At 45.6% G+C, this 72,089-nt stretch overlaps 2 protein-coding genes and 2 long non-coding RNA genes across 6 annotated transcripts in view; 1 reads left to right on the forward strand and 3 right to left on the reverse strand.

Annotated features, from left to right (window-relative positions):
• The window catches only part of LOC109775352 (uncharacterized), a 10,816-nt gene extending 6,390 nt beyond the window's left edge, over positions 1–4,426 (reverse strand). For 2 of the 3 annotated variants that reach the window (XM_040391288.3, XM_040391287.3), the window contains exons 1-2: positions 3,898–4,426; positions 3,136–3,609 (exon numbers count right to left, since the gene is read on the reverse strand). In XM_040391288.3, coding sequence (XP_040247222.1) covers positions 3,136–3,609; positions 3,898–3,930 — 507 coding nt within the window. In that variant the 5' untranslated portion in view covers positions 3,931–4,426. The remainder of the gene's footprint in view (positions 1–3,135; positions 3,610–3,897) is intronic. The other variant, XM_020334103.4, reaches the window with a different exon arrangement.
• A 27,272-nt stretch (positions 4,427–31,698) lies between these two features.
• LOC109775353 (uncharacterized) lies at positions 31,699–33,501 on the reverse strand. The gene is made up of 4 exons (XR_002235806.4): positions 33,187–33,501; positions 33,005–33,075; positions 32,125–32,641; positions 31,699–31,995 (listed from the first exon to the last, which is right to left on the reverse strand). It is a non-coding gene; the product is annotated as an uncharacterized lncRNA (long non-coding RNA).
• A 25,730-nt stretch (positions 33,502–59,231) lies between these two features.
• LOC109775377 (uncharacterized) lies at positions 59,232–64,641 on the reverse strand. Its single transcript, XM_073499543.1, has 8 exons — positions 64,581–64,641; positions 64,230–64,345; positions 63,968–64,056; positions 63,267–63,312; positions 62,943–63,095; positions 60,107–62,037; positions 59,828–60,025; positions 59,232–59,418 (listed from the first exon to the last, which is right to left on the reverse strand). The coding sequence occupies exons 1-6, from the start codon at positions 64,639–64,641 to the stop codon at positions 61,750–61,752; spliced, it is 753 nt and encodes a 250-aa protein (XP_073355644.1). The 3' UTR covers positions 59,232–59,418; positions 59,828–60,025; positions 60,107–61,749.
• Positions 64,642–70,526: 5,885 nt separating this feature from the next.
• The window catches only part of LOC120965461 (uncharacterized), a 3,070-nt gene continuing 1,507 nt past the window's right edge, over positions 70,527–72,089 (forward strand). The window contains exon 1 of the long non-coding RNA XR_005758478.3: positions 70,527–71,147. This is a non-coding gene — a long non-coding RNA (uncharacterized lncRNA). The remainder of the gene's footprint in view (positions 71,148–72,089) is intronic.

Genomic DNA, 72,089 nt, shown 5'->3' on the forward strand with positions numbered 1-72,089 from the left:
ATCATCATCTATTTGGACAAGATAAATAACAAGGAGAAACAGAGGGCAAGTTAACGTGAGGCTATCCAGTTGTATTCATGAATTTTCGTGGAACTGCATAGGTAGGACGGAAACAATTTGAGCTACATCGGGGTATAAAGCTATCTACAACATTGTCTGGCCTCTGAAATGAATAAAAAAATCCCAATATACAATTATACTACACAAATGAATAAATTAAGAGATTGTGCCAGTCTGTTTTTTGTCAAATGCACGGTTAGGTATAATTTATAACAAATTCAAGTAAATCAAAAAAATATTTTTGTTCTTGGTAGCTTCGGCATGACATGTTGTCACGGTAGTAACCCCCGCGTCACTCCCGCACCGGGCGACTCGCTCGGGCCGCTACCCTAGCCGTCGTCGAGCCCTGATCTACTCCCTCCTCTCCTCCTGTCGGCGCTGCGTGAGGCCGCCAGGCTAAGCCGGGGGGCAGATGGCGGTGGCGGGCATCTCTCCTTCTCTCCCACGGCTTGGGGTGGGGTGGGGCCCCCGGTGTGTGGAGGTGTGGCTGGTCGGGTCCTGCGGCGCGGCGGCGGCGGGTGGCTCTGTGGCCGGCCGGATCTCGAACTAGCGGTGGCGGCATGAAGGGCCTTGTGGATGGATCGGCTGTACGTGTGGTCTGGCCTCCGGTCAGATCTGATATGGCCGGTGCGGCCTGCTCCATGCGCGGCAGCGGTGATCAGTGGCGGTCTCATGCACACAAGGCTGGATGGAGGTTCCCCGAGCAGATCCGTGTGAAAACCCTACTCTTGACTCGTTGCCAAAGCCGGCAATGGAGGCGTTTTCTACGTCGTCCCCTTCTTGAAGGCATCGTCGTGGAGAAGCTCTAGGCCCCTATCCTCCACCTTCGGGGGAGACCCTAGCCTTCACCGAACCAACCCCACTCCAGCACATCACCACTTTATGTCCTTTCAGTTGTTGCCGCATCGACGCACCCCCCACCGACCAGCCATCCAACCACCACCGGCCAGGTATGGGGAGGCCATGACTCACGCCAACTATCACCGGCCACCGGAGGCCTAATTAGCCATCTAGCGGCAGTGGTACCAAACCAAGTAGACCTCCCAACAAACGACAGGGAAAGGGTCGTGTGCCGCACATAGGAGCCGCGACCCTAACCACCGCCCACGCGCGACAAGGAATGGAGCCGTTGTTGTTATCTAGGCCATCACGATCCATGGCTGCCACAGGAGGAAGCGCCCCGTCACGGGAAGCAAAGGTGGACGCTTATAGCCATCGCCGCGGGTAGATGGACCTTGTGTCACCATCATCGGCACACGACACGGGCTTTCCCCTACAATGGCCTCCAACAGCGGCGAGTGGGAGAGGGGGGGGCGCAAAAAGATGTCTGAAGATAACGCCGCCTGGGTCCGCTGCTTGAGTCGCGGTTTGGCACTTCGGAGGATGTGTTTTCCTTTATCAATAGCTTGCTTTTGACATAGCTAGGTTAACATTTGAGGATTCAAAATCTTGCAGATGAAAGAATATGTAAGTTTTATTTTGAAATGACGGATTGGGAGAATAAATTTTATCTTGGTCGGTTGTAGCGGACGGGGTTCAGCTAGGAGTGTCATGTTGGAGCGTACGTCGTTGGAGGTTATTAGAACATCTTCAGCAGATCACCAATCTTTCTCTTTATTATCTTTATTATACTCCCGCCGTTCCTTGATATAAGGTGTATAGTTTTTTGAGAAAAAAACCAAAATATAAGGTGTATTGCGTTGCATCACTCGTTTGGATATTTTTTTAGGGATTTGATTACATTTCCTATATATCAAGAAAACTCCTCTATTTTTCCATGTCAATTAGTCAGGTGAAATTTCGCCCAAAACTTGTGAAATTTTCCTTTCATGTGTGTTTTTTAATTTCCGTGCCAAAAACTATACACCCTATATTTAGGAACGGAGGGAGTACCTAATAATAAAGCATAGATCGCTTCTTACCCCTAATTTTTCGTCCGTTTCGTTCGTCCACCCATTTTTACTGCCTTCGTACGTCAGTTTCGTCCGGCACCGACAAAGATCGAGCGAACAAAAGAGCCCATCGAGAAAGGCTGAGCGAACGAAACAGCCCATCAGCCGTCCCCTATCACCCACGTGGGCCGTGGTGCCCACCTTTTCTTAAAAAAAAGGATGATTTTGGCTCTGTTATTGTAATAATAGTCCCGCCTCGCTACTTCGCACCCAACACCATCGACTTTTATACGTCGCCGGCGTTGCTGTATCACAAGTCAACGAGCAGAGGATGGGACGGAACAAATGGATTAATCCCTGAAGTGGGAAGAGGATGCAAAGGTGAAAAAATAACCAAGCATCAGACACTTCTGGACAGTGCCTAGGATGGTCATGTTGAAGGTGGTATGGAGGAATTGACCTAAACAAATTTACCATGTTATGATGTTATTTTACCAACTGAACCATTTAAAAAAATATTTAGGGTGCAACATTAATTAATAGCGCATGATCTGTCTTTCTTTCATACCAGAGACGCCTTAGGATTGACAATATTCAAACGTATTGTAATTATGTGAGCACTACCCGCGAGGGTCAGGAGGAGGATAAGTAGCCAACAAAGATGGGATGCTATGCATTGAAATAAAGAGAAAACATATTGTGGTCTTGAGTCATGATTATTGGGTTAGGAGAGTGGTATTTCTTCCCGTTGCAACGCACGGGCTCTTTTACTAGTAACCAATAAACAACTTATATTGGATGAGTGGGCAAAAAACGTGTTATCACCTTTCCCCAAATATTTTTCCCAAATGATAATTTACCACACGTGTGGCACGAAGTTATCCGGCCTTGACGTTTTTTACAACTAAATTTGTTATCCAAAAAGAAAAAACAATCCAAAAAAAAACTTGCCATCCGAAAAGAAAGTTGCCATGCTTGACAACTTTATTACTCTTTTTCTAAAAAAAAAAGAGTGTCAATAAAGATCCATTGCCATTGCTTTCCCTAAAAAGGGAGGGCCGACGGGACATGCTACTCGAAATAAAATTTGATGAGCCACCAATACGAACATATATAAATAAAAAATGGACTCAAAATAAAATTGACTTTAAACGTTGTCCAGCGAAGAGTATGGAGAACTCACCTCCGTATGTGGCATACCGTCGGGGGAGTCTTGTTGATATGTTGGGTAAAGAACAACGCCCAACTTTATTCTATGCCAGATTTGATCCCCATGATCATGGTAGAATTTATCTAAATCACTGGCATATTTGGAGTTACTGAAGCTCTCACTCACAATCGTGCTGCAAAGAATGTACTTGTCACCGCACTCGATGTACTTGTCATCGCACTCGATGCTTTGTGCAACGGACTTCTTCGTTGTCCTTCTTACAAGAAATTCCTGTGTGGACCTTGGTGGCAGGATTCCTCCGTCCGGATAGGTTGTGTACCTTGCCACATCTGCGCCCATAGGCCTTGTAACAAAAACGACGTAGTTATCCGTGACATTGACAACCTTAATTGAGAACGAAGCAGACAGCATCGCATTTGGTAGAAAGGGGAAGCGGAGTTCACTGGGTTCGACCTGGATCATCCCCCCTCGGGCAGACGAGCTTGTCTACAGAAGAACAAAGAAATCATGCAATTAATCAAGTAACGTTATAGCTTACGGTTGAAACTGAATCATCATTTATTTGGACAGGATAAATAACAAGGAGAAACAGAGGGCAAGTGGTGTGACGCCATCCAGTTAAGAACACAATGGGATGAGTTGTCACCGAGCTGCAGAGGGTGTGAGGGAAAAAAAGAGCTATCTACAACACTGTTTGACCTCTCAAAAAACCAACATCACAAATTCACGATGTAAAAGTGAACTGCACAAATGCAGAAATTCAGATACTTGTACCTTTTGTTTGACCTTCTTCTTCAACCGATCCATCTTCTACGGTTCTACCTTTACCCTTCCTGCCACCGCCCCCGCCGGCAACGGCCCTGTGGCCTGGACACTGGAGGCTAGAGCAGTGCCGCACACGGCGCACCTTTGCTCCGGCGCCACTGCTTGCTGAGGAATTGGTGAGGTCAACGCTAGACGTCAATCGATTCACTCAGGAACTTGCAGAGGAGCAGCTAGCAAAGCAATTCGCCAGTGCAGCTTTTTTATGGTCTAAGTTTGATATGGTTGAGAAGAAGGGGAAACATGGGAGAGATGAGATCGATGCAAGTGGTGGGGCTGTCATGTCGATGCCACTGGATGTACTGTTGATGTGGCACAAGAACCAATATAACCCAAGCCCCTTCCATATGCGAGTGCGGCGTTTCGGTGCATACGATAAAAAAATCAAAATAAATACTAGAAAAATTCAAAAAATATTTAAAAAATCTATGTGGTAGATAAATTGATGTGTGAGGTCCGCTCCAGGTTTCAACATATTTAGACATCTGAGAAGCTCTCAGCAAAAAGACAAATCGGGTCAGAATAGTACGTGAGCAGTAAACTTTTATACAGATCCCGAATTTGTCTTTTTTACCGAGAGCTGATCAAATGTCCAAATGAGTTAAAAATTAGAGCGGACCTCAAGCATCTATTTATCTACCACATAGAACTTTTTATGGAACTTTTTAAATTTTTCTAGTATTTGTTTTTATCGTCAGCGCGGGTGCAGCGGAGCCTGGGCTCAAAAGTGGATTATCGTTCTTTCACTCTTATCTTACTTGCCAAGCATATTATTTTTCAATCTTCTGGATAAAAAGCAACCGAAATTCATCACAACGCGTCATTTCCTCTCAGTCTTTCCTCCAGGAATGCAACGATTATGCAAGCACGATCAACAGGTCACGGCACCCAGCAGTTTAACTGCTCTTTGGTTGAAAGCAAAAGATGTATTTCGACCCGGTCTTCGGTCCACCCACCCACACAGAGCTTACATTAAAACAACAGCGTCTTTCGACCCCCAAAATGTTCCATCGGTATGATGCCATTAGGATTTATAGAATTGTTGACCGGGGAGTCATGAGGCAGAGGTGTCGGTGATGAGGCCGTTGTTGGGATCCACCACCACCAACCAGCGTGCGTGTCAGAGCCCCACCCAATGTTTCACGCGCGGCGCACTGTCGAGCCCTAGCCTACATCCACTTTCCCCTCAAGATGGAACCTGGACCCACTCTACTCAGACTAGCCACAATGGATAGTAACATAGACTAATAACATGGATATGTTATTAGTCTATATTACTACCTCTACAATGAAGAATAACATACGTGTGGTAACATGCAACACTTCATTTATTAGGCTATAGACACATCTTGCTTTGATATGTGTAATGTTACTTATACTACTAATAACTACTCCCTCCGTCCGGAAATACTTATCATTGAAATGGATGTATCTAGATGTATTTTAGTTGTAGATACATCTATTTTGATAACAAGTATTTCCGGACGGAGGGAGTAGTTATGTAACTACTTTGCTCTCTTTCTTCATTTATTGCTTACCACATCATCTACTTTAGCTAGATATGTGTGATGTTATTACCTATATTACTCTCATTGTGGTAGTCTCACTCAGTATTTATACGCGGTAGGACAGCTAGTTTGGAAACATCTTTACCGACAACAGCATGAGACTACCCACAATAGGAGTAACATTGATGATAACATTACACATAGTTAGACAAAATAAATGATGTGACAAGTAATTAATGAATAATGAAAGTGGTGTGGTAACATAGCTAGTTATTAGTAGTATCAGTACCATCACAAATACCAAGACAAGATGGGTCTGCAACTTAATAAATGAAGTGTTGCATGATACTACACATATGTTACTCCCCATTGTGAAGGTAGTAATATAGACTAGTAACATATCCACGTTACTCCCCACTATGGCTAGTCTGATGAATCATGTAAAAAACAAAATAGCATGAACAAGACGGAAAACTAATGTGTTGGGATACACATAACAGATAGGCCCATAAATGGTCAAAATATCATAGAGTATGGGGTCCACAAATTAGATGGGTCCAGATAAATCTCATACAGACATACTATCCACTGCACACCTCATTGGCCTAGACGCGTGTCGAAGCAAGACGGAGCGGCAACGGACGGGACGGGCCTCGTTACCGTCCCCGATAAAGCAAGGGGACACCTAAGGAGCGCATTTAATGCATTTTGTCCCGTAATGACAGGCGATAAGCTTGTGCACTGTATACCTTTCCACCTCCTGTATGCCACTGTGGCAGCCCCTTTTGACTATAAAAGGAGGCCCGAGGCGTACTAAAAGAGGATTCGGATCTTTTGGACGACGCACACACCGTAGCTAGTTCAAGAGCTCAAGAACACTCAAATATACACCAAAGCAGGACTAGGGTATTACGCATCCTCGCGGCCCGAACCTGGGTAAACGATCCTCGTGCTGGCTTCTAGACCCGCTCTTTACACAACCCCGCGCCCGCCACCCGTAGAAGGGATCCCAGTGATCCCATAGGTGTCGTTTCCACCGACATATTTGACGCGCCAGGTAGGGCGCGCGGTTGTGAAAATCCGGTCTAGCAGTTAGTTTAGCAGTTCTTCATCGCCATGGCTCCCAAGAAGAAGACGATCACGGCGATCGGTTCATCTGGAGCCAAACGGCCCGTACCAGCGCGGGCGAGCGGCGGGGCGGTCGCGGACGGAAGCCGAGGCGCGGCCCGCGAACACCCACATCGCTCTAGCAGTCAAAGCCTGGCGAGCGGCGTCGTTCGTGCGCGAGACGACGGGCCGCACGCCGCGAAATCCAAAGACGGAGTCGTGCCCCCCGCAGGCAGCGTGGGGCCCTCCAGGGGCGGCGTCGTGCCACCTACAAGCGGCACGGCGACTTCCAAGACGCCTACGCCGGCGCCCGCAACTCACTCTTCTCAGGTCGTGCGCGACGAGCAGCGCCACCGGACTAGTGACCCCGGGCGCCGCCGCGAGAAGAGTCCCGTGCGCCATTCACGGGACGCACAAGACCAGCATGCATGCCGAGGCGCCGGCCAAAATGGTGCACAGCCGCAAGGCCGCGATAGAGCTCCTTCTAACGTGGTTAGAAGTCGGAGCGCGTCACGGTCCACGCAGCTTTCGCCACCACCCACGCCAGCAGAAGCTTTGGCGCGCGCGCAGTTGCTCATCGACTTACCTCCTGCTGCGGAAAAGCTCGACGAGTGGAGAGCCACCATCCGCAGCCTTGTCAGCATCGCCAACAAAGATGAGCTGCGACCAGCGGGGCCCTCAGGCCGATGCTCCGTCGAGCCACCGCATGCCAGTTGTGGAAGGACCGGAGGTGCTGTGGCCACGGTGCACTCTCCTCCCCCACACCAGCTACCGCGGGTGTCGGTCCGTCGTGATGACACTTGTGATAACATTTTCATAGCGTCGTCCGACCCACGGACCCACCGTGATCAGCGCCAAGTTCTTCGGGAGCGAGCCCATGAAGACGCTCGAACCACCATCGAGTGCCGGCGCGAAGCACGCCACCAATCAGATAGGCGAGCAGGGCCCACTATGGACCACCCAGCACCGGGAGGCTCTGGTGGCCTACCCTACGAGGTGGGTTGCCCAGCTTTCCCGTGAGCCGCGGTAGTTCCGGTGGCCCACTCACCGCACGTTCAAGCCTGGCGTCGGCGAGAAGTACAACGGCAAGACTCACCCGTTGGAGTTCCTCAGCATTTACACCATCGCGATGCAGGATGCCGGAGCGCGCGATGATAAGGTGCTTGCCAATTACTTCCCGTTGGCACTTAAACCCAACGTCATGTCATGGTTGATGCACTTGCCAGTAAATTCTATTTCTTCCTGGTCAGATTTGTGCCATGAGTTTGTTGGTGCCTTTACGGGAGGCCACCAAGCTCATGGCCAGGCAAGCGACTTGCATGTCATCCCCCAGAAAGAAGGCGAAAACCTGCGCAAGTAGATACAGAGGTTCAGCCGGGTGCAGTACAACATCCCGGATGTTCATCCCGCCGCTATCATCAGCGCATTCCATCAGAATGTGCGCAACTGCAAGATGCGTGAAGAGCTGGCCATGAACAAGGTGAAGGATGTGGCAGAACTCTACGCCCTAGCCGATAGGTGTGCTCGGGCTGAAGAGGGAAGGAAGTACCCCGGCGAAGACGCCGGTGTGGAAACCGATTCCTCAGACGAAGACGCTGCCGCCCCGGCAAAGAAGGGCCGACGCCGCAACAGGAAGCGCAAGGGCAAGGTCGTGCTTGCCGTCGAGGGATCCTACGCAATCGGCGCTGCCAAGAAGGCCAAGGCAGATGACCCCGGCAAGGAAGTTGCCGGGTGCGCCGCTTGCCGGGCCTTGGCGGCTGCCGATAAGCCAGGAGGCTCCGACAAGCAGTACTGCAAGATCCATCACACCAAAGGTCACGACCTCCAGAACTGCCGGCAAGTCGAGCAGCTCGCAGAGAAGCAGAAAGCCGAATATGAGAGGCGAGACAAGAAGAAAGGCCAGGATGGTGCTGAGGCATCCGGCAAGAAGCGTGGCGGCCAAGCTAGCCACCGCGGCAAAGATAGTCAACAAGAAAGGCCCGCTCGAGGCTGCGACAAGAAGTAAGAAGACGATGATCATGACGAGGATGACGAGTCCGGCGAGCATGAGTTCCAGAAAGCTACAGAGGCCATGTACGTCGACGGTGGCGCCTCGCTGCACACCTCTCACCGCCAGCTCAAGCGGTGGGCGCGTGAGATCACAGCAGCGGAACCATCGTTCGATGCTCAAAAGCCACTGAGGTGGTCTAGCACGCCTATCATTTTTGACACCGAGGACCACCCTGATCGCACAACTGCGGTCGGGTGTTTGCCGTTGTTGGTTTCACCAACAATACGCAACCTCAAGGTGACAAAAATGCTAGTTGACGGCGGGGCCGGTCTGAACTTGATCTCGCCCGTTGTGATCAAAAGGCTGCAGATTCCTGATGGAGACCTCGAAGAGACGGGCACGTTTCAGGGAGTCAACCCGGGAAGAAGTCAGCCGAAGGGTAAAGTCACGCTTCCCGTGACATTTGGAGGCGAGCTGAACTATAGGACAGGGAGGATTGTTTTTGATGTTGCGGAGATCCCCTTGCCCTACAACGGGATCCTCGGCCACCCAGCACTAGCCAAATTCATGGCGGCGTCACATTGCGCCTACAACACGTTGAAGATGCCTGGGCCGATCACCATCATCACCGTCCCCTCCGACAAGAAGGATGCGCTGATCTGCGCCGACCAACTCTATCGGGAGGCAGTTGCAGCAACTGCCGCCAAGCCACTTGCTCCTGCCACTGAAGCCCGGGGAGAGAAGAATACCTGCAAGACCTCTCGCACCCACTCCGGCAAGCGCACCTCTTCGGAGTGTTGTGCTCCCGTCGAGGACATGCCAGAGAGCTCCACCAGAAAGAGCAAGAAATCCAGAGCTGCACCACCAAAGACCAAGAAGGTGTCCGTCAAGGAGGACGGCACGGGTGGAGCTTTCACCATAAGCTCCACCCTTGACAGCAAATAGGAAAGCGCGCTCGTCGCCTTCCTGCGGGCGAATGTCGATGTGTTTGCATGGCAAGCATCCGACATCCCCGGTGTTCCCAGGGAGGTGATTGAGCACCATCTTGCTGTCTGTCCTCATGCGCGGCCCGTCAAGCAGAACGTTAGGAAGCAAGGTTTGGAGCGGCAAGCGTTCATCACAGAGGAGATCAGGAAGTTGGAAGTGGCAGGTTTGGTCAGAGGAGTGCTCCACCCAACATGGTTGGCCAATCCGGTAGTGGTGCGCAAGGCAAATGGGAAATGGAGGCTGTGTATCGATTACACGGACATCAATAAGGCTTGCCCAAAAGATCCTTTCCCTTTGCCGCGCATTGACCAGATTGTGGACTCCACTGTCGGGTGTGACCTTCTGTCATTCCTTGATGCCTATTCAGGATACCACCAGATCTTCATGACAAGAGAAGACAAAGAGAAGACCGCGTTCATCACCCCATGTGGTACGTATTGTTTTATAAGAATGACTTTCGGGTTGAAGAGCGCTGGTTCAACATTTGCAAGGGCAGTCCAAGTTGGTTTTGAGCCTCAGCTACATAGAAATGTGAAAGCTTATATGGATGACATAGTGGTCAAGACCAAGGACAAGGCAACACTCATACAAGACTTAGAAGAAACATTTGCGAATTTACGCAAGATCAACCTCAAGCTGAACCTTGAGAAGTGTGTCTTCGGCGTTCCGTCCGGCAAACTTCTCGGGTTCTTTGTGTCACAGCATGGGATCGAGGCGAATCCAGACAAGATCAAGGCCATTGAGCAGATTGAGGCGCCCAGGCGGATCAAAGATGTGCGTCGGCTTGCTGGCTGCGTTGCTGCCTTGAGCAGATTCATCTCCAAGTCTACCGAGCGCGCCCTCCCCTTTTTCAAGGTTTTGAAAAAGGCAGGGCCAATGGAATGGACCCCGGAGGCCGAGGCAGTGCTGCAGGACTTGAAAAGATACCTCTCCTCTACACCAATACTAGTTGCACCTAAACCACGAGAACCGTTGCTGCTATATCTAGCGGCAACGAACCTAGTGGTCAGCGTCGCTCTAGTGGCGCAGAGGGAGGTCAACGAAGAGGCAGTGGCAACGGCAGGACTGGCGGATGGCGAGCCAGAGCTCCCCCGGCAGGGCCTGGTGCCGGCAAGGCAAGGCCCCCAGCAGAGTCTGACGCCGGCGGGACAGGGCCTGCGCAAGCAAATGGAGTGGTGCAAAGGAAGAAGATGATGCAGCACCCAGTTTACTTTGTCAGCTCCCTCTTACAGGGGGCTAGATCAAGGTACTCCGGTGTGCTTAAATTGCTCTTCGGCCTCCTTATGGCCTCGAGAAAGCTGCGTCATTACTTCCAAGCACACGAGGTCACCATTGTCACCCGTCTCCCGTTGCAACAGATCTTGCACAACCCAGACGCGACCGGGAGGATCGTGTAATGGGCGTTGGAGCTATCCAGTTTTGGTCTTAAGTTTGAGAGTACTTCGACGATCCAAAGCAGAGTTTTGGCAGAGTTCATTGCAGAATGGACCGCAACACCCGACGAAGAAGTTCAAGAGACTGCTCTCCCCGGCAAGGAAACAAGTCGCAACAGGATTATGTACTTTGATGGGGCCTTCTCGCTGCAAGGCGCCGGTGCCGGTGTGCTACTTGTCGCGCCCACCGGAGAGCACCTCAAGTATGTTGTCCAGATGCAGTTTCCCCGGGAGAGATCAACAAACAACACTGCAGAGTACGAGGGATTGCTTGCCGGTCTCAGGATCGCGGCAGACCTCGGAATCAAGAAGCTCATCGTCAGGGGTGATTCGCAGCTTATCGTCAAGCAAGTTAACAAGGATACCAGAGTCCGTTGATGGAGGCATACATGGATGAGGTGAGGAAGTTGGAGGAGTATTTCGACGGTATACAAGCGGAGCATGTTCCCCGAGCGGAGAACAACATTGCCGATTACTTGTCGAAACACGCTGCCCTCAAGCTGCCTGTGGAACCAGGTACCTTTGTGCTTCGTTTAACTCAACCATCCGTTGAACCATCGACAGAGCAGAACAAGCGAAGAAAATCAAGTACTGGCAAGTACTTTCCCGCCGAGCTCCCAGGAGCCGCCGGCAAGGATGTTGCTGGGGACGCTGAGCCTGCCGTGGGGCGACAGACTCTGGCAGGGCGTCAAGCCTTGACCGTGGAGACATCCGCTCCCATGACAGAAGAGATGCCACTAGTCCTTGTCGTCGAGCCTCAGGCTCCGGCATGGGCGCAACACATCGTCCAGTTCCTCCAAACAGGGGAACTCGCTGAGGAGCAGGAAGAAGTGGAGGAAGTAGCCCGTCGGTCTGCCATGTATCAGTTCGTCGACGACGTTCTGTACAGAAAAAGACCAAACGGTGTGAAATTGAAGTGCATTCCCCAGGAGGAAGGACTGGAGCTGTTAGCAGAGATACACGGAGGCATATGTGGCTCCCACATAGGGTCGAGGGCCCTTGCCGGCAAGGCATTCCGGCAAGGTTTCTTCTAGCCCACAGCCCTCCAGGATGCAACGGCACTAGTAACCAAGTGTGAAGCGTGCCAATTCCATTCAAAGAAGCTTCATCAACCAGCTCAAGCTCTCCAAACAATCCCTCTTTCCTGGCCATTCTCGGTCCGGGGGCTTGACATACTGGGCCCCTTTTCTCGTGCTGTCGGGGGCTTTGAGTACTTGTACGTTGCAATCGACAAGTTTACAAAGTGGCCGGAGGTGGAAGCAGTGAGAAAGGTGACAGCACAATCAGCCGTCAAATTCTTCAAGGGGCTAGTCTGCCGTTTTGGTGTGCCAAATAGAGTCATCACCAACAATGGCACGTAGTTCACGAGCCGCACCTTCATGCAGTACATCCAGGACCTCGGCAGCAAGGTCTGTTTTGCTTCTGTTGCACATCCACGGAGCAACGGCCAAGCAGTGAGAGCAAACGCTGAAATACTGTGAGGCCTCCGGACAAAGACTTTTGACAGGCTACACAAGTGTGGAAGGCGCTGGATTGATGAATTGACGGCGGTTCTTTGGTCAATCAAAACGACACCAAATCGAGCCACCAGCCAGACACCCTTCTCCCTCGCTTATGGGGCAGAAGCAGTTCTCCCCACAGAACTCATGTACGGGTCACCCCGAGTACTCGCTTATGATGAGCTTGAGCAATAGCAATTGTGGCAAGATGACGCAACGCTCCTCGAGGAAGATCGTCTTCGGGCGGCTGTGCGAGCAGCGCTCTACCAACAAGCCTTGCGCTGCTACCATAGCCGCAAGGTTCATGCCCGAAGCTTTAAGGAAGGCGACCTTGTTCTTCGGCGCGTTCAATCAGCCAAGAATTACAACAAGTTAACGCTGAAGTGGGAAGGCCCTTATCGGGTAATACGAGTCACCAGGCCTGCCGCAGTCCGCCTGGAAACCGAAGATGGTATTCCAGTGAGCAACTCCTAGAACATCGAACATCTTCGCAAGTTTTACCCGTAAGGCGCGGTTGCTGGGCCCCCCGGCAGACCACCTTTTTGTGCAAGCCTTGCCGGCAAGGCATGTAACCCTTTGTACAAAGCCAGGCGCAGACCCTGAGAATAAATAAATGAAGCGCTGGCGCCCTAAGTTTTAGCATTCATGCTAGGTTGAGTCTCTCTCTTGGTTAGGGTTGATAGTGCTTAGCGGCGACTAACCCCTAGCATAGAGGTCGAGTGTGCGTCTCTCTGTTCCTTTCCGTCCTCTTTGGTTCGCAGGGTGCATGGACATTTCTGCTGAGCTGTTTGGAGGAAAGAGAACAGGCCGGCGTCCCGGCCCCGGCAAGCCAAGGTTGCCGGGGGCTGCAGATCCAAAGATCCGACCACGGCAAGCCAAGATTGACGGGGGCTGCAACATCAGATAAGTCTTTCATCCCCCACTCCCTACTTCCATATAAAACTTGAACGTACGAGACTTCGCTCACTCTTATATCATCATGCTCCCTCTTTCCCGTATCCAAAAAAACTTACTTTGGGCCGGAACTTGGTCGTAGAGCGGTGGGAAGGGAACGAGCGAAGGGCCTAATCCTACTTTGCCCCTACCTCCGCCAAGGGCGTGAGTGTAGTCGAGCTATAGAATGGGAGGATGGCAAGGTCTGTTACAGGGTTACAATGTTTATCTTAAGATAACGACGACTCGTTCCTTGGTGTGGGCCCTGCCCACGCACAAAAGAAACCCGGCAAACACCCTTCTTTTCATTCATACGTTGTTAACAAGTACAATTCATACGGAATGCATACATGGGCGAGGGGATTACAAGGTTTAAATTCTACTAAGGCCCGTAGGCTTAAAAACTAAAAAGAGATAAGGTGCCTGTAATCCCTTTCTCATCCCTCTCCTCAGGAAGCGGAACGAGATGGCAGGGGGGCAAAAGGAGCGCCTAGGCAAGGTACGAGCAGCAGAAGACACCAAGAGAACATCCCGTGGCCGTCCAGAAGAGGGTTGGTGATGATGGGGCCGGGAGAAGAGCCGAAAGATGAGGCAGTGGGCCGGCAATACACGATGAAGGCGTCGGTGCCTACGTACTCCGACTTGACGGCCCGTCACCCGCCTTCTTCGTCTTCTCCGGCCTTCCAATGCCAGCCGCCCAAGGAGACGACCCCGAGAAGTCCAAGGAGCTGGCCCCGCCCCCGGCAAGCCGCCTTGCCGGAGGAACGGCCAGGTGTGGATGATGGTGCTGCCACCGTCGCCCGAGGACGGCGTGTCCGACGCATAGTCGGACCCGCCCCCGTCGTCCTCCCCGCCGTTGTCCTCCTCGTCACTAATGCTCGAGGAGGAGCTTTCGTCGTCAATCGAGCTCTCTGCGCAGCACCCTAACCTAGTTCCCGAGCGCCCGAAGACCTTGACCGAGAGCAGGTCGCTCTCCACCAATTTGAAGTGGAGAACGTGCCCCTTCATCAAGCAGGGGAGGGGAACCTTGTGATCATCCACATGTCACCATTTCAGCACCCCTCCATGTGAAGCCTTATACTCGGCCGCTGATCGATCTCCAACACCCTCGCGAACCCTTCGGGAAGACGAAGGCGGCTACGCGGTCGCTCACGCACCTGCAGGATGAACTCCACTGCCGTGTCCCCGACATGGACGCTCGACAAAGCAGGAGGAGACGGTGGGGGAAATGGCGACGGCGACGACGCGGGTGTCCCCCGTCCACGCCCGCCTCTGCCTCGACCGCCTCGCCGACCGCGGCCCCGGCCGGCGCCTCTGCCTCGAGCGTGGCCTTCACCCTGGGCATCCGGCTCTTCCTTGACCACCGCCGCTCTCTGGCGGGAAGAAGACCTGGTCGCCTCTGCAGGAGCACGGCCACGACCACGCCCTCTCGCCATGACGAAGGAAGGAAAGAGATCAGGCTGAGGGAAGATGGGTGCGAGAAGATGCTGTCCCTCTCCCTGTATATAGAGGGATGAGGCCGAACGAGCCTGAGCGCGGCCGCCCCAATCGACCAATCCGACCGCCGGAGGCGTGAGGAGATCGGACCGACCCGCTGCCCCAATCAACGATGCCCGGCCCCCCGCCCCAGCATTAAAACCCATGCCTTCTGTGCCCACCGCCTGCCCTCCCCGGCGCATGGAGGACACATGGTGGGCGAGCCGGGACTCAGATGGCAAGTGGAACGGACGTTTCGCGCCCCGTGATCGTGGGGCGCGAGTGCCATGATGGCCACGACCCGAGTCTACTTAGTAAATGAGTCGCACCCCTGCAGCTTCCTCTATTTTTTATGAGGAGGACGCGGACCGCCTCTTTACTACTGAAACCATGGAGTGACGCAAGCACGCTGCGGTCACTCCGCATACGACCCCCATGTCACGAACGACCTCCACGTTGCACAGTCAACGCGGGTCGTGGGGAAGCGCAACCAACAAAGAAGTTACCACAGTAAAACTCCGCCCCGCGTGCCCGCGCACCGTTTTTGGCCTAGCCCAACAATGTGTTGCGCTTATGTGTGGCCCAGACACGGGGGCTCCTGTCGGTGTACGAAAGTAGAGGCTCTCCTTTGTACCCCTTTACTTGTGCGCGGGCAGTCAGAGCCACGCCTGCGACCACACTTAGCAGGGCAGAGGAGGGAAGCAGAAGTGTGAGACCACCAGGGCAGCGCTCCGACCAGGGGTCCAGAAGACGGAGCAACAAGATGGGCTTTCTCCCGGCAAGACCCTTGCCGAGGCGGCCTACGCAGCCCCGGCAAGAGCCTTGCCGGCGCAAGTCGCCCCAACACCAGCACTGCAGCCACCCTTGGGCCTGAGAGTTCCGGCACCATCGACAATGTTGGAACCAAGGCTCGAGAAGTGCCTGCGTGGTGGCTGCAGATCTTTGTGGAGATAAAGAGCCTGCGAAGCCTAGATGAGAACCAGAAGACAAGACAACCACGAGGCTCCTTGCCGAGGCCCACGAGACCCCGACAAGGCTCCTTGCCGAGGGCTCTCACAAGGCCCCGGCAAGACCCTTGCCGGGAAATATACGCAAGACCGCGGCAAGGCCTTGCCGCCCCATCGCCGCCCCAGCTCAGCGGCCAACCCCCCAACCAAAGCAAGTACCCACGTGGCAGTACGTGGGTACTAATCCAACTAGTCAAGCACCTGCCTGGTGGCATGCAGATCTTCGTGAAGACCCAACCACCACGCCAACTCAGCAGCCAGCCAGCCTACGTGGCGTTGCACGCCTCGTTGGCCTAGACGCGTGTCGAAGTAAGACGGAGCGGCGATGGACGGGACGGGCCTCGTTACTGTCCCCGATAAAGCAAGGGGACACCTAAGGAGCGCATTTAATGCGTTGTCCCGTAATGACAGGCGATAAGCTTGTGCACTGTATACCTTTCCACCTTCTGTGTGCCACTATGGTAGCCCCTTTTTGACTATAAAAGGAGGCCCGGTGCGTACTGAAGGAGGATTCGGATCTTTTGGACGACGCACACACCGTAGCTAGTTCAAGAGCTCAAGAACACTCAAATATACACCAAAGTAGGACTAGGGTATTACGCATCCTCACGGCCCGAACCTGGGTAAACGATCCTCGTGCTGGCTTCTACACCCGCTCTTTACACAACCTCGCGCCCGCCAACCGTAGAAGGGATCCTAGTGATCCCATAGGTGTCGTTTCCACCGACATGCGGTCTTGGAGAAAAGCAAGAGAGAAATAAAAGGATGAAGAAAACGAGAGAGAGGGATGGGGCCAGTGAGGAGGTTGTAGCATTGGGTGAGATTATTTCACATGGTGGTTTCAGTGCTCTTTATCTACGTGGATGTCTGGAGCTAACGTTTCCTTTAGCCTCCATTATACATGCCCTAACAGCTCCACGGTAGGCTCTGCACTTTCTTGTCTTCCACCTGTCCTACGTACCGACGCCGACCCGTGAATACGACTATATTTTCTCCCTACACAGCGCCTTGCTTGTCCTTTTGACTTGTCGCAGAGGTGCCCTTTGATTTTCTGTGGTGGGAGTGTGTAGGATGAGCACGTAAATAATCCACAGAGGATCCGTCTGCTATGTTAGACGTGCAGATGGAGGTGACGTTACGGCTGGCAATTTTTTCAGAAACCAGCACGCGGGGCGGGGTAAAAGCAGATTCCATGCAGAACTCGTCCATGCGGCATGTGGGTCAAAATTAAAACTTTGTTCACCCCGGTTTGTACGTGTGTGCTAAAGTTGAACCATCTAATTGTTTATGCACTCTAGAAATTTACTGCATATCACACCAAAGTGCATGCGTCGTGCGGGGCGTTGTGTTAAATTTGAGATGGGCTCTAGGCCCGTATAGCAATTTCTGAAAAATCTCTAAGAACCCATGTGGGTTATATGGCACTAGTTATAGTGGGAAGTTTAGTCCCATTCCGAAAATGGAAGAAGAGTTGGACCTTCTTATAAGGGTCTCTCTTCTGCATGCCGCCCGCCGCGTTGAGCCGAGCCGAGCTCACACCTACGCATTTATTTTTGCCAGTCACTAACGGAGAGTTCTCTGACAGCTGGGCCACGATCTGAGACGTCGGAACACATCACATCTGCTCCACGCGCACGCCCACCGTCGTTCCCTTGTTGTTGCTATCGCCAGTGACTCCATCCCGTCCGCCGCGTACACGGTCGACGGGAGAGCAGGTCTCCGAAACCACACCCTTCTGGTTCCTGTACGGGTGAGGGGCGAATAGGTTTTTGGGCAGCGATTACGCGACTGCTCGCTTCCGATCGTCTACTTCCTCTACGTCCGCGTCGCCTTCATCATCACCATGTCCACCGACGCTGACCGTGCCGCCGCCGAGAAAGCTGAAGCCGACAAGAAGGCCGCCGAGGACGCTGCTGCTGCCACCAACACCGCGGCCTCTTCATGGCCTACTGGAGAGTATAACTTGTTTATCCCGCTCCTACTGTTTTCTGTTTTAGCCATGCTAGCATTATACGTAGATCTCTCTGCAATTAGCGTAGTATGTGCTTGCTTGACTGAATATCAGTATGCATTTATTTGTATCAATGCAATGCTAGTGTTTTACTCATGGATTAATTTAATCGAGAAATTGCCTATTTACTAAACAATCCAAAAACCTATTATGTGTAGCAATTTTTCGGCAAGTGGCTTTGCCGCTATACTGAAACCGGATAAGTTTACCGGTACATATTTTAAGCGTTGGCAGACTAAGACCACTTTATGGCTCACGGCTATGAACGTGTTCTGGGTCACCGGTGTCTCCACGGGAACGATTGCTCCTGAACAGGAGAAGGCGTTCAAGGAGGCCACCGTTGTGTTTCTCGGAGCAGTTCTTAGCGTGATCGGAGATAAACTGGTCGACGCATATTTACATGTGCATGTCGCCAAGGACTTGTGGGAGGCGCTCGAATCTAAGTTCGGGGCCGCCGATGCCGGGAGTGAGATGTATATTATAGAGCAGTTCCACGATTACAAGATGGTTGAAAACCGTCCTGTATTGGAGCAGGCTCATGAGATAATATGCATTGTTAAGGAGCTTGAGCTTCTTAAGTGCGAGTTACCGGGCAAGTTTGTCGCGGGCTGCATAATCACTAAGCTCCCTAATTCCTGGAGGAACTTTGCCACCACTCTGAAACATCAGAGGCGTAAATTCTCTATGGAGGATGTCATTAGCCATATGAGTGTTGAGCAGAATTCGAGGGCAAAGGACTCGCACGGAAAAGGGGCCGAAGGAACTTTTGTTGCCAACATGGTGAACCAGAGGAACCATAACTCCCACAAGCCCAAGGGAAAGAACGGTGTCCAACACAATACCGACTTTAAGAAGAAGGGTAAGAAGACCTTCAAGAAGAACAAGAAGGACGAGGGCTTCTTTACTTGTGGTTCGGTTGAACATTGGGCCAACAAGTGCCCAAACAAGTACAAGAAGCCATGACAGGACTCCAAGTCCGTCAACATGATTGTGGGCAACAATGAGAATGGTGCATCTGGGTACGGTAATTTATTTACTGTTTTTTAAGTGTTTCAGCCCACCGATTGGTGGGTGGACACAGGTGCAGGTGTTCATGTGTGTGCTGACATTTCATTGTCCACTTCTTACCAGGTCACAGGCCACGGGTCCGTATTGATGGGGAATGGCGCGAGTGCTTCTGTTCATGGTGTTGGCACGGTCGATCTGAAGTTTACTTCGGGAAGGATCGTGCAGCTGAAGAACGTGCAGCATGTCCCCGCCATCAAGAAGAACCTCGTTAGTGGCTCCCTGCTATGTAGAGAAGGGTTTAAGTTTGTTTTCGAGTCTAATAAATTAGTTGTTACGAAATATGGACTCTTTGTTGGAAAAGGTTATGAAAGCGGAGGGATGTTCCGCCTTTCCCTCGCAAATTTTTGTAATAAAGTCGTGAACCATATTCATTCGAATGTTAATGAATCAGAAGTTTGGCATTCACGTCTTTGTCACATTAGTTTCGGTGTTATGACGCGGCTAGCCAAGTTGGATTTAATCCCGAGTTTCACTTTAGCCAAAGGTTCTAAGTGCCTCTCATGTTGCAAGCTAAGCAACCTCGCAAGCCTCACAAGGCCGCGGAGGAGAGACACTTGGCACCATTAGAACTCATACATTCTGATCTTTGTGAGATGAATGGTGTGTTGACTAAAGGTGGAAAGAAATACTTCATGACATTGATAGATGATTCCACTAGATATTGCTATGTGTATCTGTTAAATACTAAAGATGAGGCTCTACACTACTTTAAAATCTATAAGGCAGAAGTTGAGAATCAACTTGAAAAGAAAATTAAACGAGTCCGATCAGATCGTGGTGGAGAGTACTTCTCGAGTGAGTTTGATTCCTTTTGTGCGGAACACGGCCTTATTCATGAGAGGACGCCTCCCTATTCACCCCAGTCAAACGGGGTTGCCGAGCGGAAAAACCGTACTCTAACTGATTTGGTTAACGCCATGTTAGATACATCGGGTTTGTCCAAGGCATGGTGGGGGGAGGCTATATTGACGGCATGTCATGTCCTGAATAAAGTTCAGGCAAAGGATAATGAGATCACTCCCTATGAGAAATGGGCAAAGAGAAGGACAACACTCTCGTACTTGCGTACTTGGGGCTGTTTGGCGAAAGTCAATGTGCCGATCCCCAAAAAGCGTAAGCTTGGACCCAAGACTGTGGACTGCGTTAATTTGGGCTACGCTAAGAACATCGTTGGCTATAGATTCTTAGTAGTAAAATCTGAGGTACCTGACCAGAAGGTCGGTACAATTATGGAGTCTAAGGATGCTACATTCTTCGAGAATATTTTTCCTATGAGAGATATGCAAAGCACGTCTAGACAGGAATCTGAGGAGACTCCTAAACCTGCCATTCCTATGGAATATTACGAACAAACACATGATGAAAATCCTGAGGAGGATGACGAGGAAACCCTTGGTAGGGGCAAGAGACAAAGGACTGCAAAGACCTTTGGTGATGATTTCTTCGTGTACCTCATGGATGATACTCCCACTTCTATTTCAGAAGCGTATGCCTCTCCAGAAGCTGATTACTGGAAGGATGCGGTCCGTAGCGAGATGGAATCCATCATGGCTAATGGGACATGGGAGATTACTGACCGTCCCTATGGTTGCAAACCATTAGGATGTAAGTGGGTGTTCAAGAAGAAGCTTAGGCCCGATGGTACGATTGAAAAGTACAAGGCTAGGCTTGTGGCCAAGGGCTATGACCAAAAAGAAGAGGAAGATTTCTTCGATACTTATTCACCTGTGGCTAGACTGACCACCATTCGAGTAGTACTCTCGTTGGCGGCCTCGCATGGTCTTCTCGTCCATCAGATGGATGTTAAGACAGCTTTTCTGAATGGAGAGCTAAACGAGGAAATCTACATGCAACAGCCAGATGGCTTTGTGATAGATGGTCAGGAAAGAAAGGTGTGTAGGTTGCTGAAATCTTTATATGGCCTGAAGCAAGCACCTAAGCAATGGCATGATAAGTTTAATACAACTCTGGCATCTGTTGGTTTCGTTGTTAATGAGGCTGACAAATGTGTATACTATCGCCATGGTGGGGGCGAAGGAGTTATACTGTGCTTGTATGTTGATGACATACTGATATTCGTAACAAACCTCAAAGTCATTGAGGAGGTCAAATCGTTTCTATCTCAGAACTTTGAGATGAAAGACCTTGGTGTGGCTGATGTTATCTTGAACATCAAGCTACTGAGAGATAATGAGGGTGGGATTACACTTCTGCAATCCCACTATGTTGAGAAGGTGTTGAGTCGTTTTGGATATTGGGACTGCACACCATCTCAAACACCATATGATCCTAGCGTGTTGATTCGAAAGTCCAAAGGCACGGCTAAAGATCAATTGAGATACTCTCAAATAATTGGTTCACTGATGTACCTAGCGAGCGCAACGAGGCCTGACATCGCGTTTGCTGTGAGCAAACTGAGCCGGTTTGTTTCCAAACCGGGTGATGTACATTGGCATGCTGTTGAGAGAGTTATGCGCTATCTGAAAGGCACTATGAAATATGGACTTCACTATACCGGATACCCGTTGGTACTTGAAGGGTATAGTGATGCGAATTGGATCTCTGATGCTGATGAGATGAAGGCCACAACTGGGTATATGTTTACTCTTGGAGGTGGTGCTATTTCCTGGAAGTCTTGCAAGCAAACGATCTTAACGAGATCGACAATGGAAGCAGAATTAACAACATTAGACACATCTGGTGTTGAAGCAGGATGGCTTCGAGATCTTTTGATGGACTTGCCATTGGTTGATAAACCGGTTCCGGCTATCCTTATGAACTGTGACGATCAGACTGTCATCACCAAGGTGAAAAGTTCAAAGGACAACATGAAGTCCAACAAACACATAAGAATGAGATTAAAGGCTGTCAGAAAATTAAGAAATTCTAGAGTGATAGCGTTGGAGTATGTCCATACGGCTAAGAATCTGGCAGATCCCTTTACAAAAGGGCTATCACGTGTTGTGATAGATAGTGCATCGAGGGAGATGGGTATGAGACCCACATGAGTTGCCATGGTAGTAACCCAACCTATGTGATCGGAGATCCCGTGAATTAGGACCTGGGAAAACAAGCCAGTGGTGAACTGAGGAGAGTAACTATACTAACCCACTCCGTTGGAGATGCAATACTCTCAATACTGTATGGTAGGGTGACTATTGTCTTAATGTGTTCCAAAGCTTAAGTGAGCAAGATGCTATCCTACAGAGCGATCTTTGGAGGAACACACCTATGTGAGCCCGACTGCTGGTCACAATCTATGAGATTGGGGTGATCTCTAGTAAGCTCATGAATAGGCCAGGAGTGTGACTTATATGCTCCACCCGAGGGGGCAGCCTTCCGCAGCCTAGTACTAGTAAGACATGTGGTGAAACTTCTTTACGCCAAACTGACAATTCAAGGCATAGTCCATTGTTCAGTTGTGAAGGAGTGTAGCTACTTCTCTATGTGAAGTTCAACCTTAACGGGTCTTCACTGAAACACTGGTATATCGAAACAGTAATTGAAACAAAGGACACAATGGACCCTCGAGATCTGGTGGGGGATTGCTGAAATTTGAGATGGGCTCTAGGCCCATATAGCAATTTCTGAAAAATCTCTAAGGGCCCATGTGGGTTATATGGGATTAGGTGTAGTGGGAAGTTTAGTCCCACGCCGAAAGTGGAAGAGGAATTGGACCCGAAAAATGCGTTTGGTGGCCGCGCTACAGGCAGGCCGCTATCCCTGCCGTCTGGCCAGCATTAGGATTCCCGCTGTGAGTGTATACCGCCTGTATTCCATTTATTTTCAGCTTGTATTCAACCAGCTCTGACCCACCCACATGCAAAAGCACCTAGGGCTCTTACACTCAACTGACATGTACGCACATCGTTGGGCTTTTTAGTACTGATGCCCCATGCGCGTGCAGACTTGTACGACCCGTGCATGCACGTCGTGGTCGATTGGTGAGCAGAGGAGAGCGCTTGTGTAGAACCAAAGAGGCCCACGTACATGCAAAGCCATCTAGACTCGGACGTGCCCCTGACATGTACGCACTGCTGTGCGAGCTGTAGACCTGTGCGTGCATGCCGTGGAGGATCGTTGGCCAGCGGAGACCACTAGCTGGTCAAGGGCGGACGTGGAGCACCGGCGGCCAGCGAACACGCATGTTCGTTCACCATTAGCTCTCCACGAAGTAAGCAAGTTTATTTTGTTTGATGTTAATTTGTCTGTCCGTTTTGACTAGCAAATGCAGCACGGTTACGCTGCTGTTTGTGTTTAAAAGCCAGTACCACTAAACTTGGACTTGAGTTTTATCTGTTTTACGCGCTAGAAATTTGGAACAGCTTAGCCACATGTGCGTCCTAATGCTGAATGCGATAGATCCAGAAGTATTAGTCTTGACTAATTACGCCATGTTCATCTACAATGGCCGATTTGCATTAGCGCTTCACGTCTGCAACCTCACTTTGGTGGCAGCCAGGTAGGTCCCACCACATGCAAACGAATATAGACTTCCACCACTTGGTCTGACATGTACGCACACCGCGTAGCTGAGTGCATAGCCATGCACAGTAGGACGCAGACCTGTACGTGACCGGATTCCATGGCTGGCCACAAGTTCGACTAGAGGAATCGTGGAGCAATGCCGGCCAGCTGACTGTTAAGATTTGTTCTTCATTAGCCACTGTTAGCCACCCTTGATTAAGCGCATCCAGATTAATTCGTTTTTTGCGGCTGCACAAATAAAACTCCTCAAGCCCATTAGTGTGAAAACTTCTATGTTTAATCTGGGAATCAATTTTATCTAGTATTTGACATCCTACACTCGTTAATCTACAAGAAGTTTGAATGTGCACGTAGATGAACCATGACCTGTAGGCTCGAGTTTGATAAATTAATGCCAATGCTGTTAACTTATTTAACCTGTATAAACAGCCACGCATTAACATGTTTACAAGGTTTCATGAATACGTGTACAGAACTGACCAGTACGCTGTAAGCGACTGGCACAAGTTCTTTGCTCCACTCACGCGCCGACTGTGCCATGAGTACTGGCAAATAAAATTAACCGCTCTCCCGATTACAATATTGGATTAGAGAGTAAACAGGACGAGGACTTGCACATCAGAGTGTATGTAATGATAGCAAGGTAGTTAACTGGTACTCCCTCTGTAAAGAAATAGGAGTATAAGAGTGTTTAGATCACTACTTTAATAATCTAAACGTTCTTATATTTTTTTTACGGAGGGAGTAGTATTTACTGACAAATATCTAATGTTAGTTGAAACTCAGTATTAACTTCCACAGATGACTATGCACATTGCTTATCCATTTCCATAACCTGTTTGTGATTACCAATCACTGGCACAGCATTTTTCAATCGAACGCATAGTCACACATTTGTGCCATGAAATTTTTTGGACCCTTGATCACCTCCTAACTCCAATGTACCATCACCATATGCAGGATATATCACATGTATTTGATTTTGCACAGATTAGCATGCAGACCACAACTGAATCGAACTAAAAAATGACTGAAATATCAACTGCCTTACATTGACAGCTTACTTACTTACTTACGAAGCCTTTTATCCCAAACAAGTTGGGGTAGGCTAGATATGAAACCCTTTCACGAGGACTTCCCAGGAGGTCACCCATCCTAGTACTACTCTCGCCCAAATGGGTTTCATACCCAAAAGACTGGCTAGTTTTTACGTTGGTTCGCCAAGCCTATCACAACCCTTAGATATGAAACCCTTTCACGAGGACTTCCCAGGAGGTCACCCATCCTAGTACTACTCTCGCCCAAATGGGTTTCATACCTATGGGACTGGCTAGTTTTTACGTTGGCTCGCCAAGCCTATCACAACCCTTCTCCTTTACCCGAGCTTGGGACCGGCTATGCCTAGAAGACATAGGCGGAGTTCCTTACATTGACAGCTAAGTCATCTTTTTAATTACCCACTCAAGCCCTCTTTACCAACCAGCTTGCAGTTAGCTTGCGAGCACTTTTTCGGTCAGGCCTCCCTCTCCAAATTCTCCAGATATGCTTTTCCCACTCTCACCCTGATGAGACAACACAAACCATTATCACTAGAACTCAATTGAAAATCGACAAATTTTGACAAAATAACTTAAGCTAACACACAACATGTGCTGATTTATACTAATACACACATCATGTTCTACGTACAGAACTAGGAACAATGCATAATTGGAATACCCATCACCCACCTTAGCAATTTGATATGGTTCACAAACGGTACAAACACATTACAATATTTACAAACATCTGCCTTAGTGAGTCAAATGGATCGCTGACAGGGAACTTATCAGATGTGTATCTATATGATGGCAGATTTCAGTCAAAAACTATTGATACATTTCACAATTTACCAGGAAGAAACTTTCAGCAGCTCGTGCAAAAAACCAAGATTTCTGTTTGGTAAACAGCAGCACATTGCAAGACACGAGCGGTTGATCTGAATTTAAACAGACGTACGTGCAAAAAACCAGGAAGAAACATGTTTTTTTTACACAGACGTACCGCACATGCACACACAATCTCTTGCATACATCTTGTTCTCTGCACACTGAGCCTGCTCTTCGCCAGCCGTATACCAAACCCAGTTTCCCATGAATATAGATTGTAGAACTCATATGCCTCATCCAACGAGTCAAATTCCGTGCCAATTGTTGGATTGATGACATGCCCTTCACATTTTTCAGCATAAGCACGGACAGACAGCTCAAGCGCTGTTTTCCTGTCGGGGTTCATGTCCCTCTCATCAGGTGCTTTCCCCAGCCTCACCCTGAGCCAGTGTGTCGCATCAAAAAGAACAACCATCAATTAGTTGTCTATTCATGGTATAGCACTAGCATAAATCAATAACAGCAAAAGATTTTGTGTCTGCATGCGCGGTGAGTCTCAGTACTCCAGCCATAATCACAACAAAAAGTTATCTCGCTTACTCTTGCCTAAATGTCAGACGCCACACTTAAAATCGAAAAACTACATAGTTCAGTATCGCCTACTAATTTGCATTTATGTATTTCACCATAAGAAAGCAGCTCTAGTTACGTAATCCAAATATGCACGCCCATGATTAGCATAACTCATTCTATCTATTTTTGCAGCCTGCTACATACACAAAAAACACCCATAATTTCAAGATCCAACAGAGCATGCTAGGAATCCAAACATCACAGATACTGTGTGTCAATGACAGGTTGGTCTTATTAATCCTAGAATCCAAAAAACGAACCAGAAAGCTATTCAGAAATCTAAAACGAACAACCTGAAACCATTACTCTCTGCGTCTCCTACTACGGACACGACTCAAACAGCACAAATCAGACACTTAACTGTTTGATATTTGGTCTTTCTAAATAATCCATCACATGATTGTACCAGCAGGGTATGTCGAGAATGCATCTCTTAAGCTGAGCAGATGCGAATGAAGCATGATGGGGGGACAGAAAAAACCGCACCTCCTCGTCCAGCCGCTTGTAGCTTCAGGGCACACCTCGTATCTCTGCCCATCTCCAACCACCGCTGCTTCTTCGTCCTTCTCGAGCTCTAGGGCTGGAGCACTCATGGAATCTTGGGATTCCACCGGGAACACAACACTTTTCCATCCGGTGATGTTAGCTCCACCGCTCCTGCAGTCAAACCTAGCGCCATCAGTGAATGGATTTGCAAAGAAAAGTGGGGGGAGGAACTAGGGGGAGAGAGAACTTGGAGGAACAAGAACATACCCGTTGACCTCCAGTCCGTCCGTCGACATCTCGCCGGTGGGGAATCGCCGCCGCAGCGCGCCCGTGTGGAAAAAGAGAGCAGCCGCGGACGCAAGCTTTCTGTGGAGGAGAGGGTAATGCCGAGGAAACCCACACGCGTGGATCCACCTGCTCCACACATGTCACCGGGCCCATATAACATGTGCTGTTTCGAAAGATCGCTCTGTACCAAAACTGCTATCCAGGCCACCGAGTCACGCCGCGGGCCGGGGTACAGGAACGGGTAATGGGCCGAACACAATACGCCTATTGAAGCCTAGCTGTATCACGAACCGTAATTCACCCACTAGGCCTGCCACCCCACAGCAGTGAAATGACGGATCGCCAATCCCAAAGCCCATTCGAATGGATGAGATTGCGGCCTGCCTGTAGCCCGGCCACCAAAAGCCCTCACTCGAGTTGGACCTCCTTATAAGGGTTTCTCTTCTACATGCTATTGGAGCTTGAGAAGAGAAGAGGCCCTCGCGCACTCCTCCTCCGCCGCCCGCCTCGCCACGCCACGCCACGCCTCGTCACGACGCGCCGCGCCGCGCCGCGGGATTGAGCCGAGCCGAGCTCACACCTACGCACTTATTTTTGCCAGTCACTAACAAAGAGTTCTCTAACAGCTGGGCCACGATCTGAGACGTCGGATCGTGGGTTGTCACGGACTCGGACGTGGGTCGAGCCCACGTCTCTCCACACAGCTGCGCCTATATAAGTGCGCACGCCCATCGTCGTTCCCTTGTTGCTGCTGCCGCCGGTGACTCCATCACGTCCGCCGCGTACACGGTCGACGGGAGAGCAGGTCTCCGAAATCACGCCCTTCTGGTTTCTGTACGGGTGAGGGACGAATAGGTTTTTGGGCAGCGATTACGCGACTTCTCGCTTCCGATCGTCTACTTCCTCTATGTCCGCGTCGCCTTCATCATCATCATGTCCACCGACGCTGACCGTGCCGCCGCCGAGAAAGCTGAAGCCGACAAGAAGGCCGCCGAGGACGCTGCTGCTGCCACCAACACCGCGGCCTCTTCATGGCCTACTGGAGGGTATAACTCGTTTATCCCGCTCCTACTGTTTTCTGTTTTAGCCATGCTAGCGTTATACGTAGATCTCTCTGCAATTAGCGTAGTATATGCTTGCTTGACTGAATATCAGTATGCATTTATTTGTATCAATGCCATGCTAGTGTTTTACTCGTGGATTAATTTAATCAAAAAATTGCCTATTTACTCAACATCGACATCAGTCAGCCCACGGTAAAATATCCAAGTAGCATGACGCTTTTTTGATACGATCGAAAGATTCACCCTTGTCAGACCAGATACCATTGCAAAAGGAAAAAAATAACATGCATGGGTGTGGCACGCACAACACATCCAGAGATAAGAAACGAATATCTCACCGAGCTCTCTCAGAGCTCAGGCACTTTCGGCCGTCGGATCGTTTGCTTGATGCGTTACCGGCCGTCCGACCCCCCTCCCGAGCGCCCTCAACCGTCAGATAAAAACCGAGCGCTCTAGCTCACTCCCGGCCTGCCACCGCGCGTAATTCCAGTGCCCCCGAGGGCATTTCCGTAATTTCACATGGCTGGAAAAATATCCAATTCAACAGGGTGAGCGCGGGGTCGTCGCTCCTCCCCCACTCGCGTCGCGCCCTCTCCTCTTCCTCCCGCCTCGCCTCTCTCGCCTCTTAAATCCATACAAAGCATGCAAAAGAAACCATACGTACAACATCTACATACTGCCTTAGTTACTCTTCGTCGTCGGAGATGTCCATGACGACAGAGCAGGGTGCCGGCTGGACGAGCGGGTAGGAGGGCTCTGGCTCATTCTCCTCCTGCTCGACCTCATCCATGTAGGCGAACATCTCCGCCTCGTCCGCGGCCTCTTGCACCTCCATCTCGTGCCGGCGACAGTTGCCTCCGCAACCGACTCCGATCGGAGGGAATCGAGGATGGCCTGCTGCTCCGTCTGCAGATCCCCGTCGCCAGCGTCCCCAAATCCTTCTCCCCCAGCTCATCCTCCTCCCCCTCCTCCTCCACCTCCTCCTCCACCTCCTCCTCCAACTCCTTCTCCGGATCCACTGCATCCGGAGGTAGCCCCACGGCGATCCAGGCTTCGCGCCTAGCCCGGATCTGTGCAAGGAGCTCGAGCCGGAGCTCCAGCGTCAGAAATGGCTCTCTCCTTACCCGACGGCGTGGGGCATGGCTACTAGGCGGACGGGTGGAGTGGAAAGTGGCAGCGGTGGCGGACAGGAGGAGGAAAATGTGGATGGATGGTAGGGTTTCGGTGCCGCCGGTCGACTTAAATAGCCGGGCAATGCACTACGCGACCCGTCGAAGCTGCGTCACACGGCGCCACCGGTCCGACGGATGAGACGAGCTTCGGACCGCCAGGTTTGAGGGTTTTTCTGTCTGGGACCCTTTCGTCAGTCCGAAGTGGCGGGCGTGCCCGGACGCCTCTTATATCCGCCCCATATTTGGTTGGATATGGGGGGTGCCGGTCAGCCCAGACGTATGAGGGCCATTTCAGGGGATCGTCTTAATCGAAAAAATGTGACCGAACAGTGACCGGGTGGTTCCGCCCAGGTGTATGAGACCGGTTAGAGAGGTCCGGTTGTAGATGCTCTTATACATCCAAATCGCACCATTTGTTCGGCTGCTGGCTATGTCATCAAGTTCGTCTGCTGGGTGGACGAACTGCTCCGCCTTGATTTTCAACAAGTGCCATGATTAGTAGTTTTTTGTTGGATACTGCTTGCGCAATAACGTGAATGTAGAATGAGCACTTAGAGCAACTCCAACACGTCGACCCAAAGGACAGCGTTTTTGTCCGCATTTTGTCTGTTTGGGTCAGCTTGGCGTACACCCATGTCCGTTTTTGTATTTGGGTCGACACTTGTGCCCAACACTGGCCCGACCTATTTTTTCGCCGGCGCGCAAAAATACATTCTAGCACATATTTTGGAAATAAAAGCGTTCATTAAACATTAATGCCGGCCAGAAAGGCCGGCGATAGTCCACTATTACATTAAATAAAACAGTAAATAAAACTACAGACTACTAGGAGTGTCGGCGCTGCCCTAGACGTCGTCGTCGTCGTCGGGGCCGGTGAGGTCGACGAGCGTCGGCACAGGGCCAGCCCATGGGAACGCCGTCGACCAAGCCCTAGCGACATCGTCCGCCGCCGGCTGGGATGGGTCAGCGCGGGCACGGCGCTCCTCCTCGGCGTCGCGCTCGAGCATTTCGAGGTACTCGCCCTCGCGGTGCTCCTCAGCCAGCCGTTGCTGGCGCCAATGCTCGAGGTACGCCTGCTCCAGCTCCAGCGTCGCCCCCAGCCAGACCGGCGGCACGTTGACCCACTAATGCACCACCCTCGTCCAGGAGTAGCGCTCGACCGACTCGATGGGGGGCTGGGGGCCGGCTCCATGGCGGGGGACGGCGGGACCAGCGGCGGCGCAACACAGTCGCCGCCCACGGAGAGAGCCATGGCCTCCGCCATGCGCGCCTGTTAAGCCGCCTCCTCCTCCTCCTTGCGCTGCTCTTCCTCCTCGCTCTCCCGGAGGACAACAGCCAGCGCCGCCTGGTAGACGACCTCCGCCTCCTGATCCTTGTTGCTCACGACGAGGGGCGGCGGCGAGGAGCGACGCGACACGTAGTGGACGTCGCGCCTCCTGGCTTCCTCGTGCTCGAAGGCGAATCATTGCTCCCACGCCGGCGAGTCAAACGCGTAGATGGCTTGGCGGCGCTGCTCCAGCATTAGCAACTCCCGCCGGCGCCGCACCTCCTCCATGTGCGCCCTCGCCGACCGCGGCGCGGCCGGCACTGGGATCCTCTTCGGATCCAAATGTCAGTCGTGCGGTAGCGTTACATCGAGATAGGGCTCCCAGTGCCACCTCGCCTGGTGCACTGGGACGCTGACGCGCTGACGCGGCCGGCGGGCAGACAACGGCGGAGGAGGAGGGGGGGAATGGAGAGGGGGTGGAGTGGGTCTTGCCCTTGCCCTTGCCGGAGTAGAAGCCCATGCTGACGTAGAGGGTGGCTAGGGTTTGTCGGCGATGGGGGAGCACTGGGCGACGGGATGAAGACGGGAGGCGTCTGGAAGCGGATGAGGACGCTCCCCCGCCGCACGCTCGGATTAAAGAAGGCCGACCGCCGTCACTGACGTGTGGGCCCAAGAGGGGCGGTCGTTATTAATAAAGCTGACCCGGGTAGTTGGACGGCTGCCAGGAGGGGACACGGCGGGCATCGAGAGGGCACGTGACGCGTCCGCTTCGCATCCGCGCCGACGCATTTCAGCCGCAAATGGGACCGCACAGACGTGAAACAGACACGATTGCGAATGGGTCGGCGCGTTGTGCCTCCACTTTTATGGGCGTCGACCCAAACAGACGTCAACGAACAAAATTGGATACCTGCGTTGGAGTTGCTCTTAATTACAACTCCAAAATTCCGTCGTACAAGATCACGAAACATCTGCTTGGTTCAACACTGCTAGATGGCACAACCGCCACCCACCTCCCTTTCATCCAGATTGTCGGATTACACATCATGTGCCTGGCACATGTACAATCAGATCATGTGCCTGGCACGTACCGTTTCGCAGTTGAAACCCCTCGGTGCGACAGCATCTTGTACCTGGCACATGGCACCCGGCTGACTTTGTGCCTTGTACACAACACGTGACTGCAACATACTCCACAGGCACATGATTGCATGGCACATGCAAACTGCTGCAAATGTGCTAGGCACGATTATTCAGTTTGGGTGTTGCCAAAACTCACGATAAGCGGCTTGTGGGTACAGCCGACATTTTCAATGTGCCAGGTACATGTTTCAGCATGATGCTTTTCGTGTCAACGTTTTGACTGATTTATGGAAACACATTTGTTAGTCTAAACGTCATCGCAAAGTTTGTTCACAAAACAACTGCAAAAAGTATTTAAGAAAAATGGAAACTATGCAACCGGTCGTTCATAACTTGACATCCATACCAATAAATTATATTTTTGGTCATGTCCGAGGACCGTAGTTGTGCTTGACCCATAGCCAATCTAGATCATTAACATACAAACGCTTGCGCCCCAACAGAAACAGTCTGAAGCAAGATATGCCTCAGGAGACTTCATATTGTTACACCATGACGTTACTCGACTCCACATCCTTTTTCATTCGATAGACTCGATAAACTGATGCGGCCTCCTTGCATTGTTCCCCTTGAGATGCAATATGTCGTAAAGGTAATATGGCACCAGCGAACTTTCATCGTCCTGTATATGATTGTGAAAACATCATCAAATAATTTACAGACCGGAAGAAAAAATATTCAGGGAAAATGGAACTACTAATGCTCCATTATATCTCTTTTGTCTGAACGATGTCTAGATCAGCATACTCACCACGTGAATATCATGACTCGCTTGGTCGCCAATGAAATTCCGGCAGAAGTTCATGGTGTAAAAACCGGACAGGTGCTTGCAAACATGATAGGTAATATAATGAGTTTCTGGATTCATATACCATTAATCGGTTCTTTGTACGCGTATATAACCATTATTCCTGGGTTTTGTCCATCACATCTGTTCCAGCTGCCGGGATTCCGTATATCTTCTCAACGTCGCTCTCGTTGAACTTAAATACCTTATTCGGCCCCAAGATAATGGCTTGTCTGACCTCATCCACCATCCCTAAAAGCCAAACCATATGTCTGACACTCAACTTGCTAATCAGTGGAATGGATAGAGTGCCACCCCAACCCATAGAGATAACAATGTCTCTTTTCTACTGGTCAAACTGTAATATAAAAGAGTAAACCTTCTGCACTGAACATCTGAAAGTAGGACCGTCATACCCGTCGCTCCTGTCTGAGTCATCCTCTTCAACGACCGTGGGCAGCTTGTTGAGCTTGCTGTAGTTCTGCACAATCAGAGCATTGGTAAAATGTACAACTCTTCAAGACGGAAACACAAACGTTGATTTATACGCTACTGCTATTTCCCAACGTACATGTTGGCGCATCCCATGCACCGAAAAATCCTAACTATAAACATTGATTCATGTACAATGGCAACATATATCAGCTAATGTGTTCTACCCATGCCACGTTACCAAGACCCGTCAGTACCGCGAAAAGGTCATGAGCATCCGCACCCTCAATAGCAAATCCATAAAAAAAAATCATACTACACAAAAGACATAATGCGCATGTCACTTGCATCCCCGGGCCCCTTCCCAGAAGAACAAAACGAGAATCGAGATTAAGTCTGCATGTCGTCTTACCTGCATGATGACTGCTTAAATATGAACGCATGACAGATATTGCTGCCCCAAACCCGTTCAATCTTATGAGCCTGCAGAACAAAGAGATCCATGACTAATCACCCTTCTGATATGCGCCCAATGCCAAACTACAACCCGACATCCAAAGAACCTATGCGCATAGCTGAAATCACGTATTTTACCTGTGATGGCTCCGTACAATGGCCGGCGGCGCGAGATGACAGAGGCGGCGGTGCCCGCTGCGGCCTGGCGCTGGGTTTCCCCGGTGCCTGCCCGGCCCGGCGCTTCCTCTCGTACCAGAAACTCCAGCCTCCCGCTCAGATTTGAGATCTCTTCATGCTCTCCCTCCGATGAATCCCCCTTCCCCGCAGCCTAGCCTGCTCCTAGAGATGCAAGGGATTCCAGATGCAAAGCGGGAACGCAGACCAGAGTCACGGGCCGCCTCCTGGCGTGTCCGATAGTGTCTGTCCTTATCTCTTGCTGTACAGTACCCTAAGGACTCAATCGATATAACCGTAGCCTCGCAATCTTACAGAAACGGCTGACGCGTATCCCGAGGTATATGGACATACTCCCTCCATTTCACAATGTAGTGCTTCCTCTATCTCTGTGCTTCAACTTTGACCATAAATTTAACTACTAAGACCGATTGCGGCGGGAGCAAAAATTATATCAGTGAATTCATATTCGAAAGAAGTTTTTAATTATGTAATTTTTTCACCCGCCGCAGTCGGTCTTGTTCGTTAAATTTATGGTCAAAGTTCGACCTCGGGAAGCGCGGGCGCACTATATTTTGAAATGGAGGGAGTACCAGATAAGCGAGACGGGGTGCATGTTTCGCTTTGGCGCCCCGGAAGGACTCAATCCAGTCAAGTCAGTCGGTGAGACACATCTCCACCACTCGGCCGCCCCGCGCATCGCCACTCGGCGAGACACATCTCCACCACACGGCCGCCTCGTCCATCGCCACTAGTGAGACTCATCTACATCACTCGGCCATCCCGCACGCCGCCACTCGGTTGGGCACGTCTTCACCAACACGCCCACTCGGCCGCTCATGCCCGTCAGACAGGTAAGTCATTCTTTACGCACTGCGCTCTATTAAACAGTTATTTCCGTGTTCCCGAGTGTCCTGTAGTTCACACGTCACCTTCATTCGAAGGCCACGCCACCTAGTGTACCTCTACGTTCAATTGTTTATTTTGCACGTACTTGCTTACTACTGGTTATTTGACTCTGGAGTCCAACTTTCATTTTAACGCATACGCCACTCATGAACACCATGTTTCTTCATTTCGAGTTTGCATCGGTCCTCGAGGGTCTGCAATTCAATCAGAACACTACACATGCTGCCGTTTTAATCATAAGATTCACCAGTGTTGCTTGTGGCTTAAAGCGGTATGTGGTAGTTGCAGTGTGTCATAGCTGCAGTGCATAAATTAGTTCAGATCTTAGAATTGAAGAGTGCACTCTGTCTATGCATCAGTTTAAACCCAATTCGACAAGATACCTCGGTGTTGCTTGTGGATTAAAGGGGTGTTTGGCGATGCCAATGTGTCATAGCTACGCCCAGTAAATTAGTTCAGATCATGAAATTCAAGAGACAGACTATGAGCAGAGTGCAGCTAGGCATTCTGTCAATTGAAGTTCAATTCAACACGGACATTTGTCAGGACCCAGGAGCTAAAATTAGAGGTTACCCAATTCATTCGGAGAGGAACAGGAGCACCAGAGCAGTTGAGCAGTGCGAGCAGGGAGCTCGACCCGGCGCTCCTCCGCGGGGCGGCGGAGGCAGCTCAGGCAAGGGCCGGAGGCCGAAGGGGAAGGGCACTCACGACTGCTCGCACCGCCTAGAGGGGAGAGGTGCCCTGGACGGCGCGGTCGCACGGAGGTGGAGCGGGCCAGCAGCAGACGTGGCGGGCAGGGAGTGAGGGGGGAGCTCCTATTGGATGCTCGTTGCGTCAAACAGGGCGCCGACGCACAGGGGGCGACGCGACTGGGCCAGCCCAAGCTAGCGAACAGCAGTCGAACTAAAAAAAATTGATGCTTTTGTAAGAATCAAACCCTGGATTTCTTGCTCGCGAAGAGGTACTAGTACCAGTTGAGCTAAGGTACGTTGTTGTATACTCTGCTGCGCGAAATACTGACGAAGCATAACTAGCGCCGATACCCTTCTCAAAAAAAGAAAAACTAGCGCCGATACTATTTTTTTGAAATTTCAAATGCAAAACAATTTTGTTTGAAAAAAATGCGAATGTTTACGAAACGCAAACGCATTCCAAATTTGTGCAGAAATTTTAGAAAAATCAGACATTTTCAAAAAACAGGAACTTTTTTAAAAATAATGAACAATTTTTTAAACACAGTTTTCCTAAACTCTTGAAAAAAAATTCAAAATGTATTTTTTTAAAATTCGATAAAAACTTGTAACACAAACATTTTTTGAACATCTAGAACAAAATTTGAAAACATGAACATTTTTTTTTCAAAACTTGAACATTTCTTTGAAAGTCCATACCAAAATTTGAAACACGAACCTTTTTTGAACATCTAGTACAAAATTTTAAAACACGAACATTTTTTCAAAACTGGAACATTTCTTTGAAATTACAAACCAAAATTCGAAACATGAACATTTTTTTCAAAACAGGAACATTTTTTCAAATTCCAAACCAGAATTTGAAACACGAACAATTTTTCAAAATTGGAACTTTTTTTGAAACTCTGGAACAAAATTTGAAAATTAGAACATTTTTATCATTTCTGAAAAAATTTAAATGGGAACATTTTTTGAAACCTCAAACAATATTTTACAACACGAAAATTTTCTCAAATTTTTGAACAATTTTTAAGATGGGAACATTTTTTGAATCTCCCGAACAGATTTGGAAACATGCATATTTCTTAATTTGCGAACAATTTTTGAAATGGAATTATTGATTGAAATATCCAAAAAAAATAAAAGTTGTGAAATTTTGAACATTTTCAAAAAGTGAACAATTTTTTTAATTTTTGAAAAAAAGTAAAGTCGGAACATTTCATAAAAAAATTGAATTTAAGGAAAAAAAGAAGTAATAGAAAAAAAGGAAAGAATAGGAAGAGTCAAAAAATGAAAAACCAAAAAAGGGATAAAATCAGAAGAAAAAATCACTTCAGGAACCTTCTAGAAGGTTCCCAAAACCGGAAGAAAAAAATGGTACAGAAAAACGAACGCTTGATAATGGCTCGGCCCACTGCATCGCTTGCTCGCAGATCTCCTATGCGAAGCCTCGACATTACGACGCAGTGAGCGTCCTATAGGATTTTCCAGTGAGGGGGAGGGGGAGAGCGGCGCCGCGGCGGCCAGGCGGGGCGTCTGGCTTCGGCCTTCGGACCTTGGTGGGCTACTGCTGGGCTGGGCCCCAGGTGGAATATGAAACGTGTAGTACAATTTAGGCTGAGAAAAAACCTATTTAAGCCTCTCAAAGATAAAATTCAGCAAAATCCCGAAATCACTAGTTAAGCGTTACCCTTTGCAAAGGTCACTTCTCATCTTCTCAGGTACTGATAAGTGGCGCATTACATGTCCGTCACTTGTCGTAACCCGTGAGTCTTCTGTTTATTTTTAAATTTGTTTATTCAAAATATTTTATCTGTTCATCCAAATACCGTCACCGTTGGATTTGCTGCCCCGAGATCTTTTAAACTATATCCCATGTTAATAGGTTTCGATGAACTTTTTTTTTACAAAAAAACAAAAGCCAGGAAAAAAATGAAAACCAATAAAAACAAATACAAGAAACGAAAACTGAATAAAAAATTAATAAACAAGGAAGGAAAAAAACCAAAGCCCGGAAGCACAGTTGCGGTTTTCATTTTTTTTAAGCACAAGCTCTGCTTTCCCTTTTTTGAGCAGAAGCACAGCTGTACTTCCATGAAAAATACAACCGTTGCTTTCTTTATACTCGAGATTAGTGCTGATGCTCCTTCTCCATATTCAAACGTTGGTGTCAGTGCTCGAACGAACTGATGAGTGTTAAAGCCTGCGCTGTTGTATGCTGTGCAGAAGCACACAAGGGTGGAGGAACGGCAGGAAACATCAGACAAAGCAATGTGCTCTCTTAGTGAACTATGTTTATCGGTATGTCTTATATACAGTAGTAAATTAAGCCGTACATGTTCTAGCCCATGTCTATCGGTATGCATTTGTTCACCCTGCCGCCTCGAAGCACAGGAGGCCACATCCTCTCATGTTTTCATAAGCAGAGGATGCCTTCAAGTTGGTCTGCTGATATTTCATTGAGAGAAATACCAACCCATGGTGTGACAAAGCGTGGGAGAAAACATGTTGTCAGTCTGCAGCATAAGGATCTCCAAGATGACGCTGTCTTGCCTGATTTACTCTGAAGTGTTGTATGGTACTACTACGTACAAGAGTAAATATTATGTTGGACACCTGCGCATTGTTTTGTTCCTCGAGTTAAGATGGTGGCACCCTGTTGTTAAATCTGATGACTGCATTCTCAACTATGATTAGAAATTGTCCTCCGGTTACACGCATGATATTACAGTGTGAAATTTTCTGTCACAAATCTGATTTGTCTAGCATCAGGGGCATATATAGGAAAAAAATATATTAGCCTGACTTGTTCTGAATCTCCAAGGGCAATCTTGCTAGACCTGCCAAATGGACACATGCATGATGCATGTACTCCCTCCGATCCAAATTAACCGACGCAGCTTTAGTAAAAAGTTATACTAAAGTTGCATCAATTAATTTGGATCAGATGGAGTAACTGTTTGAGGCAGAAGATATTGACATTCAAGAGGTGAACTACGCATGAATTTAAGCCCTTCAACACATAGTGTCTTTGTGAGGGCTCAGGAGCTAAATTGCAGATTAATTACCCAGTCCATTCCCAGAGATACAGGAGCAGGGAGCTTGACCCAGCCTCCTCCGCGGCCGCAGGCCGGAGTCGACTGGCTATTCTGGTTTACTGAACGTTTACCTCAGGAACACTTCGTCTCAACACATTAACTTAGCACTGGTCTAAGGTGGCAGCTGCCCAAAACAAAACAATGTCTTGATTAATAGAGATGCTTGATGCTGATTTTCACATCACTGACAATCGGTTGCAACGCCTCCACCAGCGCGCCCACACTCAGTGAGAAATCTGTTTTGTCTAGCATCAGGGGCATAGGAATATATATTCATTAGCCTAGAATGTTCTGAATTTCTGAGGGCGATGATGGTACATTTGGTGCCGTTTCAGGCAAAAGATTTGGCAAATGGAGGCAAGATTCAGCAGTGTTTCTTGTGGCTTAAAGGGGTTTTATGTGGCAGTGGCAGCGCATAAATTAGTTCAGATGTTAGCATTGAAGAGTGCCAGGCACTCTGTCCACGCATCAACTTTAAGCCCAATTCAACGAGATACCTCGGTGTTGCTTGTGGATTGAAGGGGTGCCCAGTAAATTAGTTGAGAGACAAACTAGCTAGGAGCCATAGTTAGGCACTCTTTCAATTTAAGTTCAATTCAACACGTACATTTGTGAGGACCCAGGAGCTAAAATTAGATGTTACTCGCTCCATTCGGTGAGGAACAGGATCACCAGAGCAGCTGAGGAGTGCGAGCAGGGAGCTCGACCCAGCGTTCCCCCGCGGCATGGCGGAGGCAGCTCAGGCAGGGCCGCAGGTCAGGAGGGTACTCACGCCCAACGGCGGAGCCAGGAATTATACGTAAAGGGGGGCCGAACATTGAACTAAAAAAACGAGACCCTCCAAGACTAGCCCTTGAAGGCATATTTTTATAGAAAAAATCTCAAAGCACCACGGGCTACCTAGGTACCCAGGTGGACTAGATCGCTCCTTGCAAGCCTAGCCTCACCCTATGCTCTGAACATTGAACTAAACTCTTCTAAAATGCAACATGGTATATGGATTACGGAATAGGTTTGATTTATATAGGAACGACCGTGGGTATACTAAAATATGTAGCCTTATTACAAAGTATTGATAACACAGACATATGTACAATTGAATGGTGATGATTGACGAATGAAGAATTACCAGTCAGACTGCATAGACCTTTAGTTGTTTTTAACCCACCGATTGATATTTTTAAGGTCCTTGCACAAAAAAAGAAGAAGATATTTTTAAGGTTCTACGTTGATAACATGTCACTCTAAATTTATTTATTTATTTTGAAACAAAGTAATCAAGAGGTATTTATAAATTTCAACTCAATTTTTGCCTTGTCCACTTATAATTTGCCTCTCTAGTCGTCCTACATAAGCGCTGAACAGGAAGACAGGAGAAACCGCAGGAATGAAAAATAAGCCAGGGCACTCGTTTGCGTGTGTGTGGCTGAACCGCTGAAGCAATGAGAGCAAAAGTCAAAAAGGCATTCACTTTTCACTACTTAATATGATCTTCTGTGAGCAAGCATCTACTCTATTTCACCAAAAAGCTGTTTGGGAGAGAGAGAAATAGGAGAGGCCACATAGTTCTATACATAGCTAAGCTGGGGTCTTCCAAAAAAATCTGGATGTTGGGGGGAGCCATGGCCCCTGCTGGTCCCCCGGCTCCGCTGTTGCTCACGCCTGCTTGCACCGCCAAGGCGCGAGAGGTGCCCTGGACGGCGCGCTCGCGTGGAGGCCGAGTTGGCCAGCCAGTGACGGAGCTTCATGGGGCCAACTTTATATGTATGGATCTTAGTTTTAGGCCTATTTTCCACCAAAAATCAGCCTATAGTGATTTTGTTTGCCCCTCAGCCATTGCCCCCCCCCCCCCCCGCCCTTGATTCTTGCCCAGGCTCCGCCACTGTGGCCAGCAGCAGACGCGGCGGGCACCGCGGCGGAGTGTGGGGGAGGGGGAGGGCGGCACCCCGGCGGCCTGGCCGGGCCTTGCTCAGCGGGGCACGCATGCTCGGGACTGCACAGAAAGAGGAAATCCCTATTCGCCGCTCGCTGTGGCAAATTGTCGGGCGATTGCACAAAGCAGCAATGCAAGCGACAAACATGGGCCGGCCCACTTCGAGGAATACACAGGAGCAGCCAACCGGTTTTGGGAACCTTCTAGAAGGTTCCCTGAACCAGGATTTTTTTCCTGTGTTGTTTTCTTTTCGCTTTTCTTAGCTTTTCTATTGTATATTAAATTTTGTTTTTTCATTTTTCATTTTTTTGCTTGTTCTAATTTCTTTTTCTTTGCTTTTTTTTTTCAAGTTTACTTCCCACTCAAAACTGTTCAGAAATTTCAAAAATAATATCATTTTTCAAATATTTGTTCAAATTTGAAAAACTTATGAAAATAATAGAATTCTCAATTTTTGTTTCCTTTTCCTTCTTCTATTACTATTTTCACTATTTGTTTGTAAATTTCTGAAAAAATTAGAATTCAAAATTTGTTTGCATGTTTGCAAATTTGTTCACAAACTTAAAAATTGTTCTGATTTCCAAATTTTGCGCACAAATTAAAAAATGTATCATGTTTTTAAAGTTTATCTGCAAATTCAAAAAATGTTCCGGGAATTTCAAAACATGTTGCATGTTTAAAAAATTGTTCAATATTTCGAAAAATGTTCTGGAACTTCAAATTTTGTTCACAAAATCAAAAAATTGTTCACAGATTCAAAAAATGTCTTAAATTTCCAAAAATATTCTTGTTTTCAAATTTGGAAAATTGTTCACGTTTTTTTATTTTTTTTCAAAAACATAACAAATGTTCAAGCTTTCGATTTTTGTGCACAAATTCAAGAAAATAGGTTTTTTAAATTTGTTAGGAAATTCAAAAAATATTCCGGCAATTTAAAAAAATCACATTTCTATTCTGGAACAAAATTTGAATCCCATTAAATATTTTAAATGCATTGAACATATTTAGAATTCCAAAAAGACATGTTTTCAATTTAGTTGTTTTTAATTTTAGACCATATTTTGAATTCTTTGAACAAGGTTTGAATTTTAAAAAACATTATTTGAATCCGAGAAACATATATTTAATGCCTTGAGCATTCACGAGAATACTTTTTATTTTAGAACAAAATAGGAATCCTAGAACCTATTTTTTGAATTCCTTGAACATATTTTGAATTCTAGAAACAGTTTTTGAAACTCAGAACAAAATTTGTATTATATAAGATAATTGAACATTTTTTTAATTTCAAGAACATTATTTGAATCCTAGAAACATATTTTAATGCCTTGACCGTTCTGAAGATCAACAATATTCTATTTTAGAAAACTTTGAAAGCCTAGAACCTATTTTTAGAAATCCTTGAACATATTTTGAATTCCAAAAACATGTTTTGAACTTTAGAACAAATATTTGTATTGTGTAACATAATTTGAACTATTTGTGTTTTTCAAAAACGTTATTGGAATCCTCGAAACATTTTTGAATGCTTTGAACATTTTTTGAATTTCAAGAACATTTTCTGGATTTAGAACTAGATTGGAATTTTAGAACATATTTTGAATGCTATCACTGATTTTAAGTTCCAAAAAGATTTTTACAATTTTATAACAAAATTTGAAATTATAACATATTTTAAATTAGTTTGAACAAATTTTCAGTTTTATGAACATTATTGAAACGGCTTGACCATATTTAGAAATACATGAATATTATTTCAAATTGAAGAACGACTTTGTTGAATTTTTTTAATCCTAGGACATATTTTGAATTCTTTGAACAATTTTTTATTTTCAGCATAGAATTTGCATCCTACAATATATTTCAATGCCTTTAACATGTTATGAATTTGAAGAACATTGTTTGAATTCCAATTCATTTTTTTGAATTTGGAAAAAAAAGAATGGTAGAACATATTTTGAAATGATTGCACATATTTTGAATCCTTAGAATGAAATTTAAATCTATAAATGATTTTGATTTTTCATACAAAATGTGAATAACTAGAACATTTATTGAATCCAAGAACAAATTTTGAAATTAGAACAAAATACATTGAATGCCTTGAACATGTTTTGATTAATTGATCATATTTTGAATTCTAAGATTTTTTTGAAATTTTAAAAAAAATTGAATCATTGTACATATTTTGAATGCCTTGAACATTTTTTGAATTGAAAGAACATTTTTTAATTTAAGAAAAAAATTGAATTCTAAAACACTTTTTGAGTGCCATGAACATATTTCGAATTCCAAGAGCAGTTTTTGAATTTTAGAACAAAATTTGAATGCTATAACATATTTTGGGTGCTTTGAACATATTTTTGAACTCCGAAAACAGTTTTTGAATCTAAGAATAATTTCAGAATTTTAGATAAAAAATTGAATGTTACAATATTATTTCAATTTTATAACAAAGTTTGAATCCTAAAACATTTTGTAAAATTATAAACATTTGTGAATTTCTAAAACTGTTTGTTTACATTTTTTAGGGAAACTATTATATTGACTTGGAAACATAAGAAGGAACACTTCGCTACTGACTTTCATATTTATCACTTTCTTCAATGTTTTCTAAACTTTTTTACTGTACCAAAAGAAGGTGTTTTCTGTGTGTGATATTCTTGCTAGAGAAACAACGAACCAAGGGAAAATCTACTATTACGTTTTTTCTAGTCCAATACACGACACATTAGAAACAGCGAACGAACTAATCCTCAAAACAAAAATAAAAGTAGAAACAGCTAACGAACCACAAACAAAAATGAACGATCCAGGAAAAAGCGGAACAGAAACCGGAACGAAGAAACAGAAACGGATTCGGCCCAAATACCATGCCAGTTGGTCGCTGCGTGCGGAAGGACGCCAATTTGACGCAGAGAGCGTCACCTAGGGGCTCCCCAGAAACGAGCCTATCTGGCTTAGGCCTTCGGACCTTGGTGGGCTACTGCTGGGCTGGATCCCGGCCCGAACCTGAAACGTGTCACTTAAATATATGCTCACATATTGGATGTAATTTTCTAAAAAAAAAAATAGATGTAATAAGATCTTATATTATTATTCTAAATATAAGATCTTATATTAAGAGGGAGTATATTTCATGTTCTAAAAGAAACAACCTTTAAAGAGAAGAATAATACTATATATAGGAAAAATAGACCCATGTGTGTATAGGAAAATATTTATGTACTCATGGTAGTCGGTACTCCCGCTCTTATATACCACATATATGAGTTCGTATACCTCATAGATGAGTATCACGGTGGTCGCATCTTCAACTATGGCATATGTAAGGAACTTTGGTTCCTATCCCCGGCTTTATTTTTGTGTTCCCATGGCCATTGGGCCGTGGTAGCTGTTCATCATTTTGATGATTTATAGTACTTTTAGCAAGGCATGTGTAGTGGTAGGTGTTGTGTAATGTGTATTCTTAGATGGTTAGGGATATCTATTCTTGAATGGGTTCCAGAAGATAGCGTTCACCATTATGATTGCTTAAACGTGTTTATTATGAATGCACTATCTTTAGTGTTTTGGGGTAGCTTGCATTACCAAGTGAATATGTGATAACTAGTTTGTAAGAGTAAGCATATCAAGGTTTTTGCTCCTGTTTAGAAGCATATTTTGTCCCATCTAAACTGCTACTTTTACCAATCTCCATTAAGTTCAGATTATGCTCGTAGATGTAGACTCACTCTGTATTTTGGTTTTAAGATTGCTGATTTTGTATGTCCCCATAGTTAGATTTAAAATTACATAAAGTGGATTGCTAACTAATCTTTCTGTACGAAACTTGTACGAGTTTTTGCAAAGAATTCCAGAGACACAAGTTGGTTAGAAATCATACAAATAGAAAGAAAGTAGACAGAGTTATTAAGCTTTTCTTTTTTGAGATTATAAAGTTACCTATTGTATTTCTGCTCCTCTTATACTCTACATTCTTGTCACGATTAGTAACTAAAAGTGTCAGCTTTTTGGTTAACTGAAGAGGAGTTGGACGTGCAGGGGCATCGGATCTCGTTGAACATCACCAACGAGTACATCAGCCTGCTCCGACGCCTCACTCCGGTGGTCGCTTCTTCTTCGACTCCAGCATAGGTAAGCCACCAGTCCTCTCCTCGTCTCTCTCTCTCTCTCATGCCTTTAATCATGCTAAATTTGAAGAACATAACTTTCTTTTATTTCTTGGTCTCTAGAGTTTGATAAAGAACTATGATATTGGAACTTATACATGATTTTGATTTATTGCCCTTTTACCAAGGCATGTGTGTAGGTGTTGTGCATAGTGTTTGCATTCTTTTTAGTTGCATGGAACTTTCTCATTTATATATTATGCCAGCATGCACTCTATTTTGTGTGTGTTGTGTTAATTGAGCAAATGACTTGTTGTCGATAAAGTACATGGTCTCTTTCACCAAGTGTGTTGCATTTTTCTAGAGGTTGTCTCTTGCATAAAGATGTTCTCTGTTAGATGATAAATCCATATGTATGGGTACTTTAGCGAGGCCTACGACAATATAAAGTCTTGATTTGTGAGGCCAATGTTTATGCTTCTTGTTGTTGTCTTAAGAGTTAATCAGTGTCATTGAGTATGCATCTGATATAGCCAAGATCAAACTTAATCCTACATCTAGGATGTTGTTCTTGTGGGCTAGAATTGATGATAAGTAATGTTTCAATCGGCGTTACCATCTTACCGGCAGAAAAAAAAACACCATAATTGTCGTGGAATAGTCACGGCAGATGTCCTAGTGTGAGGACTTAGTCGTGGAGCCATCGCAACTAGGTTAGCTTAAAGGGGTTAAACGAGACAAATGACACAAGAGTTTATACTGGTTCGGCCCCTTGCGGTGAAGGTAAAGGCCTAATCCAGTTTGAGGTGGTATTGCTTATGTCTCGATTACCAGGGAGCGAATACGCTTGACCTAGCTTTCGATCTCATGTTTCTTGCCCTGAACTGCCGCCGGGTCGTCCTTTATATACACAGGTTGACGCCCAACGGCTCACAGAGTCCCGGCCGGCTCATAGACAACGTGTCCGGCTCGGTGACTAACTATACTTGCCTTACAATATAAGTCATACACATATGGCGGTTTACCCCTATGGCCCTTAGTCGCCCTTGGGCCTCGGGCCCTTGCTTCATGAACCGCCATCTTCAATATCCTCATGGGCTTCATATTAATGAACCGCCATAGGTATAACCCAGCCCCTCCTGGGCGGGTCATACCTAATAGTCATATCCCCAACATTAGGCCCCAGATTGATTTTGAACTTGTTCATGTCAATCTTCAACACTTAGAAAAAATCCTTCCTTCTTCATTTATGCGAGATCTCATAACCCGCCATGACGTCATCTCTTGCGATTGTGGTAATCCGCCATGACGTCACCTGTCATTAATTTTACACAATATCCAATATGTATCTCAACATATCCTTATCTTTAATAACCATCCCAAAAATCGAGGCGTCCGAGTGGCTGGATAATCATTATTTGGCCTCCTCGTTTTTCGCTCCCACCTGTTACCTTTCTCCTTATAAACACTACTGGAATCTGGCATTTTGCCATCCTCCACGTCTTTGCCATCGGCCAGCTGACGGCAAAGAGGCTATTTGCCGTCCGCTTTCACAAAGCGGACGGCAAAAAAAGTGCAGATGGCAAAAATGCTATATGTCGTCAGCTGCTTCTTAGCCGTCGGCCAGCTGACGACAGAAGCTAGAAGGCAGACGGCAAAGAGCCAGGTGGGCCCCACAGGGCACGGCGTGGCTAGGTCAGATTCTTTGCCGTCAGCTAGCGGACGGCAAAAGAGGTGACTACTTTGCCGTCAGCTGGCAGACGACAATGTTAGTCCTTTGCCGTTTGCTTGCGGACGGCAAAGAGGAGACGTGGGCCAGCCCTAACGGTGGCCCTCGTTGCCGTCTGCTAACAGACGGCAAAGAAGGCCCACTTAATGGGCCGAGCCGTCTCCCCCCTCTCTCTCTTTCTCTCTCTCCCTCGCGTGCGCCCGCCTCGATCTCCTCTGTCGCCGCCGCGGGCCATCCCTGCCCCGTCGCCCCGTTGGCCCGCTACCCTGCTGCCCCGTCGCCCCGCCGCGCCCCGTCGCCTCGCCGCCCAGCCGCGCCCCGTCGCCGGAGTAGCCTGCGCCGGGCCGCCCCGGTGCCGTACCCCTCCCTGAGGTCCCTGCGCCACCCCGCCCCGCTGCCGTCCTCCTCCCCGCGGCCCCTGCGCCGCCCCGCCCCACCGGCCGACCTCGCCGGAGGAGGTAATTTTTTTTCTGTTTTTTCCTGTTTTTTTGTTCTCTATTTTCTTGATTTGTTTTAGGTTAGTGCTAGGTTTAATTAGGTGTAGTTTTGAGTTTTTAGGTTTAGGTTAGTGCTAGGTTTAGGTGTAGTTTTGAGTTTTTAGGTTTAGGTTAGTGCTAGGTTTAGGTGTAGTTTTTTCATGTTTTGTTTTAGGTTAGTGCTAGGTTTAAGAAGAGGAAAAAGGAGAAGGAGAAGAAGAAGAAGAAGAAGAAGAAGAAGAAGAAGAAGAAGAAGAAAAGGAAAAAAGAGAAAGAAGAAGAAGAAGAAGAAAAAGAGGGTTCCTCGGTGTCGATGGTACCCTAAATAGTAAGTATCGTCAGTGCGAGGTACATGTGGCCGTCGGTGTCGAATACTACATCCACGTCCCACAAGTGACACAGGGGTCCTGCGTCCAGCAGCAACAGTTCTCGGCGTTGATGGCGGTCAAACACCATTGCGAATTTGTCTGGCAGCCTCAGAGATGACGATTGAAAGCTAAGTGTTGAAACTTGAAACACCCAAACTAACTCAAGTCGGTTTGGTTGTTTGAAATTTCAAAACTTGGCTTTAATCCTCATCGCAGAGGCTGCCAGAAAAATTCGCCAAGGTGTTCGACCGTCATCGGCCACCAGAACTATTGTTGCGGGACGCCGGGCGCCGGCTTCACTTGTGGGATGTGGATCTAGTGTTCAACGCCGACCGCCTCGTGTACCTTGCACCGATGGTAGTTGCTATGTGGATCTAGTGTTACCCGGGGACGAGCTGGTTAGAGGGTTCATCGGTGTCGATGGTACCGTAAATAGCAAGTATCGTCAGTGCGAGGTACATGTGGCCGTCGGTGTCGAATACTTGCTATGTTACTCATCTTTCAATTTAAATATGTAGTTATTTCATCGTTGCGAGGGTCTAGTGTTGGACGAGCTCCGCCATATTATGAAAGTTCTTTATGTGGTCATTAAGTTTATGTGTTAATTTTCCGTCTAATGGCTCAGTTGTTGCTTGTTTTTTACACTATGATGTACTCCTGTATGAACATTAAGTTCTTATATATGGACGCTGGAAAAGTTTATTTGTTAATTGTACAACTAATGGCTTAGTTGTTGCTTGTTTTCTACATTATAACGTATGGATGAACATTAAGTTGTTATATGTGGACACTGGAAAAGTTTATTGAATAAAACAGTTGCTACATTTTATACAAGGGGAAATACAATTAGAGCTTGCATGCTAAATTTGTGTTGTTATGGTAAATCATTTCATCGTTCTACGACCACATGCTAGATTGGTGTCAGTGATGAAATGGTAGAGCGCCTGTGCAAATTCTTGGACGCGGTTCTATGCACTTTGATACCAGGGTATGTCACTATCGAGTCAATGGTGTGTGGTCGCTGTGGATACATGCGTAATGGTATGGTATCTGAAAAACTGTCATAGATTATTGTTCGAGTTTTGATTTGTCTTGTGAATTCATTTTGCTGAAAAGTCGCATGTTGACGGGCCATGTTGAGTTGCCATTGTAAGGTTCATGCAAAATCTTGAACCCTAAGTAAGTTTCCTTTTACAACATTGAATGCTTGATGAAGAAGCCGGTCCAGAGACGCCGCCACCCTTGGGTGGTCTAATGGGCTACAGTCTGCAGTGTAATGCTGTTTGGTGCACCGTGCACACTACAGTGCTATAACGTAACGTAATTATGTTTAGCGCGATTAGCGGCATATCGAGCAAATTTGCTAAATATAGTGTGCCCCTTCCAAATACGCAATAGCGACACTATAACGGTGAAATAACGCGCTTTTTGTTTCATTGATTATGACATTGGTCTCTGTATTTTAAAGCAATATGGGGATATGCATTCACCATTGATTTATATTTTAGTATAGTATTGCGAAGAGAAAACCTGATCAATGCTATAAAATTAGACATTTCCCTCCTTAGCCCAGCATGAATAACAAACAAAAAATTACAATGATCATGTTCACCATAGAGACTGATCATTTCATTCATGTAAGACAAAATAAGAAGAAAACACTGATCTTGTAAGTAGTGCAGAACCGGAAGAAACTGGAAAGGTTGCAGCCCACGCTATGTCTTTCATGAAGAGCATCTCATTGTAGATGAATAAGCAGAGCAACAATGGTAGATAAGGCATTCCTTTGTGATATAGTGCACTATTCTGAGAAAGTCAACCAGCTGATATGAAGTTAGGGTCTTTAATGGTAGATAAGCGACGCATATTTTCAAAAATAGGTTATGCAAAGGGATGTAGTATATATCACACACCTTCCATTGGGAATGGATTCAAGTGGAAGTTACCGATGAAAGAAAAAATACTGGAAGTCCCTAGATGGGATTCTGCACTTTAGAAAATTATAAGGATGTGGAATTAAAGATGAAATTAAGTGCGTGGATATGCCCTTACTTCGGGAGACCGCTAGTTGTCGTCCCGCGTCGTTGGTGGTTTATGTATAGTTTCATATTTCACGCTGGATGTGTTTTATGTGTTCCCTGACTCATTAAAACATCTCAAGTAGTCATATCGCATGAAACAGAAAAAGTAACAGGAGTATCTACATGGCCACACAACCACAACTTTTCCAAAGTAAAACTGTATACACAACATTATTCACAAAAAACAGGGGATAACAACAGCAAGCTCACAATTTCTTTTTCCTTTTTTGAAATGGGGATTTATATTTAAAAAATATATATTTACAATAAATGAAAAAATGCTTTATATATTAAGAAACTATATATATACTTACAATCAGTTGAAAGTTGGCTCACCACACAGAGTGGAACTGCATCCCATACTCATGGAGGATACCGTTTTGGAGATGTGCATACTACGAAGACGCGTATTACAAACTGTCCTAAACCTCGAAGGAAACAAAGAGCCCAGGGCATTCCACAGCTCGACGCGGCCCTGCAGTGAAAGCAACATATGTTCGACTGGTTCCATCGCGGGGCAAATATCGCATAAGCATAACTGAAACCGACAGTGTCCAACATATGTGTCATCAGGACGACATATTCAGTGCACACCAGTCCGTGGGAGGGCCGGAGCCTGCAGATGCCGCAAGAGGCAGTGGACACCCTGACGCTGCCGCCGCTTTCTGTGCCCAGGGCGAAGTCAGCAAGGCTTCGGGCGACGGCGACGGCGGAGCCGCTAGAGGAGTAGCCAGAGATACGGCTGGGGGCACAGGGGTTTTGGCGAGGCCGCGAGGGTGCCGTAGTGCGCTTTCTTGTTGGTCATGCTGTAGACCATCTCGTCCATCACCGTATTGGCCATGCCCATCGCCGCGGCGGCGAGCGCGGCCAGCACTCTGCGCCGTCTCCCGTCTGTGCAGGTCGACCTCGTCCACGGCTGACTTGCAGCAGGGCTGGCGCGAGCTCAAGGCGGCGGCCTCCCATCTGTGCTGGAAGGCGGCGCCGGGCTGCGGCCAGAGAGACGGCGAGAGGGCGCAAGGTTGCCGGGCCGTAGCGACCTCGCACGCTGACGGCGGGAGGGCTGCATAGGGCGGCGGGGCAAGCCGCAAGCGTCGTCGTTTGAGAACGGCTGCGAGTTGTCTGGGAGTGACGGCGCGTTGCCGGACGCATCACGCGTCTGACTGCCATGGCGACATCGAGGTCTTGTGATGCCAGAGGCGGCCGTCTCTCGATCGCGCGCCTTTCCTACGCCGTCTGTCCTGCCTTCAGAGACCCAGAAGCTCCACCGCCCTCCATGCCGAATCCACTATGATCATTGCACACAATATCGAACACATGCAGGTGCGCGTGATTTCTCACCTCTTATTTGGAGCTGCCGAGGACCATGGGAGGTGGCCGAGGCGATCGTCTCGTTCCCGCCCTAGCCGAGCATGATATGGCAGGTTCGGAGCATCTGATGCCCGACCTGAGGAATCGGCCATATGGTCAGTGGTTGTGTGATCCCACATACGCAAAGCGGAGGCGGAGGAGAGGCGTCGTCGGAAGGGCGATGGAGTGGCCAGCGCCGGGAGGGAAAGCGGGGGCCCGATGGTCGAGGCTTCGTAGAGGGACAGGCCAACAGCAAAGTCATGGAGGGGACGACCGCAGGCGTCTATCGGTGGGATTTGGGAGATGTGCGACCAAAGAGGAAAACACCTCCTTTTATAGGGACATACAACGAAGGTGATTGAGTCGTGCACATTTCGAACTGGATAATCTAGAGATATCTACTATCGCCTACATCCATCAATCGACACAAAAGAAGAAGAAAAAAGGAACACAACTGCTTACGTTGAGCAGCCGGCCATCGAGAGAAGCCTGGAAACGATCGATACATGCACGTGGTGTGAAAACCTCGCCGCTGCATGCATGCAACTGCAAAAAAAAACCCACCGCCTAGCCCACCGCTGCATGCATGCATCTGCAAAAAAACAAAGAATCGCATGTTGACCAGGACCCAAATCACTAAGGAAAAATGCAACGCGCACACAAGTAGCCTACCCTCTCAGGCCCCCAGTAAATAAGGTGGCAGCACCTCATTGGTCCGGTTTTCACTGGTAGAAAAAAGTCAAAAAGACAGGGTAAACTAAACCTAGCATAGCCCGTGCGGCGGTACGCCGCACCCGTCGATATATTGTATTTATACGGATCATAAACGGAAAGATCAGTTACCTTTTTACGTTCTTCTCATGTAACGACGATCGTCTTCCACCTGGACGAAATAAAAACATTCCATGTCTCAACTATGGAAAAATGACATACAAAGTTTATGTCCTAATCGCTGGCGGACCAATCTGTGTAAAATAGTATGGCCAACATAAGCCTACGGGGATAAATATCTGATTGCCAAACCAAGAAGGTAACTTGAAAGTAAAAAAACGAAGCGCTCACCAGCAAGTCGTGGATTTCAGCGGTCTCTGAAAATCTGCACTATCTGCAAAGCATGATAACAGACGACAGTTTCAGAATCTGTAGATGTTCACGCTAACTTTTCGTTGCCCTTATACTTAGCCTGTAAGACTGGTATTTCTTAGAGATTTGGTATCTTTATGTCACAAACAGTAATGATTTGTCAATTTTCTTTCAGAATATCTGATCGCCAATTGATCTCCAAAGATCGTTCGTTGTACACTCATCATTAGGGCAACCTACCTCTGATGAATGCATGTGCCAAATACCAAGAGCAACAGTATACAGCACCTCGGTTGGGATCCCTGCAATGCAGCTGTTTTTCAAGAAATGCCCAATAAATGGAAAACCAAACTGGTTTCTTCAGGCAAATTGCCACAAGATGCTCTATGTCTCCAAAAGCAAAATCATATGGTGACAAAAATATAACACCAACTACCTTCACATAAAAGAGATCACTGAACTTTGTTTCTCTAGAAGCTTTGATTCAACATATAGAGGTGGAAAATGTTCAGAATAACTTACACGGATGTCTTGAAAAATACAGTAACAAATAACAATAGTTCAACTGAAAAGGAGGTATAAACTTCCATGTCTTATAACTTACGTCAGCAATGAAGATGGTGGACTTTTTTTATCGGCTACTCATAATCAAAGAGGCCAGCTCAACTTGTTAATGGTAGTGGATCAAGTGATAAAAATTTAACCATAAAAACAAAGGTGAGTGAATTGGACAGCATAAAATTCAGATACCCGCACGCTGAATCCATGGTGAGGAAGATTCAGAGAATGTTGATCTGAAACTGGAGCTCAACTCTATGAAAATTAACAACTTGAGTGTTGAACCTGAAAGTAAACAAAAGACATAACACATAGTCAGTGCCACAGCGATCGAATATGTAATTCCTATAGGCCAACATTTCTGCTTGATTATCCAGAGCTTGGTTCAACACCTCCACACCTGCGGTGATACATGTCGTTATTTTCTGGAGGGAAAGTTGTAGTCCCAACTGACCATGCAAGCAAAATAACAATACGTACGACAAGGTTATTACAGTACTACCTCAGACCTCTATGTAGGTGTAGATGAAACATTCTGTAAAAATCATCAAACTGTCGATGGGCATTCAACATTAAATATATAAATGAGTCCCAAGTCTGAGGGATTAAAGATGGATAACAAAAAATAGTACTACAATATAGGAGGAAAAAGACAAAATGGCTAAACCAACAAATTCCACAGCGAGCTTATAAGATAACCGCTGCACTTCCGACAATTCATGCAGCATCAATACGCTGAACATCTGGCGTAAGAAAAACTGATCAACAAAGCAAACCAGCCAGACGAATAAACATGAAGGCTCATATACAACAAACAACAAAGGGCCAAAACTGTAAGCAAACCAGAAACTGAAACTATCTGCAGTGGAAAGAGCCGTGCTGCTGGCGACAACTGCAAGGTGTAACGCAAGGAGCAAGGAGCAGCGCCATGCGCCGGCCAACAAATAGCAATCCCGTCTGGCCGGAGCAGTCCACCCCCGCACGTGTTGAGTACCACGAATCACAAATACAGAGTTGCCGGCCCGACAGCGCAGGAAGACTGGCATCAGCGATGTACGCATACATTGTCTGGCCCGAAGCCCGTGTCCCGCGTCCGCTGTAGTGGTCGCCGCCACCGCCCCGGGGAATCACCAAGGAGCTCAGGACACTGCTCCATCGGCGATCTGGCCGCCGGCCGTGAGGAGCATCTCCTAGGCGTGCTGTGGGCCGCCACCGCTGCTCCGTACTCGCAGCCTCGCAGTCGCAGGTCGTTGCCGGAGAAGCAACTGCAGGGGCTGATGGCCCGTGTCCCCGTCCGCCGTAGTGGTCGCCGCCAGCCCGCCACCGCCGCCGGGAACGACCGAGGAGCTCGGAACACTTCTCCATTGGCGATCCAACCGCTTCCCTGCTTGGACTCGTGCGACACCCGCTTCACCGCGATATGATTTGACTTTGGGACCACGCCCTCTTGTCCCTACCGAAGCCGCCGATGCCCAGCAACTGCCTGTTCTTGAAACCCATCGGTGGCCTTGTACAGCTGCTTGTACGCGAAGTGGTGTCCTCGCGAACGGCGGCATACCTTATCCGCGGCGTCACAAACATGAAGGTGGCGGAGGCGGATCAGGTAGGGCCACGCCGACGCGGGGCGGTATCATCGGCAACCAACAAGAATCAGTACAGTACAACTACAACTACAGGCCGTCTCTGGCGAGGAGCTACGTACCGCGCACGGCTAATATAAACTATAGCCGGCGAAAAATGAAACTTTTTTTAAAATTTGAACGTGGTTTTCTTTTTCATAAAGGTAAATATATTTAGAAAAAAGAAACATTTTCAAAATTTGATTACAAATTTTAAAAACACGAACTTTGTTTTTGTCAAACCTAACTGTTTTCTAAAACGTGAACACTTTTTAAACAAATTGAATATTTTTTGACATTTTGATTTTTTAAAAGGAACAGTTTCTAGAATTCCTAAAAAATTTCTAAAATTTATAAACTTTTTTGAAACATGGATATTTTTCTGAAAATGTGGCCAAATTTATGAAATGCGAACATATTTTCACATTCCTATACATTTTCTGAAACATGAGCATCTTATGAATGAAATTCTGCACCTATTTTCAGAAAGAGAACATTTTTTTGAAATTCCTGAATATTTTCCAAAAACATGAAAATAACAAAATTTGAAAAAGAGAATTTTTTTTGAAATTACTGAACATTTTTTAAATTGTGAACAAAATTTAAAAAAACATTTTATGAAGTTTGTAAAAAGACTTTTTGAAACACGGACATTTTTTGAAATGCTGAACAAAATATGATTGCGAGAACATTTTATTAAAATTACTGAACATCTTTCAAAACACGAACACTTCTTAAAATTGTGAACAAATTTTGAAAACAAGAATATTTTATAAAATCTCTAAAAAGAATTTTTGAAACACGAACATTTTTCAAAATTTTGAACAAAAATTGAAAATGAGAACATTTTCTTGAAATTACTGAACATTTTTTGAAATTGTGAACAAAATTTGGAAACAAGAACATTTTATGAAATATCCAAAAAGACTTTTTGAAACACGATCATTTTTTGAAATTCTGAACAAAATTTGAAAACGAGAACATTTATTGAATTTCTGATATATTTTTTGAAATTGGGAGCCAATTTTGAAAACGAGAACATGTTATAAAATTCTGAATAAATATTTGAAATTTTCAACAAAAGAAACATGAAAAATAAAAAAGAAAAGGACAGAGAAAAGAAAAGAAAACAGAAAAACAAAAACAAAAAATTAAAACAGAAAAAGAAAAAGTTCAGGAAACAAAAAGAAACACGAGTATTGTTTGAAAATAAAAATAAAACAGAAAAAAAAGAAACAGAAAAAGGAGAGAAAAGAAAAAAAGAAATTGAGACAGCAAAAAAAAAACCGGTGCAGGAACCTTCTAGGAAGTTCCCAAAACCGGGAAAAAACGGTTCAGGAACCTCCTGGAAGGTTCCCAAAACCGGGATGGCATAAGTGGTGGGCGGGCCGGGCCAGATGGTCCCACGCTCCCGAATCTCTCTGTGCGAAACGTCGACAACTTGACACAACGAGTAGGATTCTCCGGTTGGGTTGGTGTGTTAGTTAACTAACGGGGGCTGACCTAGAAATGGGCTGCTGGCTGATGGGCTCCTTAATCTTATTTTTGTTATTTGCTCTGTCAATGCATAGTTAATAATAATTATTCGATCCTCAAACAAAAAAGTTAATGATAATTATTCGTGTTACAATATTGGTACAGATTCAACTATATACCATTTACAATGTTCAGATATATTTTGAGTTTGGTATATGCAAAAATGTTTACAATCTATTAACGTGTGAGTGATAATTGATAAACACTGTTATGTGTAGATTCATCCATCTATTGTAACATGCAAGCATGCATGACTAGATTTTTTTTTTGAAATTTCCAAAAAAAATTGTCAACATTGGACTTTTGTATCTCAGATGTGATGTATTGATATGTTTGGAGATATTTACAGATATATTCCTACGTTTCATATATTTCTAATTTCTGAAAACATGAAACAAATCCTAAAAGAAAAGTCATTTTTTGTATTTAAAATGACTACCATTGACCTCTCTTTTTATATTATTAAAGCATTGACCATGATTGAGTCTGTCACAACAAAAGGAGAACCCAATTTCATGGATGACACTTATTCTCCCGTTGCAACGCACAGACCCTTTTGCTAGTATTAATTAAAGAGAGAAGAGAGTTTATCCAAATTACACCTCATGACAATTATTTATGCCAAACAATTTTCCCTAGATTTTTAGCTATAGTGGTGACCCAAAGCTTGGCCTCCTCCAAGATAATGCAGAGCAAGATTGGCGGCAGGGCGCTCTTGTGACAGAAGAGTTCCTCTCATTCTAGAGAGTTCAGGAGATAAACATGGTGAGGAAGGCCAAAGCTTTCCTACCTGGGTTGCTCCGGTTGCCTCCAACATCGTTAACGTCTTACAAACCACATTATACCGAGCAAGTAAAAAACCACACCAGAAACCAGCCAATCAATGAGAAACTGGGTCCAGTTCTAAGAAGTTAGAAGCAGAATACTGAAGAATAGAAATACTCCCTCCGATCCATATTTTTTTTCGAAACGGAGGCAAAGATTGCCTCATCTATTAATTAAGCAGAAGAGAATTGTCCACTTAATTACGGAAAACCGGGCAAAAACCGGAATAACAAGGGCCAAGCCCACTCGCATAGATTGAAACACACAGGCAAAACCCACCCTAATTGATGACAAGTCGACCTACGGACAGATAACGCAGCTCCGACTCTGGCGGAGAACTCAGAAGAATAAAACCAGGCATGCCTAGCACCACGGAAGATCGCCGAACGAGCCACCTACAGCCAGTCATCGTACACCACCGGGCCCCGCCACCGCAGCTTCGACTCCACAGCAACAAGCAAACCGAGGCAAAACCGTGGACACGCCGGAGAAGAGCCATATTAGTTGTCGCTCAAACGAGTGTATCTAGCATTGAAATACGTCTAGATAGTAGATACATCCATTTCAGCGACAAGTAATAAGGATCGGAGGGAGTAATACCCCCGAAAATACATGAGGTGTCACATCCACGGAAAATGGTATCCATCATCATGTGGTTACAGTATTTCGAGACCCATTCGCACACGAGTTCCCAAAGCAAGCACGCTCACTTAAGCAGAGAATAGTTTTACCCATCCTGACATATAGTGAAATCAGACCATAGAGAGTCTACTACGCACAGAACACTACAGGAGGTCATTCAGTTTAAAATGCTTATTAATCAGGCTTTAGACACGGCCTTGTGGATCATCGTCTCCTTGGAGCTTCTCCAGGTTACTCCCATGAGTTGAGCACCCCGTTGCTGTCCTGGGCCGTCCGGAAGGACACGATCCCCATTGGCCTGTCAATCTTGGCAATCAGGGCCTTTGAGTTCACGATGTACGAGATATGCTTCTCTGCTTCCTGGGGGAGGTCCAAATCAGATACTGTATGCACCAAAACCGTAGACAATTCAAAATTATCAAGAGGCTACTAATAAGTTGTAGACAATTTGATTTACCAACAAGTGAGGGCCAGACGTGCAATGCAATGCAACTAATTTTGTTACGATAAATTCTGTGCTAATCTGTTGTTGTATAATCATACAGTATCGATTCCTTGTGCCACTACTGGGTTGTCTGCTCTGTTGGACACTTGGACTATTGGTGCTAGTCACGAATTGCCCAAACCTTCATGGATTGGACTGTGTCTCTCTGCCTTTGCTTCTATCTTCTATATATGGTGTATAGTTTGTGCCTTCTGTTTCTGAAAGAAAGGCGCAAGCTTTGCATATCTCTACTCCTATAAAAAACTCAGTTGGTGATGATGGTGTGTCTGTCATCCGTCATTTTTGACCATTAAATCTGCATCTAACGACTATGAGGTAAGTTGTGTCCTTTTTACAACAATGACCCACTTCTCTGCTCCAATTTGCAGAAACCCCATTAAAATCTTGAAACCAACCACATCCCTCCCTCACGTCATCAAAACAGTGCGAGGAATATATTTTGAGTGAAAAATAATATATTTTTAGTGATATATGTACACCAAAATTAGAGTGTTTTCTTTCAAGTTTGTGATCAAGTATCATTCTACTTCGGATCCGTTGCAACGCACGGGCACATTACTAGTTTATGTTAAATGAACAAGAATAGACACTAAAAACAACATAAAGTCTTGAAGGAAATATGCCCTAGAGGCAATAATAAAGTTATTATTTATTTCCTTATATCATGATAAATGTTTATTATTCATGTTAGAATTGTATTAACCGGAAACATAATACATGTGTGAATACATAGACAAACAGAGTGTCACTAGTATGCCTCTACTTGACTAGCTCGTTAATCAAAGATGGTTATGTTTCCTAGCCATAGACATAAGTTGTCATTTGATTAATGAGATCACCTCATTAGGAGAATGACGTGATTGACTTGACCCATTCCGTTAGCTTAGCACTCGATCGTTTAGTATGTTGCTATTGCTTTCTTCATGACTTATACATGTTCCTATGACTATGAGATTATGCAACTCCCGTTTACCGGAGGAACACTTTGTGTGCTACCAAACGTCACAACGTAAATGGGTGATTATAAAGGTGCTCTACAGGTGTCTCCAAAGGTACTTGTTGGGTTGGCGTATTTCGAGATTAGGATTTGTCACTCCGATTGTCGGAGAGGTATCTCTGGGCCCACTCGGTAATGCACATCACTATAAGCCTTGCAAGCATTGTGACTAATGAGTTAGTTGCGGGATGATGTGTTACGGAACGAGTAAAGAGACTTGCCGGTAACGAGATTGAACTAGGTATCGAGATACCGACGATCAAATCTCGGGCAAGTAACATACCGGTGACAAAGGGAACAACGTATGTTGTTATGCGGTCTGACCGATAAAGATCTTCGTAGAATATGTGGGAGCCAATATGGGCATCCAGGTCCCGCTATTGGTTATTGACCGGAGACGTGTCTCGGTCATGTCTACATAGTTCTCGAACCCGTAGGGTCCGCACGCTTAACGTTACGATGACAGTTTTATTGAGTTTTGATGTACCGAAGGAGTTCGGAGTCCCGGATAAGATCGGGAACATGACGAGGAGTCTCGAAACGGCCGAGACGTAAAGATCGATATATTGGGCGACTATATTCGGACTTCGGAAAGGTTCCGAGTGATTCGGGTATTTTTCGGAGTACCGGAGAGTTACGGGAATACGTATTGGGCCATACGGGAAAGAAGGAAAAGGGCCTCAAGGGTGGCCGCACCCCTCCCCTTGGTCTGGTCCGAATTGGACTAGGGAAGGGGGGCGCCCCCTTCCTTCCTTCTCTTTTTCCCTTCCTCTTTTCCTAGTCCATATGGGAGGTGGAATCCTACTAGGACTAAGGAGTCCTAGTAGGACTCCACACTTGGTGCGCCCCCTCCTAGGGCCGGCCTCCTCCTCCCTTGCTCCTTTATATACGGGGGCAGGGGGGCACCCCAGAGACACAACAATTGATCCTTGAGATCTCTTAGCCGTGTGCGGTGCCCCCCTCCACCATATTACACCTCGATAATACCGTTGCGGAGCTTAGGCGAAGCCCTGCGTCGGTAGAACATCATCATCGTCACCACGCCGTCGTGCTGACGAAACTCTCCCTCAACACTCGGCTGGATCGGAGTTCGAGGGACGTCATCGAGCTGAACGTGTGTAGAACTCGGAGGTGCCGTGCGTTCGGTACTTGATCGGTCGGATCGTGAAGACGTACGACTACATCAACCGCGTTGTGATAACGCTTCCGCTGTCGGTCTACGAGGGTACGTGGACAACACTCTCCCCTCTCGTTGCTATGCATCACCATGATCTTGCGTGTGCGTAGGAAATTTTTTAAAATTACTACGTTCCCCAACAAGTCTATCCTCCTGACAAGAATGACTCCCATTCGCTTGAATAACACCACTTGTCCATCATGCGAGGGCATTGCACAAAGTTTTACTTGCCCAGCACATTTTGCAATTTTCTAAACAAGTTTACTTTATATATGCATCAATCACTTTAAATTACATATGCACAAAGTTTTTACTTGCCCGGCACATATATGCACATTCACATGCTTGGTAGGAACGCCTACGGACAGGGTCCAAAGCCCTCTGTAACAACTTAAATTGTCTATACATTTGAAAGTGACATACCAGAAAGACGGAAACAACGGACGTTGTGGCAGTCTCCTTTGCTAATTTACTGCGGCTCCACCTGGATGTTGTGGTCGGCTTGATAACTGGAATGGACAGGATAGTTGGTTAAATTTTGTTTGATCTGCTCTGGTCCGGTCACTTTTTTAACACTGTTCATTTTAGTGTCAACACGGCCTCCAATTCTAGATCTTGAACTTTGCCTAAACTCCAACTTTGGTCCCCAAAACTTCCAAAGCCTCAAAAACAAACATTGGACTTAGGAAACCATTCACGTGACCATCATCGACTGATTTGAAACCAAAACACATACAAGGTGTATGAATTAAGCACATAGCTTAGCCCTAGCAACTAGATCACTATTCCAATGTCTACCAGTAATTACTATTTATAGTAGATGTGTTTTGTACTCTCTAGGGTAGTAAAAGGAGACAAATACATTATATGCTACACAATACCCTGACACTGTCATACACTTTCTGCAAGTGACGTTACCTCGTTGCTAATGTACCAATCCACACTTTCCAAACCTTGAAGCATATCGATAACTTTCTTCATTGCAGGTCTTTTGGTCCGCTCAGGATTCACGCATATTAGACCTATCTGGATGCATCTTGTTATTTGTTGGCAATCTATTTCAAGCGATGTATACCCCGGTTCTATTTGCAGCACATCTCTCCATTTTTTAAGTTCCTGCGAAACAAGAACTTAAATTGTAATGTCACCATACAATGGTAAAGTCTCCAGGAAAAAGTTTATGCAGATTTGCCTTACAAGCTCGATGAATTCTTTGGAAGATGTTCTAATATCATATGGGTAGTCCCTGTGCCCTGTTATTACCTCCATGATAATCACACCCAAACTGAATATGTCTGACATAGGTGTGATTATACCTCGTAGGTATTCTGGCGGCATATAGCCTTTGCATTATTCACATGAGCGATCGAACATAAAGTTTTAAGATGTGTTGCTTACTAAGCAATGGATTATCAAGGGGCATTCACTTACAGCGTTCCAGTTGTCACTGCGGTGTGAATAGTTTGTTTTTGATCAAACAGTCTTGACAGACCAAAGTCTGTAATTTTTGGTATCATATTTTCATCAAGCAATATGTTCGCCGGTTTTAGGTCCAAGTGAATAATGGGACCATCGGATTGCTCATGGAGGTATTGTAGACCATAGGAAATCCGCTCAATTATTTGGAGGCGTGTGGGCCAATCAAATCTGTAAGATGCATCTGCATTTGTAAGTAATAGAAGAGCATTCTATAGATGATGTCTTAAAATCTACAATTACCAGTTTACTCTATATATAGAAAGACTTTGAAATTTATATTGTATATTCTCAGTTCTGTTCATTCATGAGAATATGGTTTTTAGGAACTATGATCAAACAAGAAAATTGCAACCTCAAAGAGAGATGAAAAGTAGAGAAACAAGAACTATTAAATGCCATACCTGAAATGTATATATCAAGACTTCCCTTAGGCAGACACTCCAAGCAAAGCAAACACTCAGTGTTCCAAGCAAAAATGAATTTCCCTTCATGGAGCTTACGTAAATGCTGTGTTTCATAACAGTAGCCTAGTAGTTGCACTATATTTGTGTGCTTCAGTTTCATAAGAAGATTAACCTCATTCTCAAATTGCTCCCGTGAGCTTGACATTGACTGCACAAGCTTCTCCACTGCAACCATTTTTCCATTTTGTAGCACTCCCTGATTACAGTCTCTTATTAATATGGTATTTATTTCTCGGTCAAGTATTGTTTGCACTTCACTAGTACAGAAATGGGCATTGGATGTGTCCTTCGGAGGCGGTTTTGGCAATAGCCCCTCGGATGCGGTTATATTTGTTATAGAGACTATCGGAGGTGGTTCCGAAATTGGAACCACCTATAGTAATAGAGGAAGGCGGTTAGTTTTATGGAACTATCTACAAGTTGTAAGTATTCGAGGTAGTTTCTTTGTAATAACTGGCTCTAGTATGTCTACCACATAGCCTATATATATCCTCTACCACCGCGCCCTATGCCATTGTCTTTCTCTACTATTCGAAGGAATGGAGGCGGGGCATTTCCTATCAGAATCAATCGAGGGTGAGGGCATGGGTAGAACTGCATGGGATAGTGTCGCCGAACAAGGAGTTGAGTGTAAGTGGGTTGGCTCTCCCGTCGCCACCTCCTCCGCCACCAAGCCTTGCCACCGACCATGGAGGACTGCTTCCCGCCACCGCCGCCATCATCGGCCGTTGCCGCCAAGTGCCAACCCCAGGAGGAGGCCCTTGTCGACTTGTCGTGACTTCTACAACTACACCGAGAAGGCGAGCAACCCATTATATTTCTTTAGTGGGTATGCGTCTTTTGTCCGGAAGATCTTGCCAAAACCTTCATCTCCACTCTCGGTCATATCAGGCTAGATTAAAGGGGGTGGCACGGCCTCCCTAGCCACCACTGCCTTGCCGGATATCCTAATGGTCGACCCCGAAGACACCCGTGTGGCAGAATGGAAAACCGCCTCCAGAGCATGTTTAATACCATCTCCAAAGCCTGATTATGTAGTGCTTTAAGAAAACACAAACATATATGCATTAGACTTACCTTATATACCACACCAAAACCACCTCTACCAAGTATTCTCTCATTGCAAAAGTTGTTTGTGATGTCTTTCAAATGTTGCAACGGCATATAGTCAGGTGTTGGTTCTATCTGCATAAAGAAGTTCTTGGATCAATAAGTAATTGCACTTATGTCATTTTAATAGACCTTTTGGGTCAATTTGGAGATCTCTTCCAAACAAAAAGTATTGAAACTATTTCGTATTGTAACTATTAGATAAAAGTATGAATTAATATGTAGAATTTTTATTACAAAAATGAAGGCGGATCCCCGTTAACTTTATATTTTTCAATGTTGTGCTACATTGTAATTATTATAGACTATTACAATATTACTTTCATCAATATGGATTTCATGAAGAATCTAGGAAGGCACCATCATGGCACATCAAGCTAGAGAGGAGGGGTGGTCATCGGGTAAAGCGGGAGGGTAGGTTTTGTCAACACGTAAGCTTGGCAATTTTTGGTATTATGCATAATTTTACAATTTAAAGGGATTGGTCTAGCTATCCTAGTTCAATCTAGGAATTGGTCTTATTTTTTATCTTAAGATTAAGATAAATATTCGATCAACAATTACCTATTAACATGTAATATGCATGATATACATTAGTGCGGCCAGGATGTTACATGGATGGTGCAACCTTGGTGATTGTTACTAGCAAATAGAAAGCCAACATATCAGCTATATTTTCCATATCTACTTCCCATCTAGTTTATTTTATCTGTAACAAGACATTCCTTTTCCCCAATATAACAAACCTACTGCATGGAAAATCCTTTTAAATAGGATTCTTTCCTGTTTTCATATAAAAGTGTAATAAACTGATTGTGCAAAATGGCATTTTCCAAGGTGCTATATGCATTTGTTTCTCTGTTATTATACTTTTATTTTGCAAAAAACTTTTTACATTACAGATCACATTTTTATACAAGGAATGTTGATGTAAAAAACCAAACAAAATACATATCACTACAACAATCACTATTTTGCACCTGCATATCTGTTTCATGGTCTCCATGCATAACTGCGAACTGTTGCACATTTGTTTCACTACAACAATCACTATTTTGCACCTGCATATCTGTTTCATGGTCTCCATGTATAACTGCAAATTGTTGCACATCTGTTTCAGCTGTTAAAGTTCCCTACAAAAAATAAGATAAAAATTTGAATCAGTGTTTCCTTTGTTGATTTAGCAACTATTATTGTCATTAGTTTTATTCTCATGGGGTAGAGAACATCTATATCTTTGTGTCTCAATGTGATAGTGATGGAGGAATGGTTGTGACAACAGGAAGATGGAACAAGAGACAAACCTCTAGAACGTCTCTATAATGGACAAGAACAATGTGATCATAAGCCCTGCAAAGATGAATAGCTCTCATTATATGTGAATTGAATTTTACACGTTGATAAATAATTCTTGTTCACAGGAGGAAAATACTAGGAAATCATAAATAACAATGCAACAGTAGAAATCATAGTAATGACATGATATAATACCAATATTTTCTAGAACTAACTAGTACAAGAATGGATGTGCCTACTTTGGAGACTCCTGATAAAATTATAGGATTGCCCTTAGGAATACATTCTCTTGAATCGTTTGCATGATCAGAAAAAGTGGTAGGACATCACAAAAGTTAGAATGCCTACCAGGGATTGGTGAACAGTGGTTTCTAGTTGTTGGGAACATCTCAGATGGATGCTGAAACTTCAAAGTGACAATCATTGACAGAATAACTTGTGAATAGGAGTTAATGCAACAAGCTTTACCATAGTGCAGGAAAAGAAAACTACATGTGGTGATGGACTACTTATAAATCCCCCTGCCCCCCAAAAGATCTTCCACGAGGAGTATGCATACAAAGTTGCTACGGGTTAGAATTCTAAGAAGAAGCACTTACAATTTAAAAACACTAGAGGCACAAAAAAAGCTTATCCAAAGCCTTTAAGAATTCAAAGCATAGGATACAGAACATAGCATATTCTTTCTACAAGTAAACAGAGTTCTTACGGTTCAAGCATCCAATAGATCCGCTTCATGAATGTAGGATTTTCTTCTACGCGAGCATAGTAGCAATTCAGTGCCTTAACATTATCAACCTGGAGTTCCCAGGGTCAAAGGAAGAAAGCATATTAACTATCTAGCTTATCTGGTTCAGTCATAACAACAATGATCTCAACTATTTATTGGCTTTCCCAGAAGTTTGCTGCCAAAACATAGTATGATTAACACTTGAACTCTTATTAATAGAGAAGATAAACATTGAACAAACCTTAAGGTACTCATGGGCTTCATAATTGCTCTTCTCAGTCGTCTTTTTCTGCCATTGATACCCATCATTCCGGAATAAGCGGTGTACCTTGCGGTTGAAAAGAAACCAAGAACCACCTGTAATTTCAAAACAAACTAGGTTAATCACAACCAGAGTTAGAGAAGGTACACGTTAGCTTGAATCAGATATCTAGCAAACAGAAAACAAAAGGCTGATAATTATTACTCGGTGGCCTCTAAGGGGTCTTGTGTTGGATCCCCAGCTGCTCAAAATTCCGCAATATCTCGAGAACCTCACTAGGCTTAAACCAAGCCACCTTCCCCAGATGTTGCAACTTGTATATGTCGATACCTGAATCGGAAGAATAAGATGTAACAATCTTCTTATCAACCAGAGAAGAGATAAATGACATCATAACTGGCACAAATAAGGGATTTTGTTGCCATGAATTTCGTTAATGAAACTGGATGGATCACCATTTATACCAACCAAAAAATAACGAAACATGATGGAAGGAGGGATCATGGTTTCAGCACACTAGGTTAATCACGAACATGAGTTAGTATGCAGCGTATCTAGGATCCGGCACCAAATCCATTCACCTGTTTACTAAGCCCCACCACAAGCAACCCAAATCCAATCGTCCGGTGCTTATAAAAAAATAGCAGCAGAAATAGCACCTGATAGTGCCAACGATTGCAACTTTAGAACTAGTAACTACGAGGTGCCGCAAGGTGTTTTTTCTTGATCCAGTTTTTTTCCCAGTATGGGGCGGAAAAACCGATTTCTAGAAAATCTTGGAATTTCTGGATTTATTTCAGCCCAAATTTTCAAATGAATTTTAAATTTTTAAAAATGACGTCAAAATATAAATTTAACCCTCACGAAGAAGTCTTCCTCAGGAATGGTTGATGTTGGAATTTTATGATTTTTTTTGAAACTATGATGATTTTTATAGCAAATTCAGAAACTATACACCCTAATGCATAAAAATCAAAAGTATCACCCCGTCGGCCTCCTGTTGGCCGAAGAGGTACTTTTCGGCCAACCGTTGGCCAAAAAGAACCTTTCGGCCAACCGTTGGCCAAAGAGTCCCTCTTCGGCCAACGGTAGGCCAAAAAGTGCTCTTCGGCCAAGAAAATTCATATCAATTAGGATTTCTAGTATTTTAATTTGATTCTTTTTGCATTACATTAGAAATTTTATGAAGTTTTTGTAGATATCAAGTTTGACTAGATTTAAAAGTTTGAATTTGAATTTTCATGAATTTGCTCAAATCACTAGATTGCCTATAATTTGAGCTAGGAGTATTTTTTTAGATGATTCTTTTTGCTACTGGTTCTTTGTGACTTTGTTTATCAGTAGTAATTAATTGGTGAATTTTATAATTATTTAAAATTAGGTTTTTACGAAAAAAATATGTTTTAGTGTTTTATAGGTTTTGTGCCATTTCTTTTAATTTTAATTGCTTTAAATTGTTTTCTTTAGTTTTTGACATATTCTTTTAGTTCTGTTAAGTTATCAGTAGATATTTTATATGTAGTATTTGTTTTGTATTTTATTTCTTTTATCCTCCATTTTCTTTCCCGCCGTTCTTTCCCTCCATTTTCTCCCGCTATTTTCTTTCCCACCATTCTTTGCCGCCATTTTCTCCTTCCATTTTCTTTCCCGTCATTTTATTTGCCGCCATTATCTCCCTCCATTTTCTCCCGCCATTTTCTCTCCCGCCATCTTCTTTCCTGTCATCTTCTTTCTCGCCATCTTCTCTTCTCAACTTATAAAACTAGCCTCATGGTGTCCACGACCGTAGATAACATCGTCTGACACGGTCTGTGTCTCCTGCGTAGGTGCTGCTGGTGGAGTGTGAAACACTGTCTGAGAGAAGTCATAAGTGTTTGCAGCTTCGTCATCATCATCGGAGAGTGTTTCACACTTATGACTTCTCTCACACAGTTCTTCACACTCCACATGAAGGCATCATCGTCATCCTCCGTCGATGCAGCACTCCTTAGTGTGGCGGGAGAGAATGTCGGGAAGAAAATGGCGGGAGAAAATGGCGGCAAAGAAAATGACGGGAAAGAAAATGGAGGGAAAAAGATTGCTGGAAAGTATATTTTTTTACATGTATAAAACGGCAATGGTTGTACAGGATTTATAAGGAACTTTTAAATATAAACTCCTATGAAGCTCAAAACAAGTTTTCTAGTAGGATAAAAGAAATAAAATACAAAAAAATACTAAAATAAAATAGCTACTGATAACTTAACAGAAACTAAAAGAATATGTCAAAAATACTAAAGAAAACAATTTAAAGCAACTAAAATTAAAAGAAATAGCACAAAACCTATAAAACACTAAAACAGAACTGTTTTCATAAAAACCTAATTTTAAATAATTATCAAATTCACCAATTAATTATGATAAACAAAGTCACAAAGAACCAGTAGCAAAAAGAATCATCTAAAAAATACTCCTAGCACAAATTATAGGCAATGTAATGATTTGAGCAAATTCATGAAAATTCAAATTCAAACTTTTAAATCTAGTCAAACTTGATATCTACATAAACTTCATAATTTTTTAATCCAATGCAAAAAGAATCAAATTAAAATACTAAAAATCCTAATTGATATGAATTTTCTAAAACAGGAGAGCAGGTGTTGGCCGAAGAGCACTTTTCGGCCTAGTGTTGGCCGAAAAGTCCTTTTTGGCCAACGGTTGGCCGAAAAGTCCCTCTTCGGCCAACTGTTGGCCGAAAAGTACCTCTTCGGCCAACCGGAGGCCGACGGGGTGATACTTTTGATTTTTATGCATTAGGGTGTATAGTTTTCGAATTTGCTATAAAAATAATCATAGTTTCAAAAAAAACCCGAATTTTATCAAGTCATGCCTGCTCCTTAAAAGGGGTCTAGAAGTTATGTCAAAAAGTTTGTAAAATGGAGATTCAATTTTGCAACGTCCAATTGATAATTTATGTGCCAAAATGCTAGGCTAGGAGCTATGTTACGAAAGTATATAAATATAAACCCCATTTACATTGTTCTGGTAGTTTAAATCCAAAATTTCAAATTTTCTGAATGGTATCAAATATTTTTTCTAGAGTCCACCAAAAATTTTGGTTACCAGTTGCTGCTGCATCGCCCTGGCCCGACGAACCTGCGTGGAATCCGGCCTTAACTACTTTGCTGCTGCATCGCACTGGCCCAACAAACCGGCGCGCCAAAGTGTACTAACCTCTGTTTTTGTTTTTTGTGATTAGATTATTTAATAACCTATGGTGATAAATCTTTTTTGCTGATGATTACATTATTTAATTGTGTTGTAGTGCACAACTCAAACAACAGTGGGCATATGCAGTATGGTGGAATGATGAAACTAAACTGCATTATCTACTGTGACCTTCACAGATTTGAGTCCTCATCTCTCTAGTGTGTTGGACTTGGAATGACGATGCTAAATCCCATCGTGGTCAGGAAAAGGGCACATGAGATGGAAACAAGTGAAAGCACATGTCAAAATGTGACATTTTGGTGACCTCTGCTAAACCCATCAGTATGTTTTATCTGATAGTTACATTGGAGGCGCATGTCACACATATACCTATGAGAAATCGCAAACGAGCACGTGTGTCTGGTCAATATATAGGATAATGTATTGCAGTGTGTGATGCATCCCTTTAATGAAACTCTTTGCTAATGAAACTGGCTTCTCAGCGCCCACTTGTAATTTTCTCTATGTCGCGAAAATCTATAGCAGACAATGGTATATCCTCCATAATGATATAGATCTGGACTGTGCAGGAAAACATATGTATATAAGAAAAGAAAAATATACAGAAATACACACCGCTTGACAGTACTAAAAAAAGAGAGACACCAGAGGGAAAGAAGCCCCTCTGTCTGATTCTTATACCACTAGAGCACAGGAGAGTTACTAAACAGAGCACACAGGCCGATTAAGTTGTTCATGGGTACAGCTAAATAAGTTGATTCATTTCAGATCTGGAGCTAGAAGTGTTGGATCCTCTTGGATCGGGTAGGCTAGATCAATCGGTGATTTACCTTCTCCTTGTGGCTCGAGGAGCCACCGGTGCCGGCCATGGTGACGGTGGCCGGTGATGGCAGAGAGTAGTGGGCGAAGTAGTGGCGGCGCTTCCCATCAGCACTGCACTAACCCTAGATCGGTAGGGATGTAGGTGGGGTGTACGGCGTTGCGACGAACCTCGTGATGCGAGCCGCCAGCCCCCACCTCTTTATATAGTGCAGGTGACAGGGGCCCGTCAACCATAGTGGGTTGAGCGCCCCCGATCAGGGCGCAGATCTAAGGGCCCGATGGGCCGTTGGGCCCACACGGTGAAGATCATCCTAACATTCTCCCCCATGATCTCAACTTTTACTTTTGACCTTATACTTTTACTTTACTTGTTTCATAACAGATTAGTACATAGAACATGTTTCATCATCACAGCTCATTTGCCGATAGAATCAGACAGCCACAACGTACCTCTCAGTTTTGAAACAAATTCTTTAACCTTGGACCCTTTTATTGTCCGGAAATTTTAGATTATACCATAAAACCCATGTCGACTGTGTGTTCTCCAAACACACTGGGCGGTAAGCCTTTAATAAGCAGATCTGCAAAAACATGTTTGTTGCTTTTATGCTCCAAGCATTTCAACATAATTCCGGACTTTTCTCAATAACGTACAACTTTGTGTCAATGTGTTTGGCACCACACTTGACTCGTTGTCATAGGAGTGAATTACTTAAATGGTTATCGCTGCTGTCAACCATTATCAACTCCGGGTACAGGTTTCCATAACGATTTTGCCTGTCCCTCAGCCTCATATCATGCTATACTTTATATTCGCATCACATTGATGATAAATGATTCATTCTATAGAGTTCTTCCACACAAAAACTCCTAATGTGAAGGTCAACGACAATTGTGGATTTCGCTGTACATTTCACAAGTTTTTATCTTTGTACTCACAACCTTTTGAGAGCACTTGTTTCTTTCAGCATGAGGCCGATATCTTTGACTCCATTCCATCAATTTAAATATGTACTGGACATTGCCAAAACAATCCGGATATGTGAACTATGTCACGGTAATGTTACACTTTTGCATTCATAAAGCTTCCAACAGCTGAAGCATATGGTACCATATTCATTTGGTCTATTTCACATTGACTCTTGGAACACTAAAGTTCCCAAAATCATTACCCTTTACTATAAGAACAGGAGTAGGTTTTCTCACATGCATACTTTAGAGACTTTTCAAAGTATGCTCATGCGACACTCCTAATACCCCCCTTTTTTTTTTCTTTTCTTGGTGAATCTCAATAATTATAACGAGAGTCACTCTACTGAGAACATTCTTTTGAACTTTGAGAACAAGAACTTCTTTTCTCCTGCTGTAGTAGATTGACATCACTATTAGCAAGTAGGACGTCATGCACATGCACAGGATTAGGAAATGAATTTCCCGTTCTATAACTTTGCATGAATACAATTGTCTTCTCATTTTCTTTAACCCAAAAAACATCTGATTCTTCTAACTTTAAATGCCACTGTCTAGAGACTTGCTCTAGTCCACAAAGGACTTCTTGAAGAAGTATCCCTTGTGTTCTTTACTTTCATCTGATGTAACTCAGATCATGATGTCGATCATGATGTGCCACTAACAGGCAAATTGATCCTATAGTCTTTCATCTCCAAGAAGCAATAGGTATTACAGGACCTGTATCACAAGATCCATGTTTACTCATTCCTCCTTTATGGAGCTAACAACAGGTGTTGTATAAGTCATACAACGTGCTCCCCCAGATACAATCTATTCGAGTCTTAGGTATTTTCATACCATGCTCCCCCAGATTACTCCATCGTTACTAAAAATGGCGTATCTTTAAACTTTATTATTTGGGTTTATTCTGTTAAAACTTTCTTCTTTATGGCACTTTAAGCACCGTCTTAGTATTCATTAGTCTGCTTTCGGAACTGTAAAAGATCCAGGAATACATCTATTTCTTTTCTTTAGGGGTATTATTATGATCGTCGTACTCCCCCAGATGATCACATTCTTCATTAATGGATATCTCATATTTCTTTCTCCCCCTCGAAATGTGGCAAGACCTTTTCTACCACAATTTCGAAAAACCATTCACAACTCTTGTGAATTGAGGAAACTTTGAGTATCTACTTCATGTATCTGATTACTTCATATGTAATGAAGTTATCTGTTAACGGTATGGGAGTTGAAGATATCGCGGAAAGTTGAAGGCACTGATTTTACCTGTAGAGCTGGAGACCACGGTGCTCATGATGGTGCTGTGCTGATGGATCCGAACCTAATTGGCTTCCAGGGGCTGAAAGGCCCGAGCTGCAGTGGGGAGAGATGAGCTGCGGACGCCAGAGATGCAGTTCTTGAGCATGGAAGAAAAATTTAGTCAAACTAGAGATAAGCCGTCGTCTCTAATTTTTAAATAGGCGGCGCTCTTCCGAGCCTAGGCACTTTCGGCCGTTGGATCGCGTCATGGGCGGCCAATATCGTCCCCGATCCAGGGGCGTTTTCGTCTTTCCACTAGCCCACCCCCCAATCACCGTGCTCCTCAAATCTCCGCCGCCGCCACCTCCGATTCCGCCTGAGCCCGGCCATCTCCGGCGCCTCCATCAACGGGCGGGACTTCGCCTCGCCCCACTCTACCGATTTCCCGCCTGAACCGCTGCTCTAGGCCCCTGATGCGCCCGCACGACTAACCCTAGCCGTGCCTCGGGGTCGCCGGCAAGGCGGTGTGGTGGCCGTCGGCTGAGCCCTCGCGCAGCTCCTCTCGGACCTCGCGCCCCTCTTAGTCGCAGCTGCGTTCATCCACTCTGCACCTTTGCTGCGTCCTCCTCCGGCAAACTGCTTCTCCGCCTGGTAGCCACTGCTCCTCCTCCTCTCACTCTGTTGGCTTATATACAAAAAAAAAAGGAATTTCAGGTTGATGGTAGATTGCATCCTCATCACCGGCTGACATTTTTTTGTGGACCCAACTCCGTCTGCGCATTGTGGCTGTCCTCCTCAGCCCTCCTCTGTCCCACCACATCCCCCCGTGAGATCGTCTTCATGTACAAGGAAGTTCCACTTTCAAAAAAAAATTCCTCTCTCCATACAGTCTGTAGCATCTAGCATTAGTGCTAAACTGCTAACTGCGTAGATTTGTTCTTGCAGATTCTGGATCTACTTTGTATATCTCAAATTCATGTCGAAATATGATATAGAATATTAGGTGCCAGATATATATGTTAACCCTTGAGCACAACAAATCTAAATTTGTAGACATAGACAGTTAAATGCACCGTTTATTTTTTGCTTGGTCATGCATTGCTTGCGCTTAAGCATGATATGCCAAGGTTTTGACACATCAAGAGCTGGTGTCAGGTCCACTCAGGTTGATTTTTAGTTTGAGTTTCTCAACTTCTGGAAACAGCAGAGGATCGATTAGCATTCCTTGTTTTGCCTATGTGCATATGTGCATACATAAGAAATGTGTATGGTGATTTCTTCTCTGGTCTACGTAAGCAGTACATGGAGTTTTTTTTCTGTGCCTTTCTTATGGTTTTAGATCCTATGTGCCTGATTAGTTTGGCACTTCTGTTGTCAAATCATGTTATTTTTAGAGGCCTTATCTTGACGTCCTGGATCATGTGTCATAAATATGCCACACACACACACACACACACCAAAGACTGCTGCCATCATACAATATTCAGATCTGATATATGCACAGTGTCTTATTACTGAACCGAGCTCTCTCTTATATGGTATAGTAGTTATGTAGGTTGAATGTAGCCTACCAAAATTTGATAATTCAGTGGA

Source organism: Aegilops tauschii, chromosome 5, assembly GCF_002575655.3.
Source record: "Aegilops tauschii subsp. strangulata cultivar AL8/78 chromosome 5, Aet v6.0, whole genome shotgun sequence".
NCBI lineage: Eukaryota > Viridiplantae > Streptophyta > Magnoliopsida > Poales > Poaceae > Aegilops > Aegilops tauschii.

Coding starts and splice junctions, on each gene's coding strand:
- LOC109775377 (XM_073499543.1), bottom strand. CDS start 64,641: ATGTCATTTATCTCTTCTCTGGTTGATAAGAAGATTGTTACATCTTAT. Junction 63,313..63,967: donor ATCTATTGGATGCTTGAACC/GTAAGAACTCTG, acceptor TCATCTTTGCAG/GGCTTATGATCACATTGTTC. Junction 62,038..62,942: donor ACCATGAAACAGATATGCAG/GTGCAAAATAGT, acceptor TTCTTTATGCAG/ATAGAACCAACACCTGACTA.